Raw genomic sequence first — 71,027 nt, 5'->3', positions numbered from 1 at the left:
ACTAAAAATAAAAATAAACAAAAAAAATCAGCTGGGCATGGTGGCGTGCACCTGTAGTCCCAGCTACTCAGGAGGCTGAGGCAGGAGAATCACTTGAAACCGGGAGGTGGAGGTTGCAGTGAGCCGAGATCGTGCCACTGCACTCCAGCCTGGCGACAGAGCAAGACTCCATCTCAAAAAAAAAAAAAAAAAAAAAAGAAAAGAAAAAGAATTACCATCGTACACATGTCTTTTGCTTTTTTTAAAAACAGGTCTCACTCTGTCACCCAGGCTGGAGTGCAGTGTTATGATCTTGGCTCACTATAGCCTCCACCTCCCAGGCTCAGGTGATCCTCCCACGTCAGCCTCCCAAGTCACTGGGACTATAGGCGTGCACCACCACACCTGGCTAAATTTTGTATTTTTTGTAGAGATGGGGTTTCACCACATTGCCCAGGCTGGTCTCAAACTCCTGGACTCAGGCAATCCACCCACCTCAGCCTCCCAAAGTGCTGGGATTACAGGTATGAACATGCGTCCTTACACACTATTCAGCCCATACTGAACAGAGTGTGTCACATCAAAACACTTGATTCATGTTTGGTCCCCACAGCAAGCATTCTCATAAACGTGATTTATGCATGTCTCTTTAGAGTACATAACAGGCACAACAGATGGAAATACGGTGTGTTATGGGCTCAATTGTGCACCCCCACAAAATTCATATGAAGTCCCAAGCCCCAGGGGATCAGGATGTAACCATATTTAGATGTAACCATACTGGCTGGGCGTGGTGGCTCATGCCTGTAATGCTAGCACTTTGGGAGGCCGATGCAGGCAGATTACCTGAGGTCAGGAATTCGAGACCAGCCTGGCCCACATGGCGAAACCCCGTCTCTACTAAAATACAAAAATTAGCTGGGCGTGGTGGTGGGTGCCTGTAATCCAAGCTACTTGAGAGGCTGAGGCAGGAGAATTGCTTGAACCTGGGAGGTGGAGGTTGCAGTGAGCAGAGATGGTGCCACTGCACTCCAGCCTGGGCTACAGAGTAAGACTCTATCTCAAAAAAAAAAAAAAAAAAAAAAAAACAATCAACAACAACAAAAAACGGTATAACCATATTTAGAAATAAGTTTGTAAACAGATGATTAAGTTAAAACGAGGCAGCCAGGCCTGGTGGCACATGCTTATGGTCTCAGCTACTTGGGCCGTTGAGGTAGGAAGATTGCTGGAGCCCATGAGGTCGAGGCTGCTGTGAGCCATGATCTCACCACTGCACTCTATCCTGGGTGACCGAGCAGGACCCTGTCACAAAAAAAAAAAAAGCAATGAGGGTAGAGCCCTAATCCAATAGGACAGATGTCCTTATCAGAACAGAAAGAGACACCAGGAGTTAGCATGTACAGAAAAGGAGCCATGTGGGGACAGAATGATAAAGTGGCCATCTGCAAGCAAGGAAAAGAGGACTCAGGAGAAACCAAATATGTCAGCACCTTTATCTTAGACTTCCAGGCTCCAGAACTGTCAAAAATGAACTTCTGCTGTTTAAGCCTCCCAGGGTATGGTGTTTTGTTAAAGTGACCCTGGCAAACTTGTGCTGATTTTGGTACTGGGAGGCAGAGTGCGGCTGTAACAAAGTTCTAAAAATGTGGAAGTAGCTTTGAAACTGGGTAATGGGTGGGGGTTAGAAGAGTTTTGAGGTACCTGCTAGAAAGCGCAGATTACCCTGAAGAGATTGCTGGTAGAAATGTGGATGGTAAAAACCATTCTGATGAGACCTCAAGTGGAAAAGATGAGTATCTTGCTGGAGAATAAAGGCCAACCTTGTTACATAAAGTGGTGAAGGCTTGGTTGAATTGTGCCCTAGCATTTTGTGGAAGGTAGAATTTGTGATAAACTTGGATATTTAGCTGACTTAGGAGATTTCTGAGCAAAGTATTAGAAGTCTGGCTTGATTTCTCCTTCCTGCTTATAATAAAATGTGGGAGAAAATAGATAAATTGAAGGTATTATTAAGCAAAAAGGAACTAGAAATTGAAGACTTGGAATATTATGAGACTACTCATATTTCAGAAAAAAAATAAAGTGATTTCTGAAAAGAACACCAAGAATGTTGCTGGAAAATCGCCCAGTAATGAGATTAAGAGTGTGACTCATAGATCTGCTTAGCCATCTCAGCCAAAGCAGGAGAGGGATGGGGCTATACCAGCAGATACACTGACAGCTTGGACCAAAGAGGACAGAGATGGTACACAATGAAAGACGAATGTCAGAGTTCTGGGATTGTACAGGAGGGAACGCTAGAGTTGTGAACATGTGTTATCCTTCAAGCAAAGAAAGGAATGACTCTGAAAGTGATTCTGAGATTGGCAGGGCTTCAACTACCATCACAAGCAAAGAGAGCACAGAACAAGGGGTTGAGGTTGTCACCTCCTTGGGTTCAGCAGTCCAGGTCACCACCATCTAGGTCCTCAGGGCAGGGCTGCCATTCAGGCTTTGGGGTTGGGGGCGTTGCTCGGGGCTCTCCTGGAAGGGTTGCCAACCAGGGTGACGGGAGCAAGATTGCTGCCCATTGTCACAGAGGCAAAGCTTTCTCCCCACTGGGCCAGAAAGGTGGGACTGCAACCACAGTGTGCTCAGAAGACACAAGATCAAACCAAAGATAATTATTCTTGAGTCTTAAAAGCTAACGACATTTTCTGACAGGTTTTGGAGTTGCTTGAGACCCTTGGCCTCTCTCTTCCTTCCAATTTCTGTCTTTTGGAATGGGAATGTCTGTCTTATGCCTGTCCCAGCACTGTATGTTGAAGGCAGATAACCTGTCTGATTTCACAGGTTTATACCTGGAAAGGAATTTCTCCTCAGGAGACATCATCCACACCAGATTTAGATATTCTGAGTGAGTCTCACCCATGCTAGATTTAGATATTCTGATAAGATTTTGGACATAGATTTGATGTTGAAATGGGCTGATACTTTGGGGTTTTGAAATGAGGTAAATTTATTTTGCATATGATCAGACCATAAATTTGGGTGCCCAGTAGGTAGAATGTTATGGAATGAATTGTGTCTCCATACAATGTCTATGTTGAGATCCCCAAACCCCAGTACCTCAGGGTGTAACTGAATTTTGAAGATAAGGTCTTTAAAGGGGTGAACAAGTTAAAATGATGCCATAGAAGCCTAATCTATTTGGTGTCCTTATAGAAGAAGAGATACCACGGGTGCACCTGCACAGAGGAAAGGCCACATGAGGACACGGTGATAACACAGCCATCTGCAAGCCCGTAAGAGAAGACTCAGGAGAAATCAGACCTGCCAACACTTGAACCTCCATCCTCCTGACCTGTGAGAATATTAATTTCTCTTGTGTAAGTCTCCCAGTAAATTATATTTTGTTATGTCAGCCCTAGAAAACTAATACATGGTGTTTTGCAGAAATAATATTATCCTCATTAATTTAAGCAAATAGCATTGTTAGAAATATGCTTATATATGTGTCTTTAAAGCGTGTGTGACATGTGGCAGGTGCTGAACACAGTGTTTCACATATATAACTACCTTAATTCTTTCATGCAATCAGCAGCTTTAGAAACATTTTTTTAACAAGAGTGTATAAATGCAGCACAGACTAGGAAACCCAGTGTTAGGCAGACAAAACAGTATATTCTGACTGACTCCGGGAAAAAGAGCTCTTAGAATCATCATTCACACTTATGTCTATGGAGAGAATATAATGTGCAGAACAGCGTGCTGAACAGAGTGCTTCACAGATTATCCTCATTCATTAATGCAAACAGAACACTTTGAAAAATCTTTTAAATGACTCAATAGATATTGGATAACCTATGGTATAGACTGCTGAACAAAGCAATTCACTAAAAACACAATTGTGATTCATTCACACAAGTTTTCTTATATTTTGTACGTACGTGTCTCTTTGGAGAGCATGTAACATGCTGCATAGACTGGTGAACCCAAGGATAGACAGAAGAAACATTATCCTAATTTATTCAGGTAAGAAGAGCTTTTAAAATCATATTCACGCTATGTATATAGAGAGTCTATAACATGTAGGGCAGAGTGGTGGACAATGTGTTCACAGAAATACCACAGTAACACTGTCTTGATTCATTCATGCCACTAGCGCTCTTAGAAATAGCTTTTATACATGGCTTTTAGAGGGCATATAGCACAGAGTGCTTGATATGCTTTGGATCTATGTCTGTATTAGTCCATTCTTACACTGCTATAAAGATACTACCTGAGACTGAGTAATTTAAAAAGAAAGGAGGTTTACACCATGGCCTGTGTATACCTTTGTAACAAACCTGCACGTTCTGTACGTGTATCCCAGAATTTAAAGTATAATAATTAAAAAAAAAAAAAAAAGCAAGAAAGAAGCAAGGAACAAAGCCCAAAGAAACAGCACTGGATTTCTGGGACTCTGAGATTTCACACTGAGAGATGGTGCCTGAAAGTGAAGGAATTAATACTGTCTATAGAGTCCATTCACAATAACACACTCATCCCTTCTTAGACTTTCAGTGAAAATTCTGCAACTGTCTGGATTTGCACATTCAGTTTCCTGTATTCAAAGAATAGATATGTGTGTAGCCTTGGAAAAAATTTATTTTTCCCCAGACTTCAACATTGTTTAAATGATACTGATAATGGAAAGATTTTCTCAACATATTCATTTCTGGAATACCAGAAACATTCTCTCTTTTGAGAAATAATAATGAAAAAGGAGAGAATGGTCTTCCTAAGGTGTTAGTAATCTAAACTCTGGTAAAAGTGATTTCTAAGTAACTGATTAACAGTAATAAAATGGTTTCATTGGCTTAAAAAAAAGAAAAGAAAGGAGGCTTAATGGACACACAGTTCTGTATGGCTCTAGAGGTCTCAGGAAACTTACAATCACGGCGGAAGGTGAAGGTAAAGCAAGGCATGTCTTACGTGGTGGCAGGAGAGAGAGTGAGAAGGGAGAGGTGCCACTTATCAGCCTGATCTCGTGAGAACTCTGTCACAAGAACAGCATGGCAGAAACAATCCTCATGACTGAATCACCTCCCACCAGGATCCTCCCTTGACATATGGGGATTATAAATCGAGATGAGATTTCGGTGGGGACACAGAGCCAAACCATATCAGTGTCTCCACCAAATCTCATGTCGAATTATAATCCCCAGTGTTGGAGGCGGGGTCTGCAGCACTGATTTGTTGAACACAGTGTTTCACAGAAATAACCCTGTCCTCATTCATCCACAGAGCAAGCATTCTTATAAACATCTTTTTAAAGAAGGAATAACATGCAACTCAGGGTGCTGGACATAGCAATTCTAGGAAATGAGACTAATCTGATTCATTCAGGCCAGTAGCCTTCTTACAATCATCTTTTACATTTGAAGTACAAATCGGTGAATGTAGGGTTTCACGAAAATACCACTATCCTGATTCGTTCACATAACTAGCAATCTTAGAAACAACTTTTATATATCTCTCTCTCTAAGCACAGAATGTCCTCAGTATTACACAGAACAGTATCCTGATTCATTAAGGAAAAAGAATTCTTACAAACATATGTTATACATGTTTCTTTACAGAAAAACATGTATTTTTAATATGTGCATGTATAACATACATCACAGGTGGTAAACATTGTGTTTCACACAAATAACACTATCTTGATTTATCTGATTCATTTATACAAGTAACAGGAATAAAACTATCCTGATTTTAGAGTAGTGTTACTAAACACTGTTAGAAATATATTTTAAACATGTCTGTTTACAGAACATATAACATGCACCTCTGAGTGCTAAAGAGAGTGATTCACACAAGTGACACTATCTTGACTCATTCGGGAGCCAACATTCTTATAAACATCTTTTGCTCATGTCTCTTTAGGGAGTGTATATCATACAGCAGAGTGGTGAACCCAGTATTATACAGAAAGAACGGTGTCTTGATTGGTTCATGTAAAAGGAAACCTTATGGCTGGGCGTGGTGGCTCACGCCTGTAATCCCAGCACTTTGGGAGGCCAAGGCAGATGGATCACCTGAGGTCAGGAGTTCAAGACAAGCCTGGCCAACATGGCGAAACCCTGTCTCCACTAAAAATACAAAAAATTAGCTCAGTGTGGTGGTGGGGATTTTGGTGGGTGCCTGTAATCCCAGCTTCTTGGGAGGCTGAGGCAGGGAGAATTGCTTGAACCCAGGAGGTAGAGGTTGCAGCGAGCCAAGATTGTGCCACTGCACTCCAGCCTGGGTGACAAAACGAGACTCCATCTCAAAAAAGAAAACCTTAGAATCGTCTCTCACACATCTATGGGGAGTGTATACATGCAGTAGAGATTGGTGAGTACAAATCTTTCAGACAAAAAATAATATGCTGATTAATTAGCATATTAGACGCATCTTTATATTGGTGAATATAGGGTTTCACAAAAATAGATGTGTCTAATATGCTACACACAACTAGCATATTAGACATATCTTTAACAGATGTCTCTTTTAGAAAATACATAACATGCAGCACAGTGTGATAAACATAGTATTTCACAAAATAACGATAACGGGCCAGGCACGGTGGCTCACGCCTGTAATCCCAGCACTTTGGGAGGCTGAGGTGGGCGGATCACTTGAGGTCAGGAGTTCAAAACCAGCCTGGCCAATGTAGTGAAACCCCATTTCTACTAAAAATACAAAAAAATTAGCCAGGCATGGTGGTGCACACCTGTAATCCCAGTTACTCACGAGGCTGAGGCAGGAGAATCGCTTGAACCCGGGAGGTGGAGGTGGCAGTGAGCCAAGATCGTGCCACTGTACTCCAGCTTGGGGGACAGAGTAAGACTCTATCTCAAAAACAAAACAAAACGAAACAAAACACAACACTATCTTCATGCAGTCACATAATTACATTTAGAAACCTCACTTAGGGCCGGGCGCAGTGGCTCACACCTGTAATCCCAGCACTTTGGGAGGCCGAGGCAGGCAGATCACGAGGTCAGGAGATCGAGACAATCCTGGCTAACACAGTGAAATCCCGTCTCTACTAAAAATACAAAAAATTACCCGGGCGTGGTGGCTGGCGCCTGTAGTTCCAGCTACTCGAGAGGCTGAGGCAGGAGAATGGCATGAACCCAGGAGGCGGAGCTTGCAGTGAGCCGAGATTGCGCCACTGCATTTCAGCCTGGGTGACAGAGCAAGCCTCTGTCTCAAAAAAAAAAAAAAAAAAAAAAAAAAAAAGAAACCTCACTTAGAGCACTCTTGGAGATGTGTTTATACATGTCATTATGTCATTAGACTGTCTGTAACCCGAGGCACAGTGTTTCAGAGCATTTGCACATCCTGACTGATATTCACATCAAGAATTCGTATTCACAACTTTCACACATAGCTTATTAGCATGTAGAGCACGCAGCACAGAGTGCCCAATATGGTTTTCCCGGAAATAACCTGATCTTGATTCATTCTTGCAAATCACATTCTAAGACTCTTCTTTTATACATCTATATTGACAGAGCAGATACCATGAAGCACAGATCTATGAAAACAGTGTTACAAAGCAACAACTGAAACCTGATCTTTTCACACAAGTGGCACTGTTAGAAATATCCTGATACAAATATCTTTAGGGAGGGGGTGGATAGTTTGATGAGCTGGGGATCTGGAGATCTGGCTAAGCTGACGCAGCACTTTAGGTGCAGGTGCAGATGGGTCTGGCAGAAGTGAGCTGCACATGCATGAGTCTCCTGAAGATTGGCAGTGATGCTCAGAAAACCTAGGGCCTAGGACCCAGGTCCACGGCCAGCACTGGTCCTGGTGATCAGTGCAGGCCTTCGAGTTGCCAGGCTCAGGTGAAGATCTACAGTGCCTGCAGAAAGCACGGTTTCACCACTTACAAAGAGGATAAACAAATATGCAGGCTGGGCGCGGTGGCTCACGCCTGTATATCCCAGCACTTGGGGAGGCCGAGACAGGCAGATCACATGAGGTCAGGAGTTCGAGACCAGCCTGGCCAACACGACAAAACCCCATCTCTGCTAAAAATACAAAAATTAGTTGGGTGTAGTGGCATGCGCCTGTAATCCCAGCTACTTGGGAGGCTGAGGCAGGAGAATCGCTTGAACCTGGGAGATGGAGGTTGCAGTGAGCTGAGATAGCACCACTGCACTCCAGCCTGGGCAACAGAGTGAGACTTCATCTCAAAAAAAAAAAAGAGTGCATATGCACATAACACACACATGCCAGGGGCCAATGGGTCCTCCTGATGGGCCGGCAGGGATAGTGGCAGATAATGCCTCAAGAAGATACTTTTGCAGTTCCTAGGACCCCTGCCTCAGGTGACTGTCAAACCATGGAAGTGCCTTCTTCTCCTGCCAAACCTACTTTGACCACCCTTTGGTAGAGTAGATGTCCCATCTACCAAAGCCCCCCCATCAGGTACTGTCTTCTTTTGTCGCTGTCAGGGGCAATATTCTGGTTGGGATGGATGGCTGGGCGGGGGGTGCAAAAATCAATGGGAAGGGCTGTATAAAATATTAATGTCTAAAAAATGTATTCCTCCAATTAGCATTCTTAGAAATATCTTTTATACATGTGTATTTCGACAGTGTGAAACAGGCAGCAGAGTCAACACAGTATTTTATTGAAACAACACTGTCTTGATTCATACCCACAAGTAACATGCTTAGAAACTTATTTTATACATTTGTCTTTGGAGAGTTTATAACATACAGAACAGAAAGGTGAAGAAAGGTGAACATAGCATTCCATTGAAATAACAAAACCATGATTACTATTTGCAACGGCCACTCTAAGAAATATCTTTTACATGTCTGTCTTTGGTGAGTGTATGATACACAGGACAGAGTTTTGAGCATGTGTTTCAATGAAACAACATGAACTAGATTCATGTGTGTTGTACAATTTGGGGGACCAAGTGTCATCTGAACCATTAGGCATCTATATTCAAGGGAAAACAAGGAAGAAAGAAAACAAAATAAACACTGTAACTTCTAATGCATCAGCTGTCAAGACACTATTTTTGGGAATTGGGGGTATAGGGGTTACCTAAGAACTTTGACATTCAATTTAGGAACTCATTCCTCCCACATTTCTCTGTTAGAGGCCAAAAAAAAAAAAACAATTTCTAATGAAGAATATGACTGAGACCTCATGGGCGACCCAGTCTAATCTTTGGGCAACTCAATGTGCCTGTAGGGGGAATCAGCAAATAAATATTTGATCTGCTGAGAAAACAACAAAAGCCTCACAAGTTAAAGATGAAATATCCAGCCTGGGCAACATAGCAAAACCTCATCTCTACAAAAATTAGCCAGGCGTGGTGGCACACTCCTGTAGTCTCAGCCACCTGGGAGGCTGAGGTGGGAGGATTGCTTGAGCCCAGAAAGTGGACGCTGCAGTGGGCTATAATCATGCCACACACTCCAGCCCGGGCAACAGAGCAAGACCAACCCTGTCTCAAAAAACAAAAGATGAAATTTGATTTGCATACGTTTTTCAAATTCTGTTAAATAGAAAGACAAACATTGCATGTTCTTACCAATTTGTAGAACCTAAAAATCAAAATAATTTAACTTACGGAGATAGAGAATAGAAGGATGGTTACCAGAGGCTGGGAAAGGTAGCGAGGGGCAGGAGGGAGGTAGGAATGGTTAACGGGTAAACCCTGAAGACTCATTCAGAAAGCTCCTAGAAATGGTAAATGAATTCAGTGAAGTTTCAGGATACAAAATTAATGTACACAAATCAGCAGCTCTGCTATATACTAGCAGTGACCAAGCTGAGAATCAAATTGAGAACTCAGCCACTTTTACAAATAAAAAAATACTTAGGAATATACTTAACCAAGAAGGCGAAAGACCTCTACAAGGAAAACTACAAAACACTGCTTCAGGAAATCAGATGACACAAACAAATGGAAACACATCCAATGCTCGTAGATGGGTGGAATCAATATTGTGAAAATGACCATACTGCCAAAAGCAATCTATCAATTCAATGCAATTCCCACCAAAATACCACCATCATTCTTCTGCCTGACTTCAGAATAATATGCTACAAAATCACAGTAACCAAAAATCATGGTCCCTGTTTAAAAACAGACAAATGCACCAATGCAACAGATTAGAGAGCTCAGAAATATATCCATGCATTTACGGCCAAGTGATTTTCAACAAAGGACCAAAGAAGACATAATAATATTCTATTGTATGTATATATATTTAGGGTTTTCTAGATATACAGTCAAACAGTGATAGTTTGACTTCCTCTTTACTGATTTGGATGCCTTTTATTTCTTTCTCTTGTCTGATTGATGTATATACATACCTATGTACAAATGTAAGACTCAAAATGATAAAACTATCAGAAGAAAACACAGGAGAGATGCTTCAGGACATTGGTCTGGAAAAAAGATTTTATAAGACCTCAAAAGCACAGGCAAGCCTGGGCGTGGTGGCTCATGCCTGTAATCCCAACACTTTGGGAGGCCGAGGCAGGCGGATCACCAGAGGTCGGGAGTTCAAGACCAGCCTGACCAACATGGAGAAACCCTGTCTCTACTAAAAATACAAAATTAGCCAGGCATGGTGGCGCATGCCTGTAGTCCCAGCTACTCGGGAGGTTGAGGCAGGAGAACCCGGGAGACAGAGGTTGCAGTGAGCCGAGATGGCGACATTGCACTCCAGCCTGGGCAACAAGAGCGAAACTCCATCTTTAAAAAAAAAAAAAATGCACAGGCAAAAAAGCAAAAATAAACAAATGGATTATAGCAAACTAAAAAGCCTCTCTACACAGCAAAGGAAATAGTTGACAAAATGAAAAGACAACACACAGGATGGGAGAAAATATTTGCAAAGTACTCATCTGACAGGAGACTAATATCCAGAATATACAAGGAACTCAAGCATTTAAACAGCAAATAAATAATCTGGTTTAAAAATCAGCAAATGATCTATATAGACATTTCTCAAAATAGGACCTATATATGGCCAAGAAATATATTTTTTAAATGCTCAGCAACGTCACTAATCATCAGGGAAATGCAAATCAAAACCACAATCAGATATGATCTCACCCTGGTTAGTATGGCTATTATCAAAAATACAAAAAATAAATGCTAGCAAGGGTGTAGAGAAAAGTGAATTCTTATACATTGTTGGTAGGAATGTGAATTAGCACAACCACTATGAAAAACAGTATAGAGGTTCCTTTAAAAGCTACAAATAGGGGCCAGGCACAGTGGCTCACTCCTGTAATCCCAGCACTTTGGGAGGCTGAGGCGGGTGGATCACTTGAGGTCAAGGGTTCGAGACCAGCCTGGCCAACATGGAGAAACTCCGTCTCTATTAAAAATATAAAAAATTAGCCAGACGTGGTGGTGAGCGCCTGTAATCCCATCTACTCGGGAGGCTGAGGCAGGAGAATCACTTGAACCTGGGAGGCAGAAGTTGCAGTGAGCCGAGATCGTGCCACTGCACTCCAGCCTGGGTGACAGAGCGAGACATTGTCTCAAAAAAAAAAAAAAAAAGAATTCCATATGATCCAGTTCTCTACTGGGCATTTATCCAAGAAGAAGGAAATCAGTATATCAAAAACATATCTGCACCCCCATGTGTTTCGCAGCACTAAATTCACAATAGGCAAGATATGGAATCAACCTAGGTGTCCAGCAGATGAATGGATAAAGAAAATGTGTCATATATACATAATGGAATACCATTCAGCCATAAAAAAGAATAAAATTCTGACATTCATGGCAACATGGATGAAACTGGAGGATATTATATGAAGTGGGATAAATTAGGAACAGAAAGTTAAACACCACATATTCTTACTCATATGTAGAAACTGAAAAAAAAAAGATGATCTCATAGAACAGAGGATACTAGAGGCAGAAAAGGTTAGAGGGAAGGGGGTGACATGGAGAGATCTATTAAAGGACACAAATTACAGCTAGATAAGAGGAATAGTTATTGTGTTCTATGGCATTGTAGGGTGACTATAGTTAGTTAACAATAATACACAGTTTCAAATAGCTAGAAAGAGGATATTGAATTTCCAAACACAAAGAAGTGATAAGTATGTGAGATGATGAATATGCTAATTACCTTAATCTGATCATTATACATTACATGTATTACAACATCACTTTGTACCCCATAATGAACAATTATTATGTCAATATTTTAAAACTTTAAAAAATTTTAAATATTTTAAGAAGAAAGAAAAATAGTAAGTACACAGACAAACTCAGAATACTATAACACTGTAATTGTGGTATGCAATCCACTTATAACTCTAGAATGAAGACTAAAAGACAAATCTATCAAAAATTACAATAGCTACAGTAACCTGTTAAGAGACAGGCAGTATAAACATGTAAATTGAGATGACAGAAAGTGAAAATGTTGGGGGATGGAGTTAAAGACTAGAGTTTGGAAGTTTTTTCTCTGTTTGATTGTTTTTATTCTTTTCTCTGTGATCAACAAGCAGCTGTTCAAAATAATATGTTATATCGTAAATGATTTTGTAAGCCTCATGGTAACCACAAATCAAAAACCTTCAAGAAATACACTAAAAATAAAAAATTACAAATTAAACCATACTACTAGAGAAACAAAGGTTAAGTGGTAAGAAAGGAAGAGAAGAGTTACAAAACAACGAGAAAAGAGGTAACAAAATGGCAGTAATAAGTTCTTACCTGTCAGTAATAACACTGAATGTAAATAGACTAAATTCTCCAATTAAAAGATAAAGAGTTACTGAATGGATACAGAAAGAAACCCAAGTATATGCTGTCTTAAAAAAAAAATCCTCCTCACCTATAAAGACACATAGACTGAAAGGGAGAGAATAGGAAAAGATATTCTATGTAAATCCAAACCAAGAAAGAGTAGGAGTAGCTATCCTTTCATCAGATAAGATAGACTACAAGTCGAACACTATAAGAATAGGCAAAGAAGGGTAACTATGTAATAATAAAGGCGTTGATTCATCAAAAGGTTAGAGCAATTATAAATATGCACCCAACACAGGTGCACCCCAGTATATAAAGAAAACATTAATAGATCTAAAAGGAGAGGGAGAGTGTAAAACAATAATAATAGTAGCGAATTTCAATACCCTACTCTCAGTAATGGACAGATCTTCCAGATAGAAAATTAACAAAGAAATAATCAGCATTAAATTCCACATGAGACCAAATAGGCCTGACATTTATAGAATATTTCACCCAAACACTTCAGAATACACATTCTTCTCATCAGCACATGAAACATTCTCTAGAATAGACCATTGTGAGGCCACAAAACAAGTCTCAGCAAATCCAGAAGTCAAAATCATATAAATTATCTTTTCTGACCACAATGGAATAAAACTAGAGATCAATAACAGGAGGAATCTTGGAAACTACACAAGCACATAGAAATTAAATAATATGCTCCTAAATAATAAATGGGTCAATGAAGAAATTAGAAATTATTACAAATACAAAATTACTAATAATGCAAGATACAAGAATGCAAAATACCATAATCTGTGGAATACAGCAAAAATAGTGCCAAGAGGGAAGTTTATAACAATAAACACCCACATCAAAAAAGAAGAAAGGTCGAGCGTGGTGGTTCATGCCCGTAATCCCAGCACTTTGGGTGGCCAAGGTGGGTGCATCATTTGAGGTCAAGAGTTTGAGACCAGCCTGGCCAACATGGAGAAACTCTGTCTCTACTAAAAATAAAAAAATTAACTGGACGTGGTTGCAGACGCCTGTAATCCCAGCTACTAGGGAGGCTGAGGCAGGAGAAACGCTTGAACCCTGGAGGTGGAGATTGCAGTGAGCCACCATCGTGCCACTGAACTCCAGCCTGGGTGACAGAGCAAGACTCCGTCTCAAAAAAAAAAAAAAGGAAAGACTTCAATAAACAACCTAATTATGCACTTCCCGGAACTAGAAATTCAAGAACAAACCCAACCCAAATTTATCAGAAGAAAATATTTAATAAAAATTAGAGCAGAAATAAATGAAAGTGAGGCTACAAAAATACCAAAGATCGATGAAACATAAAGTTGGTTTTTTGAAATGACAAACAAAATTGACAAACCTTTAGCTAGACCAATAGAGGGAAGAAAGAAAATAGACAAAGTCAGAAACAGAAAAGGAGACTTAACAACTAATACCTAGGAATACAAAGAAGCATTAGAGAATATTATCAACAACTACACACCAATAAATTGGGAAACCTAGAAAAAAATGGAAAACTTCCTGGACACATTCAACCAACATATACCAATATTGAACCATGAAGAAATAGAAAATATTAGGATTTCAATAATGAGTAACAAGATTAAAGCCATAATAGAAAATCTCTGATCCAGTGAAAGCCCAGGACCTGATGGCTACACTGCTCAATTCTACCAAACAGTTAAAGAATAACTAATACCAATGAGATTTTCTTTTCTATTGCATTGTCAGGCTGCAAATTTTCCAAACTTTTATGCTCTGTTTCCCTTTTGAAACTGAATACCTTTAACAGCACCCAAGTCACCGCTTGAATGCTTTGTTGCCTGGAAATTTCTTCTGCCAGATACCCTAAATCATCTCTCTCAAGTTTAAAGTTTCACAAGTCTCTAGGGCAGGGGCAAAATGCCATCAGTCTCTTTGCTAAAACATAACAAGAGTCACCTTTGCTCCAGTTCCCAACAAGTTCTTCATCTCCATCTGAGAACACCTCGGCCTGGATTTCATTGTCCATATCATTATCAGCATTTTGGTCAAAGCCATTCAGCAAGTCTCCAGGGAGTTCCAAACTTTCCCACATTTTCTTGGCTTCTTCTGAGCCCTCCAAACTGTTCCAACTTCTGCCTGTTACCCAGTTCCAAAGTCACTGCCACATTTTTGGGGATCTTTTCAGCAGTGCCCCACTCTACTGGTACCAAAACAATATCACATCCCTGAAGGGATTGTGGAGATTAGTGCCACCATCAAGGATTTAAAAGATGCGGGGGTGGTGGTTCCCACCACATCTCCGTTCAACTCTCCTATTTGGCCTGTGCAGAAGACAGATGGATCTTGGAAAATGGCAGTAGATTATTGTAAGCTTAATCAAGGGGTTACTCCAATTGCAGCTGCTGTACCAGATGCGGTTTCATTGCTTGAGCGAATTAATGCATATCCTTGTACCTTGTACGCAGCCATTGACTTGGCAAATGCCTTTTTCTCCATTCCTGTCCATAAGGCCCACCAGAAGCAATTTGCCTTCAGCTGGCAAGGCCAGCAATATACCTTGGCTGTCTTACCTCAGGGGTATATCAACTTTCCGGCTTTGTGTCGTAATCTTATTTGAAGAGAACTTGATCACGTTTTGCTTCCACAAGATATCACACTGGTCCATTACATTGATGACATTATGCTGATTGCATCCAGTGAGCAAGAAGTAGCAAACACACTGGACTTATTGGTGAGACATTTGTGTGCTAGAGGATGGGAAATAAATCCAGCTAAAATTCAGGGATCTTCTACCTCAGTAAAATTTCTGGGGGTCCAGTTGTATGGGACCTGTCAAGATATTCCTTCTGAGGTGAAGGATAAGTTGCTGCATTTGGCCCTTCTTACAACCAAGAAAGAGGCACAATGCTTAGTGGGTTAGAGGCAACACTGTCCTCATTTGGGTGTGTGACTCTGGCCCATTTATTGAGTGACCTGAAAGGCTGCCAGTTTTGAGTGGGGCAGATCAGAAGAAGGCTCTGCAACAGGTCCAGGCTATTGTGCAAGCTGCTCTGCCACTTGGGTCATATAACCCAGCAGATCCAATGGTGCTTGAGGTGTAAGGGGCAGATAGGAATGCTGTTTGGAGCCTTTGGCAGGCCCACATAGGTGAATCACAGCAGAGGCCTCTTGGATTTTGGAGCAGGGCCCTGCCATCTTCTGCAGATAACTATCTCCTTTTGAGAGACAGCTCTTGGCATGTTACTTGGTGGAAACTGAACATTTGACTATGGGTCATCAAGTCACCGTGCGACCTGAATTGCCTATCATGAACTGTGTGCTTTCTGACCCATCTAGCCATAAAGTGGGTCATGCACAGCAGCATTCCATCATCAAATGGAAGTGGTATATATGTGATCGGGCTCGAGAAGGTCCCGAAGGCACAAGTAAGTTACACGAGGAAGTGACTCCACTCCTCATCAAGTGGTGCCCATGGTCTCCCCTCCTGCCACCCTGCCCCCTCTCCCCCAGCCTGCACCGATGGCCTCATGGGGAGTTCCCTGTGATCAGTTGACAGAGGAAGAGAAGACTAGGGCCTGGTTCACAAATGGTTCTGCACGATATGCAGGCACCACCCGAGAGTGGACAGTTGCAGCACTGCAGTCACTTTCTAGGATATCCCTGAAGGACAGCAGTGAAGGGAAATCTTCCCAGTGGGCAGAACTTTGAGCCGTGCACCTGGTTGTGCACTTTGCGTGGAAGGAGCAATGGCCAAGTGTATGATTATATACTGACTCATGGGCTGTAGCCAATGGCTTGGCTGGGTGTTCAGGGACTTGGAAGAAACATGATTGGAAAATTGGTGACAAAGAAATGTGGGGAAAAGGTATGTGGATGTACCTCTCTGAGTTGCCAAAAACTGTGAAGATATTTGCATCCCATGTGAGTGCTCACTAATGGGTGACCTCAGCAGAGAAAGATTGTAATCAAGTGGATACAATGACCTGTTCTGTGGACACCGCTCAACCTCTTTTCCCAGCCACCCCTGTCATCATCCAATGGGCCCATGAACAAAGTGGCCACAGTGGCAGGGATGGAGGTTATGCATGGGCTCAGCAACATGGACTTCCACTCACCAAGGCTGACCTGGCTACAGCCATTGCTGAGTGCCCAGTTTGCCAGCAGCAGAGACTAACACTGAGCCCTCGATATGGCACCATTCCTCAAGGTAATCAGCCAGCTACCTGGTGGCACATTGATTATACTGAACCTCTTCCACCATGGAAAGGGCAGAGGTTTGTCCTCACTGGAATAGAAGCTTACTTTGGATATGGGTTTCCTTATCCTGCACGCAGTGCTTCTGTCAAGATTGACATCTGTGGACTCATGGAATGCCTTGTCCACTGTCATGGTATTACACACAGCATTGCCTCTGACCAAGGCACTGATTTTATGGCTAAAGAAGTGTAGCAGGGGCTCATGCTCATAAAATTCACTGGTCTTACTATGTTCCCCATCATCCTGAAGCAGCTGGGTTAATAGAACAGTGAAATGGCCTTTTGAAGTCACAATTACAATGCCCACTAGGTGACAATATTTTGTAGGGCTGGGGCAAAGTTCTCCAGAAGGTCATGTGAGCTCTGAATCAGCATCCAATATATGATACTGTTTCTCCCATAGCCAGGATTCACAGGTACAGGAATCGAGGGGTGGAAATGGAAGTGGCACCACTCACCATCACCCCTGGTGATCCACTAGCAAAATTTTTGCATCTTGCTCCCACATTAGGTTCTGCTGGCCTAGAGGTCTTAGTTCCAGAGGAAGGAATGCTGCCACCAGCAGACACAACAAAGATTCCATTAAACTGGAAGTTAAGATTGAGACCTACAAAACAATGGTAAGAAACATCCCTCAAAAGCATGTTTTAAACACTTGCTTAGAGAGTTCTCCTTGGGAGATAGTTCTATTCATTGAAAGAAAATAGTACATAATGCATCTCCAAAGAAGCATTTTTAGATTTAGCTTTTAAATGTATATATGGAAACCCATCAAAATTAGGTCTTAAAAACAAAGGTAAGAAACATCCTTCGAAAGTATGTTCCAAACACCTGATTACAGTTTTTTCTCTCTGAAAAACAATTCCATTCACTGAGAGAAAAAAAGCACAAGTTCCTTTAAAGAAGCTGGGAGATCAAAATTAAAAAAGCTTCTGCACAGCAAAGGAACCAACAAAACAAAAAGACAATGTACACAATGGGAGAACTTTTTCACAAACCTTATCTTGGATAAAGGGTTAATATCTAAAATATGTAAGAAACTTCTGCAACCCAATTGCAAAAAATAATAATAATAATCAGATTAAAAATGGCCAAAGGTACTGACTAGACATTTAAAGAAGTCATACAAATGGCCAACAGGTGTGTGAAAAGGTGCCTAACATCACTAATCAAGAAATACAAATTAATATCATAATGAGCCAGGTGCGGTGGCTCATGCCTGTAATCTTAGCATTTTGGGAGGTCGAGGCAGGTGGATCACCTGGGTTCAGGAGTTGGAGACCAGCCTGGCAAAAATGGTGAAAACCCATCTCTGCTAAAAATACAAAAAAAATTAGCCAGGCGTGGTGGTGGGTGCCTGTAATCCCAGCTACTCAGGAGGCTGAGGCACGAGAATCGCTTGAACCCAAGAGGCAGAGGTTGCAGTGAGCTGAGATTGTGCCACTGCACCCCAGCCTGGGTGACACGGCAAGACTGCATCTCAAAAAAAAATTAAAAATAATATAATAAAATAAAATCACAATGAGATATCACCTTGAACCTATTAGGATGACTTTAATCAATAAAAAATAAAAAGATGGCTGGGTACAGTGGCTCATGCCTATAATCCCAGCACTTTGGGAAGCTGAGGCAGGTGGACCACTTAGCCCAGGAGTTTGAGACCAGCCTGGGCAACATGGCAAAACCCGAGCTCTACAAAAAAATACAAAAATCAGGTAGGTGTGTTGGCATGCACCTGTAGTCCCAGCTACTTGGGAGGCTGAAGTAGGAGGATCAATTGAGCCCAGGAAGTCAAGGCTACAGTGAGCCATGATCACACCACTGCACTCCAGCCTGGATGACAGAGCAAGATCCTGTCTCAAAAAATACATAAAAAAATTTTTAAAAGATAATAAGTGATGAGGTTGTGGAGAAAAGGGAATCCTAGCACACTATTGGTGTAAATATATTATTGATTCAGCCACTGTGAAAAATAGTGAGGAAGTTCTTTAAAAAAAAAACAAAAAATGGAACTACATATGATCCAGCAATCCCATTTCTGGTCATATAACTAAAGGAATTGATATCAAAATCTCAAAGAGATATCTTCACTCCCATGTTCATTGCAGCATTTTTCACAATAGCCAAGATATGACAATGACCTAAATGTTCAAATGAATGACAAATGAATGGATTTAACATAATGGAATATTATTCAGCCTTAAAAAATGATGCAATCCTGCATATTTTCTACACTATGGATGAACCTTGAAGACATGCTAAGTGAAATAAGCCAGATGCAGGGGGACAAATGCTACATAATGTCATTTGTATTAGGCTGTTTTTGCATGGCTATAAAGAAATGCCCGAGACTGGGTAATTCATAAGAAAAGAAGTTTAATTGACTCACAGTTCTATGGGCTATACAGGAAGCATGGTGCGGGCATCTGCTTGGCTTCTAGGGAGGCCTCAGGAAGCTTACAGTCATGGCAGAAGGAAAGGGAGAGCAGGCATCTCATATGGTGAAAGCAGGAGCAAAAAGGAGAGAAAGTTGGGGGAAGTACCACACACTGTTAAATGACCATATCTCACAAGAACACAGTGTCATGAAGACAGCACCAAGCCATGAGGGATCCAACCTGTGATCTAAGCACCTCCCACCAGGTCCCACCTCCAGCAATGGAGATTACAATTCAACATGAGATGTGGGCAGGGCATCCAAACTATATTATTTCTTCCCTGGCCCCTCCCAAATGTCCTTCTCACATTCATTGCAAAATAGAATCATGCCATCCCAATAGTCCCCCAAAGTCTTAACTCATTTCAGCATTAACTCAAAAGTCCAAAGTCTCATCTGAGACAAAGCAAGTCCATTTTACCTATGAGACTGTAAAATCAAAGACAAGTTATTTACTTCCAAGATACAATGGAAATATCGGCACTGGGTCAACATTTCCATTCCAAAAAGGAGAAACTAGTCAAAAGAAAGGGAGTACAGGCCCCATGCAAGTTCTATACCCAGCAGGAGAGTCAATAAATCTTAAAGCTCCACAATAATCTATTTTGACTCCATATCCCACATCTAGGGCACACCGATGAAAGGGGTGGACTCCTAAGGCCTTGGGAAGCTCTGCCCCTGTGGTTTGCAGGGTTCAGCCTCCACAGCTGCTCTCATGGTTTGTTGAGTACCTGTGGATTTTCCAGGTGCAGGGTATAAGCTTCCAGTGGCTCTACCGCTCTGGGGTCTAGAGGACAGTAACCCCTTTCTAAGAGCTCCACTAGGTAGTGCCCCACTGGACACTCTGTGGAGGCTTCAGCCTCATGTTTCCCCTTGGCACTGCCCTAGTAGAAAGCTCTCTGTGAGGGCTCTGCCCCTGCAGCAGACTTCTGCCTGGGCGCCCAGGCTTTTCCATACATCCTTTGAAATCTAGGCAGAGGCTGCCATATCTCTTTTATTATTGCATTCTGTGCACCTACAAGTTTAATACTATGTGGAAGCTGCCAAGGCTTAGAGCTTGCACCCCCTGGAGCTATGGCCTGAGCTATATTTGGGCTCCTTTGAACCAAGGCTGGAGCCAGAACAGTGGGAATGTGGGGAACAGTGTCTTCAGACTGAGCAGGGAAGTGGGACCCTGGGCCTGGCCTATGAAACCATTCTTTGCTCCTTGGTTTCTAGGCCTGTGATGGGAGGGACTGCCATGAAAGTCTCTGAAATGCCTTCAAGGCCTTTTCTGCATTATCTTGGCTATTAGCACTTGGCTCCCTTTCTCTTGGTAAATTTCTCTAGCAAGCGGTTACTTCACAGCCTGCTTGAATTTCTCTCCTGAGAAAAAGCTTTTTCTTTCTGTGCCACATGTCCAGGCTGCAAATTTTCCAAACTTCTACACTGTGCTTCCCTTTTAAAATTTAAATTCCAACTTTAAATCATTTCTATGCTCCTGCATCTGAGCATAGGCTGTAAGAAGCAGCCAGACCACATTTTGAATACTTTGTTGCTTAGAAATTTCTTCCCCCAGATATCCTAAATCATCATCCTTTAGTTCAAAATTCCACAGATCCCTAGGGCATGAACAGAATACAGCCAAGTTCTTTGCTAAGGCACAACATGCATGACCTTTGCTCCAGTTCCCAATAAATTCCTTATTTCCATCTGAGACCTCATCAGCATGGACTTTACTGTCCTTATCACTATCGAGCATTTTGGTCACAACCATTTAACCAGTCTATAAGAAGTTGTAAACTTTCCCTCATCTTCCTGTCTTTTTCTGAACCCTCCGAACTCTTCCAACCTCTGCTTATTACCCAATTCCAAAGTCGCTTCCAGAATTTCAGGTATGGTATCTTTATATCAATGCCTCACTCCTTGATACCAATTTTATGTATTAGGCCATTTTTGCGTTGCTATAAGGAAATGCCTGAGACTAGGTAATTTATAAGAAAAGAGGTTTAGTTGGCTCATGGTTCTGCAGGCTGTAGAGGAAGCATAGCACCTGCAGCAGCTTCTGGGGAGGCCTTATGAGGCTTACAATAATGGCAGAAGGCAAAGGGGGAGTAGGGATCTCATATAGTGAAAGCAATAGCGAGAGGGAAAGAAAGGGGGGAGGGTGTGCAACACAGTTTTACATGACCAGATATCATGAGAACTCACTATCACAAAAAGCACCATGCCGTGAGGGATCTGGCCCCATGATCTAAACACTTCCCACAGGTCCCACCTCCAGCACTGGGGATTACAATTCAACATGAGATTTGGGCAGGACATCCAAACCATATCACATTTATATGATGAATCTAAAACAATCCGATTTATAGAAGGTGAGTAGAATGGTGGTTGCCAAAGGCTGGGAGAAGGGGAAATGGAAAGGTGTTAGTCAAAGGGTACTGATACGGTTTGGCTGTGTCCGCACACAAATCTCATCTTGAATTATAGCTCCCATAATTCCCACATGTCATATGAGGGCCCCAGTGGGAGGTAACTGAATCATAGGGACAGGTCTTTTCCATGCTATTCTCGTGATAGTGAATAAGTCTCACGAGATCTGATGGTTTTATAAAGAGGAGTTCCCCTGCACACACTCTCTTGCTTGCCACCATGTAGGATATGACTTGCTCCTCTTTGCCTTCTGCCGTGATTCTGAGGCCTCCCCAGGCATGTGGAACTGTGAGTCAAATAAACCTCTTTCCTTTATTTGGAGACAATAAAGGTATTTCTTTATTAGCAGCATGAAAATGGACTAATACAGGTACAAAATGTTGTCCATACAAGATAAATAAGTCCTAGAGATCTCCTGTACAGCATAGTGCCCATAGAAACAATACTATATTGTATGCTTAAAATTTTGCTAAAACGGTAGATCTTATATGAAGTCATCACAAAAATAATACTACTAAATAAGAGGTCAGGAGGAAACTTTTGGAGGTGACAGATAGGCTTATGGCATAGATTATAGTGATTGTGCCATGGATATATGCTAATCTCTGAACTCACCAAGTTATATACATTAATAATGTAAAGATTTTCACATGTCCAAAATAACTTTTTAAGGATTATTTTTTAAATGACATGAGGAGGCATTGAAAATACAAGCTGCATTCTGGGAGAAGATATTGGCAATACATTTAACTAGTAAAGGGTTAGTATTTATGATACATGAAGAGCAACTCTGCATGAGTTACAAAGAAAAAAAGAGCTTAATTTAAATAAATAGGCCAATAGAAACAGGTGTTTTAACAAGACAAAACATGAAAGCCCATAAAGATATAAGTAAATATTCAGCCTTATCAACAGCTGTGGACTGGTAATATTTAACAACCAGTCCTCCAATGTGAGGAAAGCCCTGGCTTGTAGTATTTGCTTATTTCTGTGTAGTAAATATCATAGACTTTTCAAGTTACTAGTGTCAAGAGCCAACTTCAATACCCAATACTTTAATAACTAGGGAACTGCAAAATAAAGCTTCAATGAGACAGCATTTGCAGTCACCAAACTGGTAAAAATTTAAAAGTCAGTTAAAACCAGAGTTGGCAAGAATAGGAAACAATGGGAACTCTCATCCATTGTTTGTGGTAGTAAGTGGGAGTCATCACTTTGGTTGATTATCTGAATATTCCACAAGTTGTAGATTCCACTTTTTTGGACTTTTGCATTTAAGTTATGGACTCAATGTTGGTATCCAAGAGTAGATTTTATCTTTCCTACATGATTCTGGTAAAAGACAGTAAAGGGTTGTGGTTGGCTTAGCTGTGCTTCCTGTATCTTTACTAGAGCAAAAACAAAAATCCAGAAACTTTAGAGCCTGGAGAATAGAGAGAAAACCTAACTCAGACATAGTCTGAGATAAAAACCTAATCCCCAAGGTATCTCACCCTTAGGTCTTTGACCTAACCCTTATTCCAGAACCCACACTTTTTCCAACGCCCATCACATTAGAGACTTTTTAAATATAGGCCGGAGAGTGAGAGTACCATTTCTATGTATATAAAGAGAGCAAGAGAGAGAAAGAAAAAAATGAAAGAAGTGTGGTTGAGTAAAGAAAAGAAAAGTCTTGTTAGAACGTGAATGCATGTTTCCACAAAGCACTGTTATTTAGACAGGTTAGTTTCTCAGTTCTAAAAATAGTCAATAAATCAATCATCAACATGTTTATTATGCACCTAAGCGATGTCAGGCATTGTGCTAGATATTGCGAATGTGGTGATAAATGACATAGACATGATCTCTGTCTTGATAGAGTTTACAGGTTATTAAGGAAGTCAGATATTAAACAATTCATAAATGATCAATCAAATAATTATAAGTGTGCGAAGTACTGAAAAGGAAAATTACAGGATATTTGAGAATTGATTAATAGGGTGAAAAACTTGGTTTGAAGAGATGTAGGCCAGGGAAGGCTTCCCTAAGGAGGACAGGAGTTAAGCTCAACTCTGAGGGATGAGTAGGAGTTATAAGTGTGAAGACTCACATAGGAGAAAATATTCCATGCATTGGAATCCTGTGAGCAGGAACATTGAGATAGGAGACAGCAGGGTGTCTTGGAGGAACTGCTTTTTGGCTGGAAGGGAATGAATGATGAAGAGTGATTAAAAAAAACAAAAGCCAGAGAGGAAGTCAGACCTAATCTGGCTTCTGAGCAGAGCCTTTGGAGCCAGGTTGAGAAGCCCATAAGAGTAAGGGGATATCATTAAAAGGCATTAAGCAGGGAAGTGATATTATCAGATTTGCATTTCTAGAAGATCATTCTGGTTGCAGTTTAGAGGACGTTTTGAACAGTGAGAGAGTCCACGTAGGAATTTACTGCAGTGGTAGAGGAAAGAAATGATGGTAGGCTAGACTAGGATGCCGGCAGGGAGGGTGGAAAGAAGATGAGAGATTTGAGAGTTGTTTAAAACAATTAACTGTCTTAATGATTAGAATTAAATGTAGGTGATAAAGGAAAGAAGGAAGTCAAGGCAACTTCTAAATTTCAGGCTTGAGCATGAAAGTAGATGGTAATGTTATCTACTGAGATGGAGGATGAGCAGATTTGAAAGGAGGGAAAACTGATGAACTCAGTTTCTGACTTGTCTCAAGTCACCTATCAAATGCCACATAAATCAGACACAGAATCTGGACACAGAAGCCTTGGGAGGGAATGAAATCACTCTGGGAGACAATGTAGACTAATACAAGTTAGATAGGACAGAGACCAAGGATTTCCAACACTAGTGTGATGTAGTAGAGGAGGAGGTGATGAAAGACTGTGGAAATGAAGTCAAGGAAGGTTGCAGAAAACCAGTAGCTGGGGCATAATGGAAGCCATAAAAGGGAGGCTTTTTAAGGAAGAGGAAGTTGTCAATTTTATCCAATGTACTGAAGGATCTAACAAAATGAAAATTATCTTTTGCCTTACAGAGCTCACTGGGTACCTCAGCAAGAGCATTTTTGGCAGAGGTTGTTGGTGCAATATCCAGATGGAGAAGTATTGGTGGGTGAGTTAGAGGTGAGGAAATAAATATAATAAAGTCAATTCAACACTTTTAAACTTAAAGCAACAGTAATAAATGCAAAATATTTTTGTATTATATAGACAGGGTAAGTTTTTATTTTGCCAAGCAGAATTTTTTTAATTCTACCTACTAGTGCCATTATTTTATTAAAAAGCATTCAATTTCAGAAAAATAAGAAGGATATAAAAGAATAATGAACACTCTTCGGGAGAAAACAGTAACCTTAATCTGACTCATATCTGTAACTTGCTATATGAGTAAACATGGACTACATTAGCTTATTTGTTTCTTATTTTGCCACAGACACCTAAAAATATCTCCCAGTGGTCTTATAGTCCATGGATCAGTATTTGGGAATTTCCAGTGTAGTTTTCTTTTGAGAACTTTGGCTATGAATGAGGGAGAGTGAGGTTAGTAACAGGATCCAAGGAAGACTTTTTCTTAACATAGGAGAGACTTGAGTATATGTAAATGTTAATATCAAGAAGCCAATAGAAAAGAAGAGGCTGAAGATGCAAGAGAGAGAAGTCTTAATTTATGGCATGGTGTTCCATAAAAGGAAGAAGAGATTGGGCTAAAACAGAAGGGGCAACCTCTCCATTGTAGCAGAAGAGAAGTAGAAAAGTATAGAGATAGATGTAGACCATATGCAGACTTGATGGCAGAAAATTGAGGCAATTCCCTTCTGAAATTAACATTTTCTCCATGAAGAAGAAGACATGGTAATCTAAGAGCAACAGAAGAAATAATAGACAAAGTTTTGAGAAGATTTCAAAGAGTTAAGAGAGATAACATGCCTGAGAATCACAGATTTGCTGCATAGTATTGAGGGCCCAGTAGATTGTCTGCCATAAATTTATAATGACATCAAGTCTGCTGAGTAGAAGTCAATAGTCCAGGTGTACGTATATAGAGGATATAGATAGTTGTATTCATCCAGGGTTGGGGTTTTACAGAATGGGCAATGAAAGAACAAAAAGGGAGAAAGTTTAATATATTGGCAAGTAAGTGGTTAAAATGGTGGCCCATGGAACCTAAGCTGCAGAGGAGAGGAGAGGAAGAAAGCAGATAAGTTGATGAAAACAGAAAAACCTACCAGAGGAGAATATTTCCCTGACCCCTTTGCAGGACTCACGACAGGGGCGCCTCATTTACTCTGCCTGCCATTCTCAACTCCTCATGGGAGGCAGCGCACCAGCAAACAAGGCAGGAACTGGAGTGCACAAGCACTGGAACCAGCCAGCTACTTTGGCACCAGCGGGATCAAACTCCACTCACTTGGACCCACTGTGTTCCACCCCACAGGAGGGAACACACAGGTGAGTAGGTACAGGAGCTAGAGCAAGCACTCTGGGGCACCAGCAGGAGCAAACTCCATACAGACCCCACAGCAACATCCCTGCAGGGTGCCTGCAACTCCTGAAGTCCCAGAGGGTGTGTTACAGTGCTCTTTCAGCTCTTCCACCCGTGGACAGCTTGAGTGTTAAAAGCTCAGTGAGCCTTCTGCTCTTTTGCATGAGGTGGCTGCCCTCCTCCGGTGAGGGCAAAGGGCCAGTGTGACAGCCTTTTGTATCGCACTGATGGTTCCTGAGCTCTTGACCGGCGTCCAGGAGAAATAAGGTCATACAAACAAATCGAAGGATAGCAAATGCAGTGTATTTTATTGCCGATGAAAGTGGCTCTCAGCAGGAAGGGGAGCTGAAAAGAGGGTGGGGCGGCAGGTAATCTTTCCCTGGAGTCCACCCATCTCTGGCTGCATTCTTCTCCAAAGTTATGTCATCAAGCTGTCCCTCTGAAGTCCGGCTGCTTCTCTCTGATGTCCAGCTGTTTCTCCCCTCTGCTGGCTGAGTCTGGGGTCTTTATAGGCACAAGATAGGGTGGGGCAGGCTATGGGTAGTTTAGGAAAAGACAACATTCAAGCAGGAAAACGGGAATATAAGTTCTCACTTTAGGCAGTGGTTTCAAGCTTTTCAGCTTTAGGGTGGTGCTTTGCCAGGGATCTTCCCATCTGCCTAGAATTTCTCTGCCTCCTGCCTCTATCACTGTATCACTATCAAAGAACAGCTATAACTGGGTGAAACATCTAGAAAGCTAAGAAGCCTATACTCTAGATACAGCTGTTTGTGTGTAAGATAGGTATCTTCCATTCTGGTCCTTCCTTTTTTTAGACTACTTTATATCTGAATTTTATGGCTTACGTAAGGTTTTATGATCTGACCTGGAAATTTAGTATAAGTGGTGAGGTACATGCCTCAAAATCAGAAAACAGGCATAGTTGCATAAGCTAAATATCAGATGTCTTATCCATAAGATGGGGATAATAACAGCACTTACTTTATATTTGTAGGAAAAATGCATATTGACTTTCCAACACCCAACTTAAAGACATCTGGAAAATAATTCATTTGCATTCTGGTAATTCATTACATTATTTCAGACACTACTTGGGTTATGATATCAATGCAGTTATTTTTTAGGTAGCTCATTTATTCAATTAATATTCATTGAGTGCTACTACATGCCAGACATTGCTCTAGCTGCTGACAATATGGCGGTAAACAAAACAAAAATCTCTGTCCTCATGGAGCTTGCATTCTAGTTAGAGGCAGACAGATGCTAAACAAATAAAAAATAAAATATGTACTACGTCAGGTGGTGACAGTGTTTGGAGTCAGGTGAAGTAGAGTAAGGAGGATAGGGAGTATGTTCTGAGTCCTACCTTATATCCATCTTATATATAATGCTATAGGAAGGCCTCACTAATAAGGGGCCACTCAAGCATTTGGGTGTGCCACATGGGTATCTGGGAAAGAACATTCCAAACAAAGGTAGCAGTAAGTGCTATGTCCCTCAAGGAGAGTATATTTGGCATGTTTGAAGTCCAGAAAGAAGGCCAGTGTGATTGGAGCACTGTGAGAAAACAGGAAAGTGGTAGTATATAAGATGGGCTGGTTGGATCAAAGTAGCCTTGTGGTCTGTGGTGAGATAATTGACTTTAGGCTGGGCATGGTGGCTCATGCCTGTAATCCCAGTACTTTGCGAGGCCAAGGTGGGTGGATCACCTGAGGTCAGGAGTTCAAGACCAGCTTGGCCAACATGGTGAAACCCCAACTCTATTAACAATATAAAAATTAGCCAGGCATTGTGCGCACCTGTAATCCCAACTACTCAGGAGGCTAAGGCAGGAGAATCGCTTGAATCTGGGAGGCGGAGGCTGCAGTGAGCTGAGATCACACTACTTACTGCACTCCAGCCTGGGTGACAGCACAAGAATCCATCTCAAAAAAAAAAAAAAAAAAGATCATTGACTTTAATTCTGAGCAGGGTGGGGAGGGCGGAGTCACTGGGGGGATTTGGGGGCCAGGAGTGACATGCTCTGATTTTTTGGAGATTAGATGGGGGTTAGGAGAAAGCAGAGATACCAGTGACAAGGTGACTACAATAATCCAGATGAGAGTAACCTGGAAGAAAGCAGAAGTGGAAAGTGGTGAGAAGTGGTCAGATTCGGGGTATCGTATATTTTGAACGTAAAGCTAATAGGATTTGCTGGTGCATTGAGTTTGTGGTAAGAAAGAGAAAAATCAAATTGACTGTAAGATTCTTTGGCCTAAGCAAACTAGAAAGATGGGATTGCCATTTACTGAGATGGGGAAGATTTGGGAAAGGGACAGTGTATATTGGGACGGAGAAAACATAAGTTCCTTTTTAGACATGACATATTAAGATGCCTATTAGGTATCCAAAGTAGATGAGGCTGAGAAGCAACTACATATAAGAATCTAAATTCAGGGGACAGGTCTGAGCTAGTGACATAAATTTGGGAGTCACTGTCTTAGTCCATTTGTGCTGCTATAACAGTACCTGAGATTGGGTGATTTATAAAGAACAGATATTTATTTTCTCAGTTTTGGAGGTTAAGTCCAAGATCAAGACCACAGCCTCTGGTGCAGCCTTCTTACTGTGTTCTCCTCTGGTAGAAGGAAGAAGAGCAAAAGATGCCAACTGTTTGGTGAAGACTTTTTATGTTTTATTTTTATTTTTAGAGGTGAAACACAATTTTATTTGTTAATTAGCCATTTATGTTTTCTCTTTTTTTAATTTTACTTTAAGTTCCAGGATACACATGCAGAATGAGGTTACATAGGTAAACATGTGCCATAGTGGTTTGCGGCACCTATCAACCCATCACCTAGGTATTAAGCCTCACATGCATTACCTATTCATCCTAATGCTCTCCCTCCCCTCACCCTACCCTGACAGGCCCCAGTGTGTGTTGTTCCCCTCCCTGTGTCCATGTTTTCTCATTGTTCAGCTCCCACTTATGAGTGAGAACATACAGTGTTTGGTTTTCTCTTCCTGTGTTAGTTTGCTGAGAATCATGGCTGCGAAGCCTTGTTCTTTTTTTTTTTTTTTTGAGATGGAATCTTGCTCTGTTAGCAGGCTGGAGTGCAGTGGCATGATCTTGGCTCACTACAACTCCCGCCTCCCAGGTTCAAGCGATTCTCCAGCCCCAGCCTCCCGAGTAGCTGGGACTACAGGTGTGTGCCACCATGCCCAGCTAATTTTTGTATTTTTAGAGACAAAATGTTTGTAATTTTAGAGACAGGGTTTCACCATATTGGGCAGGCTGGTCTCCAACTCCTGACCTTGCGATCTGCCTGCCTCGGCCTCCCAAAGTGCTGGGATTACAGGCGTGAGCCACCGTGCCCGGCCGCGAGGCCTTTTTGATAAAGGCCTTAATTCCATTCACTAGGGAGGAACCCTCATGAGGTTATCACCTTTTAAAGAAGGCACCTCTTACTACCAGCACACTGACAACACCTGAATTTTGGAGGGACACATTTAAACCATAGCTGTCATCAATATTCAGATGGAACTAAAGTCATGAGAGTGAATGAGGTCACATTAAGTGGTAAGCATAGATAAATAAGAAACAACGTCTGATGACCAGGCCCTAGGGTACTCCTACATATAGAGATCAGTTGATGAGGAGAAACCAACAGATGCTATTCAAAATGTGGCCAGTGAGTAATGGAAGAATCAAGAGAATGGTACCCCAGAAGCAAAATGATGTAAATATTCCAATGTCTAAGATATGACCATGGAACTGGGTATTTGAGGTAAAATGGCATCCAAGAACATTTTCAGAAGTCAGGAAACCAGAATATTGGAAAGATTGTCTTTGTGGATGTTGAAATCACCAAGAATGTTGCCAAGAGTCAGGTTTAAAAGAGTGACAGTGAGTCAGGTGTCAAAACCTTCAAAGAGTGAGGAGAAGCAGGGGACCCCAGAGGTCTACAGATAACTACAGTGTGATGGCAAGTCAAGTAACTGTGAATGTTCTGGAATGTTGAAATTTCTAAGTCAAGTAATTGTGAATGCTCTGGAATGTTGAAGTTTCCAAGCCAAGTAATTCTGAATGTTCTGGAATGTTGGAGTTTCCAAGTCAAGTAACTGTGAATGTTCTGGAATTTGAAGTTTCCAAGTTAAGTAATTGTGAATGTTCTGGAATGTTGAAGTTTCCAAGTCAAGTAATTGTGAATGTTTCGGGTGTTGGTAACAATTAGGTTGGCTATATGAAAGTGTTAATATTCAAATACATTTTATCTACAAAAATGGTAATTTCATATCTTCAACCAAATAGAACATGTGTAAAATATGCTTCAGTTAAAGCTGCCTTTATAAGTCTATATATATAAGGGGACTTCAAAAAGTCCATGGAAAATGCATGCTATAAAATAACTACGTATGATTTCAAAATTTGTTTGCACCAAAATAAACTCATACTATGTTACTGTAGTATGTCTCAAAGGATCTAGCTGGAGGTAATAGGAAGGATAAATCGTCAGTCAGAAAAAAGCCCCTATATAAGCAACACAAATTCTGTAAAATTGAAGCAAGAATATCAAGTTTATGGTAAAGCTTGGGTAGAAGAACAGTGAAATCACTAATGCTTTACAAAAAGTTTATGGGGACAATGCCCCAAAGAAATCAGCAGTTTACAAACAAACAAGTCAATTTAAAAAGGATGAGACAACATTGAAGATGAAACCCACAGTGCCAGATCATTACATCAAGTTGTGAGAAAAAAATTCATCATCTTCATGCCCTAATTGAAGAGGACTAACAACAGCACAAATAACAGCCAACAGCATAGACATCTCAACTTGTTCAGCTTACACAATTACAAGTGAAAAATTATAGTTGAGCAAACCTTCCCCTCAATGAATGCCAAAACCATTACATCCAGATCAGCTGCAGTCAAGAGTAGACCTTTTAAATGAACATTTTAAACAAGTGAGATCAGGATGCTGAAGCATTTATTTGAAGAACTGTAACAGGATGGCTTTACCAGTAGGATCCTGAACACAAGGCACGATTAAAGCAATGGCTTCCAAGAATTGCAAATGGTCCAGTCAAAGCAAAAGCAGACCAGGCCAGGCGCGGTGGCTTACACCTGTAATCCCAGCACTTTGGGAGGCCAGTGCAGGTGGGTCACTTCAGGCCAGGAGTTTGAGACCAGTCTGGCCAACATGGTGAAGCCTCATCTCTACTAAAAATACAAAAATAAAGCCAGGCGCCATGGCTCATACCTGTAATCTCAGCACTTTGGGAGGCCGAGGCAGGTGGATCGTTTGAGGTCAGGAGTTTGAGACCCTCCTGGTCAACACGGTGAGAGCCTGTCTCTACTAAAAATACAAAAATTAGCCGGGCGTAGCGGCATGCACCTGTAATCCCAGCTGCTCCGGAGGCTGAGGCATGAGAATCACTTGAGCCTGGGAGGCAGACGTTGCAGTGAGCCGAGATGGCACCACTGCACTCCAACCTGGGTGACAGAGCGAGACTCTGTCTCCAAGAAATAACAATAAAATAAAAATATAAATATAAATATACAAAATTAGTCAGGAGTGGTGGTGCATGTCTGTAATCTCAGCTACTCGGGAGGCTGAGGCAGGAGAATTGTTTGAACCTGGGAGGTGGAGGGTGCAGGTGCAGTGAGCCGAGATTGCACCACTGCGCTCCAGTCTGGGTGAGAGAACAAGACTCTGTCTCCAAAAACAAACAAACAAAGCAGTCAAGAGCAAAGATCATGGCAACATTTCTTTTTGATGCTCAAGGCATTTCGCTTGTTGATTTTCTGGAGGGCCAAAAAATGACAACATCTCCTTATTATTAGAGTATTTTGAGAAAGCCAAAGCCTTATCAGAAAAATGCCCAGGAGATTCACCAGAGAGTCCTTCTTCACCATGACAATGCTCCTGCCCATTCCTCTCATCAAACAAGGGCAATTTTGCAAGAGCTTCCACAGGAAATCTTTCTGACTTCTTTTTGTTTCCTAATCTTAAAAAATCTGTAAAGGGCACCCATTTTTCTTCAGTTAATAAAGACTGCATTGACATGGTTAAATTCCCAGGACCCTCTTTTTTTTAAGGATGGACTAAATGGCTGGTATCATCCCTGACAAAAGTGTCTTGACCTTGATGGTGCTTATGACAGGAGGCTGAGGCAGGAGAATGGCGTGAACCTGGGAGGGGGAGCTTGCAGTGAGCCGAGATTGCACCACTGCACTCCAGCCTGGGCGACAGAGGGAGACTCCATCTCACAAAAAAAAAAAAAAAAAGAAATAAAGTTTATACTTTTTATCCTTTAACTCCATCTTTGAACCTGGGAGGTGGAGGGTGCAGGTGAACGTTTTGAAGTCCCCTTGTATATATATTAGTGTTATATTCTTTTTCGGTTGCAAACTCCCTGAGATCTGGAATTTGTATTTCACTGCATGTGTATCTTCCATAGCACCTAGTAATCTGCTCTTCATTTAATGGTCATTTAGTACTTTCTATACACACATTATTACTATAATTGTTATTGTTGGCTTCTGTTGTCATTTCAGGGTGACTGTCATACTCCTCACCTTTCTGAGCTGGGAAACAGTTGAGAAATATACACAGGCGTTAGAAATATACACATATTAGATTCTGCTTTCTTGCTCATTAAGCTGAAATAGAGAAAACAATTTTGACCTGAGGCCAAAATGGAACTTCAACACCTTCTACTTTGGAATGAGCTTGTGTACTCAGTCTTTAGGCAAATGCAAATGACTTTTCAGGGGCACAGCCAATTTCTAACAGGAGGGGAGTGAGCTGAGGGCAGGGTGAGGATGGAGGCGCAGGGACCGGATGTGCAGGAGGTGCTTATAGGCGCTATTCCTTGACTGCCTTCTCTCTACATCTCTCAGAGCTCTCATTTTAGAGTGCTTTCTTCCAAATCTTCACAGCCATTACGTTATAACGTCATGATTTTAAAGTCTGTTGGTGACGTGCCACTTTGGGAAGATGTGGTCAAAGGCAGCAACTACTTTCACGTCCACTGTTGTCATTCAAGGCTTGCTGCAGTAGAATTACCAGTGTGGGCAGGCATATCTACTACTGTGGGGAGGCAGATCTGAATGAAAGCGCCAGAAGAGAGGCCAGGCCACGCACGTTCTGTGACCTTTTCAACTATTTACTGATTAGATACATCATACATCTCTCCTTCCCTAGGGAGACATGAATGGAGGAGACGGCAGAGAAAGGTGGACATTTTCTTCCAACAACATCTGATGCTAGATCCAGGTTTGGTGACACCTGAATCTTATGCAATTTAAGTGGTCCTCCTTAAGGAAAAGAATACAAAATTACAAGCATAAAATTTAGTAAAAGGTTGGGAAGGGGCATGAGCAAGTGAAGGTACTAAAACTTAAAGTTCATAGATTTGTTGTACATCCTTCTCAACAAAGGAGAAATGTCTATTTTCATGTGTGTATCAGTTAGGATGCTCTCAGATACAATAATTTAACTTGTAAGCAAACCAACTTGTCCAAGATTCAATAACAGAGTAGTGGCTGATGTAAATCAAGAGTCCAGTTGTTGGACAGGATCTGTGGTTGGTTGATCTAGCATCTTGACAATGTCATCAATGACCCAGTTTCTTTCCATCTTTCTACTGTGTAGTCCACAGTATCAATTTCATCTTAGGTGGCTCCCTTCAGGTTTATAGCATGCATGCCAGCAGCAATGGGGATTCCTAGCTTCCTCTTTCATATTAGAAGGGAGAAGACAAGGCCAAGCATGGTGGCTCACGCCTGTAACCCCAGCACTTTGGGAGGCTGAGGCGGGTGGATCACCTGAGGTCAGGAGTTCGAGACCAGCCTGGCTGACATGGTGAAACCTCGTCTCTACTAAAAATACAAAAAATTAGCTGGGCATGGTGGTGGGCGCCTGTAATCCCAGCTACTTGGGAGGCTGAGGCAGGAAAATTGCTTGAATCCGGGAGGCAGAGGTTGCAGTGAGCCAAGATCGGGCCACCTCACTCCAACTTGGGTGACAGAGCTAGACTCCATCTCAAAAAAAAAAAAAAAAGAATAGCATTACTGATTCCCAAATAGATGATGCTGAAGTTGTTTATACAATTGACATTCAGAAATATATTCCATGCTATCAGTTTTTTAGTTTTTATAATTCTTCAGGTGAAGTAAATAAGCAGGCACTGAGGAAAATATTATCAAATTCACAAAAAATGTGGTAGGTTGTTACAAATTCCATCGTCATTCAGATCAGATCATGACATTTAGAGAGAGGCTGCTTCACAAAAACTTGCAGGAGCATTTTTCAAACCAAGACCTGGTTTTTCTGCTATGAACACCAAGTATAATAACAGAAAGCCGCTCTACTCATCGACTGGAACATGCCTTATATAAACCTCGAAAAGGACTTTTTCACAGGGTACCTTCAGTGGTTGCCAATCTGGGCATGTCTGAACAACTAGGTTATAAAACTGTATCAGGTTCCTGTATGTCCACTGGTTTTAGCCGAGCAGTACAAACACACAGCTCTAAATTTTTTGAAGAAGATGGATCCTTAAAGGAGGTACATAAGATAAATGAAATGTATGCTTCATTGTAAGAGAAATTAAAGAGTATATGCAAAAAAGTGGAAGACAGTGAACAAGCAGTAGATAAACTAGTAAAGGATGTAAACAGATTAAAACGAGAAATTGAAAAAAGGAGATGAGCCCAGATTCCAGCAGAACGAGAGAAGAGCATCCAAAAAAGACCCTCAGGAGAACATTTTTCTTTGTCAAACATTATGGACCTTTTTTCCAGATTCTGAATTCTTCATGCATGTGTTATGTCTTTAAAAAAACAGACATGTTTCTAAAGGTAGCTCTAACAACCACCACCATCTCGATGTAGTAGACAATCTGACCTTAATGGTAGAAAACACTGACATTCCTGAAGCTAGTCCAGCTAGTACACCACAAATGGTTAAGCATAAAACCTTAGACTTAGCTGACAGATGGCAGTTCAAGAGATGACGGCGGACGGATCACGAGGTCAGGAGATCGAGACCATCCTGGCTAACACAGTGAAACCCCATCTCTAATACAAAAAAATTGGCTGGGCGCGGTGGCTCACGACTATAATCCCAGCACTTTGGGAGGCCAAGGTGGGCGGATCAGGAGGTCAGGAGACAGAGACCATCCTGGCTAACATGGTGAAACCCTGTCTCTATTAAAATACAAAAAATTAGCCCGGCGTGGTGGCAGGTGCCTGTAGTCCCAGCTGCTTGGGAGGCTGAGGCAGGAGAATGGTGTGAACCCAGAAGGCGGAGCTTGCAGTGAGCTGAGATCCTGCCACTGCACTCCAGCCTGGGCTACAGAGGAATACTTCGACTCAGGAGAAAAAAAAAAAAAAAAAAGAGTGTTCACGGCTGTTAGACACACAAGACAAACCATCTAAAACAGATACTGATAGTAGTAACCAATAAAAAAGCATCCAAAATGAGCAGCCCAGAAACAGATGAAGAGATTGAAAAGATGAAGGTTTTGGTGAATATTCACGGTCACCTACATTTTGATCCTTTTAACCTTAAAAGGAGATTTTTTTAATTTGGCTGATGGGTAAAGTCAAACATTTCCATTGTTTTTACTAGGTTGAGCTACTTGCAGTAATACAGGTAAGTTCATTTGTTTTTACTATATTCACCTCTTTGCAGTAATCCACAGATAAGTCTTAGTGCATTTATTTTACAAAGTACTTTTTCAAACATCAGATCCTTTTATTTCCAAACCTTTTTTCGCCTTTCAATAAGTTGTTGAGGGAAAGGCTTACACACATTCTTTAGAATTGGAAAAGTGAGGCCAGGCACAGTGGCTCACAGCTGTAATCCCAGCACTTAGGGAAGACAAGGCAGGAATGATTGAGGCCAGGAGTTAGAGACCAGCCTGGGCAACACAGTGAGACCCATCTCTATTAAAAAAAAAAAAAAAGTATTAGAAAAGCTAGAATAGCCTTATTTTCACAATGTGGAAAGAAATTTATATGAAATTTATCTGAGTCATTAAAATTATCCTTAGGTGATAATTTTTTAGAAGTACATTACAGCTAGTGTTGCCAGATAAAATGCTGGATCTCACGCAGTACCTTTGCAAAACATGATCTAAAATTTAAATTTGTCCTACATTTGTACTTGCTAAATCTGGCAGCCTTAATTATTACACAACTATAACGCAACACAAACAATAATCTCTCCCCTAGTTTAGAGTCCTTTGCACGAAATTTAGCAAATCCTTAATTTTGAGTACAGTACAAGCCTGGTAATCCAGTGTGTTTGGGATAGGCTGGTGGAACTCAGAACTGATACATATATACATACATGTCTATCACATTCACTGTCTATTAGGTGTAAATCATCTTTTTATGTAAAAGACACTACTGGTTTGAGGATAGAGTTGTCTAGGAATGTTTTGTCCTGCTGTGACAGCATCACTATGCATCCCAGTGTAACATTCCTACAAAGGGAAGATCTCTTAACCAGGCATACTTACATTTGCTAGTTAGAAAACCATTCTGAGCAGTTTTAACTCCATTCAGTTGAATGGTGTACTACATTGTATGAGCTATTTGTGGACCAGATATAAATGACTATCACCCAGAACCACTTTCATTCAACATATGTAAAATGTGATGAGTGTTAACATTTTAAATAAGCGATCTGCTTAATGAACACTGATTGGTATGAAGGGGAAGTGTCATTCTTTACCTCACTCCTGAAACACTTTTCTATCCAAAGGTTGGTTTGAGTCAGTATTGGCGTCATACAACCACTTACTATAAAATAAGTTTACTGGTGGTAATGTGATGGAATTTATTCCGGATATCTGATGTTATAAACTTTAGGGTCCCTGAAATATGCAGGATCCTTGTATGTAACTGGCATAAACCCTGTAAAGAGATAATTAAAGTTCTTGACAAAGCATAATGAGCAAAATTTCAGCTAGCTCAATACAGTTGTTGAGGTGCTCTTTCTTACCCATTGTTTGAGCTCTCTTAATTGCTTTTGTGATTTGTTTCTTCCCACAAAGACCTGTAAAATAAAAAGCTTCCTTATTCATAAAAAAGTCAATATTTAAAGTTAAAAAAATGTTTATTTCTCAAACTGAAACATTATTTCTCTATCTCTTGACCTTTTAGTACACGTTTTTGTATATTCGGTTTTACTAAATCAAGTCAAACCTGTTCCAGGTAATGTGATGTTATACATGATAGGTTTCATTTAGGGTGGGGTGGCTAAGTTGCAACCCTTTTAAATCAAGGCTCCACCTCAGGAACCTAGGAATGTTAGGTAGGAGATGAGGAAGTCCACAGCTTGCCAAGAACTTCAGCTATTCCATAAACAATCTGATTACATATCCCGACTCTTGCACACGAAACAGGTTATCCAAGTCTTAAACTTGATGCTTTTGTGCAGTATGAACCACCCTTTCCGTGGACATAATCATGCATTTGCACATTTAAATACCATTTTCTATGAACAGATCAGTATGCCAAAAACCACTGCAAAGTCTCCTACACACACCTTGCCTTGACTTTCTGTACATTTCTAGTATTAAAGAATGGTGTAGGCAAAATAAAGATATATGTGTAAGAAAAAAAAGACATGCATGAAATGGTTTAATTTTAGGGAACTAGATTTATATTTTATCTGAAAAGAGTATTAATAATATATAATAGACCTTTGAAAGTTAGACGCATAGTTCTGCGAAAGTGGTGCCTAAGAATAGTATGTCAATTGACAAATTTTTTCCATAAAGAATCTGATTTTGCTAGACTACCTAATCACCAATTAACATCCTCCAGTAGGGAAAAAAATATGCTTGGTGACATGTTTAAATCGCTCTCAAGAGTACTGAAGATGAATGATCTTCCAATCAAGTAGCTATTTGATTTAGTAATAACAACTAAAAGATGGGAATCCTCTTCTTCGCACACTCATTTTAAGCTCCAAGGTAATTCCATAGATTCAACATTTAACACGTATATTCAATATTACACATTTTTTTTCCGGAGTGAAATGGCTCTGAATGCCTTACAGAATTTGCCCTGCTCTCCTTAACTAAATACTTTGTCTATTAATACTTCTTTCTTCTTTTCCCCTTGTTCTTTCTGTGCCAGACCCACACACGTCTGCTGTAATTGAACATGCCAGGCACATTCTCCATTTAAAGCCTTTTAACAGCTGCTGTCTCTGCCTAGAATACTCTTACTTGGGCACACACAAAACTAGCTTCCTGGTCTCCCTCAACTGTCTGCTCAAACTTCACCTCCTTAATCATGTCTATCTGTCCCTCTTATTTAAAATTGTAACTCTACCACTTCTGATCTCCACACTTGATGCCCCTGGCCTCCCTTTTCCTCCACTGCATTTGTCACTAACATCCCGTATAATTTTCTTAGGTATTATGTTTATTGCCCATTTCTCACCGAGAACATACGCCTCAGGGTGGAAGAAGTTTGTCTTTTTGTTGTTGTTCACTGCTTATCCCCAGTGTCAGGAGACATGCTTGGCACATTGTAGGTCCGCAGTAAATATTTTTTGAATTAATAAAGAATATTTCTACCATCTGCTAGCTTACTGTTCATGCAGGAGCTCAAATGTGCTTTAAGCATGTGATATGTTTCAAAAGTCAAACTTCATCCTTAGGGAGAACACTGTCATCTTCTCCTCCTTTAAAAAAAAAAAATAGGAAAAAAAGCAAAACAAAACATCACCTTCTCATTTCCCCACCTCCAACAAAAAGAGTGTTGAGTTTTCTAAAGAAATAATACAAATGGATAAAACTGCAATTTGTTGTCCTTTCTCTCACATGCAAAAAGAAAAGAAAAAATACTGCCGAGATTTCGGCAGCGTGCTGAGCTTCATCAAAGCATTAAAACAATGCTGCTTGAGACGTCAGAGGCTCATCCAGGAAGTGCAACCCAGAGGGCAGGATTTCCTGCTGGACTTTGAAATCCAACCCGGTCACCTACCCGCGCGACTGTGTCCACGGATGGCACGAAAGCCAAGCGAGTCCCCCTGCCGAGCTACTCGCGTCCGCCTCCTCCCAAGCTGAGCTCTGCTCCGCCCACCTGAGTCCTTCGCCAGTTAGGAGGAAACACAGCCGCTTAATGAACTGCTGCATCGGGCTGGGAGAGAAAGCTCGCGGGTCCCACCGGGCCTCCTACCCAAGTCTCAGCGCGCTTTTCACCGAGGCCTCAATTCTGGGATTTGGCAGCTTTGCTGTGAAAGCCCAAGTGGGTAACCAACAGCTTGGAGGACCCGAGTGGATTCGATTCTCTCTCACTCCTCGGCCACTCAACTGCTCCTTGTCCCTGACTCCGCGGTGGGGATGAATAACTCAACTCATTTCGGGCCGCTTTTCTCAGAGGGCAAAGATGGGTCAGGGTGGGATGTTACATTAGTGTTGAGACTCTTTGGATCCGTTTCGTGGGTACCGAGGACGCCTGGGTACGCGGGACAGGCTGCACCCGCCTGCTAGAGGCGCCCCATCGAGGCGCCACGGGTGAAGCTCCCGGCCCCACCTACGGGGCGGGGCTCCGGCTCGGTCCGACTATTGCCCGCGGTGGGGGAGGGGGATGGATCACGCCACGCGCCAAAGGCGATCGCGACTCTCCTTCTGCAGGTAGCCTGGAAGGCTCTCTCTCTTTCTCTACGCCACCCTTTTCGTGGCACTGAAAAGCCCCGTCCTCTCCTCCCAGTCCCGCCTCCTCCGAGCGTTCCCCCTACTGCCTGGAATGGTGCGGTCCCAGGTCGCGGGTCACGCGGCGGAGGGGGCGTGGCCTGCCCCCGGCCCAGCCGGCTCTTCTTTGCCTCTGCTGGAGTCCGGGGAGTGGCGTTGGCTGCTAGAGCGATGCCGGGCCGGAGTTGCGTCGCCTTAGTCCTCCTGGCTGCCGCCGTCAGCTGTGCCGTCGCGCAGCACGCGCCGCCGGTGAGTGAGCTTGAGCCGAGGCGCAGAGAGGGGCGTGCAGGTGCGGGCGCGGATGGAGGCGCAGGTGTGGCGGCGCGAGCGGGTACAAGGAACACCTCGTGCTGGGCAGCTTCTTTACGGGGGTCTGTGGTTTCGTGCACAGGGGTGTGGGTGCAGAGCGGGCTGGCGAACCCCGTCCTCGGTAGATTCGGTGCTACCTGCAACTAGAACTCCTTTAAAGGAAATCCTAGTCTCTGCAGGATACCTGGGTGTGATTCGCACATTCTTAGATTTGAGTGAGTGTACTTGAATAACCAGTTCCAGGCCCTTGCATTTTGAAGTGTTTAAATAAAATGTTCCGGTGGACCTGTGTGCATTACTCAATCAAGGACAGACTGCCTGATGGTCAGGTGCTTTCTCCCGAAGAAGTTCAGGAGTTCAGCCCAGGATACTGCAGGGCCGTGGGAAACGCTGAGTGGTCCCAAGCTTGGGCGGTGCGAGCAGCCCAGAGCAGGCCCCAAAGGGCCCCCTGTGGCCTTTTGCACCCAAGTCATGGGATCGCCTGTCCCGTGGCTCTTTCCCACGAGCAAGTCACAGGGCTACGGACTTCCTAACTGCAAGAGACAGTGAGGGACGAGCGTGACTCTTTCATTTTACAGAAGAGGAAGTAGACCTAGAGTGAGAAAATATTTAGCCAGAGGTTACACTGTTGTTTACTGAACATGCGTAACGTCCGAGCCTCTTGACGCCCAGTACTCTTTCATAATTCATTTCTTTATAAAGCAATCAGACTGCGTTTGTCTTTGCCAACAGAATCGGATAAGTAGGAACCTGGCGCATCTGGCCTGAGGCTAGATGGTGATGGTCTTGAATAGTTTAGGTAGGTTATTGAAAGTGGAAGCAAGATGTGCATTGTCTTCTTTTATACCTGTAAGGAGAAATTCTTTAAAATCATGGTGGGATATGATTTAGCCATTAAAATTGATATAATGTTCAGCAGATAAAAGTAGAATCCAGAATAGTATATACAGTTTTTCCTGTAATAGGAAAATACACAGAACATGTATGTGGACACGATTAAAGGCCTTAAAATAAAATTGCTCCATTGTGGGTAGGGAATTAATTTGCTTGACGGTAGTTGGTTTTATGGGAATTGGGAGAGACTTTGATACTTTGATACTGTCAGGGCCCTTCATTGAAAGACCACCAGGAACACACCATAAGCTGAACAAATTGGGTTTAGTGTTCTTTGAGGCAAAGGAGACCACACACCATGAGCGACGGACGGTAGGTTATAGAAAAAAACCCATTACAGAATTTGAACTTCGGTTGCATGATTTGGGGTAAGACTGAGGAACCGGGCTTTGCTGTAGATAGAATGCTGTTAGAAGGTGGGGCAATTCTGACTGAGTAAAGAAGGAACAGCCATTCTGTTTAGCACGAGAAGGGGATGTTTGGTGTTTTGTGCGTTGCAGGTGCCCTTGTTTTTGTCTGTTCTTAGAGAAAATCTTCAAGTGGCATTGCTTTGTCTTGGTGTGTCATGTCTCAGAATAATCTTATCCGACGTAGGTATCTGTGGGATTGTTGATGTCCAGGAGGAAAACAGAGCTTACCTGGCTGTGAGTGTCAGATCGGCTTGTAATAATATTGAGAGATAGCTGTGGGACTCAGAGCAGTTTCAGGTGTTGGAGGCTGTTTTTTCTTCTTTCTCAATAGCTTTATTTATTCTAGCAAAAGTATTTTGATAGCTATTTTCAGAAGAAGAATTAACAACCTCTCAATGGATATAATAGTTCTTATCTAGAACAGCGATTATCAAAGTCTAGTCTGGCCACTGGTGTCACTTTGGGAAGCTGTTTTCACAGGTTTTCAATGAAACTGGAAAAATAAGAATGCAAAACTAAAATTATTAATTTAGAATGTTAATCTTTACTCTGATTGTATGGACTTCAAGTTTTCATTGTTGCAAACGTGTTCTTAAAAATAACGGCAGAGGTAGATGTTATGTGCATGGAATTTGTTTTGTTTTAACATCTCCATTTGGCAGAATAAAAATTTGGACCCTCCTGTGCCAAGGCCTCATTAATTTTTTTTTACTGGCCTGGAAAATCCTGGGATCCATGCACTGAAGGACCTTTAGAACCTTACAGAAGTTTAGTGACTTCATTCTCTGAGAAGAATAAGCAGTTTTTCAACTGGAGTCATTATATGATAAACTATAGCCTCATGGTAACAAAAGATATTTCAAAAGTACTTTCAATAAATATGAATAATGAGAAGCAGCTTTAAATTGGAAACAAGTCATTTGATTTAGAACATCTGTAAGGATTTTTTGTGTGTTTGTTTTTGAGGCTTTTCACAATATTCCTATGTGAAGGTCCTCCTGAGTTATTCTTCATTATTGAATTTTTTAGGAGTCTATTAAGAGATGATGGTGAAGACAGTGGCACAAGAAATGTCTGGAGAGATAGCGCCAGATGACATCATCCAGGGTTCTGTAGACTCTTATTAAGGATTCAGAAATTTATCCTAAAAAATGGGAGGATCTGGAACCAGCCAATGGGAGGCCATTAGATGGTTTTAGACAAGATAACATTTTCACTTTAAAAAGATGAGTCTGGATTGGAGGTCAGCAAGGGTAGATATGAGGAGACTAGTCCAGAAAAGAAAACAGGGTGCGTTGAAGGATGGTGGCGCCAGGGGTGAGGGAGAGAAGTAGATGTTCTAGAAAAAAATCAGGAGGGCGAATGAGCTGAAGGAATCGTTGGGTGAGGATGAGGGAGTGAGGTGTCAGCGTGACCTGCACATTGCTGAAGTGCTTCGCTGGGCGAATGGTGGCATCCGTTCCAGGAAACATGGGGAGGGGAAAGCTTGGGGGCTAAAGAATGAGGATCGTTTTCATTTGGGGTGTATGTTAAATTTCAGGTGGCAGAGAGGCATCCAGCAGGCCACTCGGACTGGCACTCAGAAGAGAGACACTGAGAGTCACTGGCATAATGATATTATATTTGAAGCCCTTGGAGCAGATGAACTTACCTAGAAATAGGATAGAGAAAGAGAAGAAAAGAGAACTAGGCAAAGGCTAAGTAACTTGCACATGTATGTGTCAAGAAGAGGAGAAATTGCCAAAGTTAAAACAGGACAGGCCGGGCGCGGTGGCTCATGCCTGTAATCCCAGCACTTTGGGAGGCCAAGGTGGGCAGATCACGTGAGGTCAGGAGTTTGAGACTAGCCTGGCCAACATGGAGAAACCCTGTCTCTACTAAAAATACAAAAATTAGCTGGGCATAGTGGCTCACGCCTGTAGTCCCAGCTACTCAGGAGGCTGAGGCGGGAGAATTGCTTGAACCTGGGAGGGAGAGGTTGCAGTGAGCCAAGATCCTGCCATTGCACTCCAGCCTGGACAATGAGCGAAACTTCGTCACAGAAAACAAAAACAAAAAAATAGGAGAGTAAGTGGAACAGGAAGCTCAGGGAAGAGACTGGGACAGGTTAACTATGTTGAATATTATTGAGATGTCAGTGGTATTATGATGTTGGGCAACTGGAGGTCATTGGTCACCTCGACTGGAGCAGTGTTGGGGGCAGAAAACAGCTTGCGGTAGGCTAAGTGTGATTGGCAGGAAAGGAACTAGAGGGGAGAGATGGCTGCTCTGCGTAATAAATCTGACCCACTTCATAAGATGTGCGAAGATGAAACGTAATGGCTTAGTAATTAATTGCCAAAGTAAACTTGTAAACTCATTTTTATGCATCAGCTTCTCATACTAGTTAACAGCGTATGTCAACATTGTTGACATTAGCTATTGAATCAGCTTTAGCAATGATTTTCACGCAGTTGCCAGAAATCTCATAGACCCCATCTGGCCTAGGAATTTATTGCACTTCATCTGCTTTTCCCTACTTCTCCCAAAGAGGGAACACACAGGTGTAATCCATTCACTTATTCAACAAATACTGCTTGCCTACTATGTGCCAGACTCCTAAACGCTGGGAATGCGTCAGCCAATGAGATAGATGAGGTCCTTCCTCTCATGGAGGGTTTATTCACATTCCTTTGACCTAAATATCAGTAGCTTAATAGGATGCCATCCCATCAAAGCCCAGAAGACAAGTGAAAACATTTTCAAGCTCATGTGAATTCTTGTACACGTAGGAAACATGCCTCTTTGTATTCAGTGTTTCTGCTGAGTTGTACATAAGAGGACATTATAGGAAAAACTTGTCTGCAAAATAGTTGTTGATGAATTCAAGAATTGAATGAATGAAAAATTGTCTGGCTAGAGTTGTTTGGCTTCTGGTGGGTATGAAAACTGACATGAGGTATGTAATTTTAGATTATCCTTCATTGTCTCTTTCTGAGTATTTCAATAAGACAAGCACACAAGGGCTTTCTGGACTTTTAAAATTCACTATTAGAAGCATACATTATTTCATTGAGGGTCTCCTAATTCTTTCGGGCTCAAATATTTTAAGGAGCTGTACAAGTTATGCCATTTTTTAAGGGTATGGCGCTTTCATTGAGACCTTAATGTTCTCTTTATATTTTTGTGTTTTTTTTAGAATGTTGTGTTCAGTAGCTCTGTAATTAATTTCTCTTAATGAATGGGGAGGACATTCAAAGAGGCTTAAGTTTCTATCAAATAACCAGAAAAATTAGAGAATTTTCTGACCCAAACAGTCTTTTAAAAGCACTTTCCAGAGAGTTTTTTGTTTTTTTTTTTTTTCTGAGATGGAGTCTTGCTCTGTCTCCCAGGCTGGAGTGCAGTCACACTATCTCGTCTCACTGCAACTTCCACCTCCCGGCTTCAGGCAATTCTCCTACCTCAGCCTTCCGAGTACCTAGGATTACAGGCACATGCCACCCAGCTAATTTTTGCATTGTTAGTAGTAACGGGGATTTCGCCATGTTGGCCAGGCTGGTCTTGAAGTCCTGACCTCAGGTGATCCACCCACCTCAGCCTCCCAAGGTGCTGGAATTACAGGCATGAGCCACCATGCCTGGCCCAGAGAGTTTCAAATGCATTGAAATATCAGATTTTTACCACTTATCTTCACTCTTAGGAGACCACTGAGGGGCAGGGAGAAAGGTAGGGAAGGGCAGGGAGAGAGAGAGAAAGAGAGGTACTGTGGGGAGAGGGTTAGAGAGAATTGATTCTAAGTTGGATTTTGTTTCCTGTGATAGGGTGTACATAGTATACCATCCAGACCACATAATCTCTCTTCTTATCATCTGTTTCTAATCTTTACCTATCATCTATTTAAGTTTTTACCTGCCTTAATAGAGTTGTCTGTTATTAAACTGTTTATAAACTTGGGGATAGTAAGGAACTTTAAATAACATTAAGTAAGTTCATTATAATTCTGTTTTAGGGCTACTCGTGGGTTTTGAAGCTGTGTCTCCCTGTAGAATTCTTTTTTGAGGGGGAGGAAGTAGCTCTTTTTTCCACCCTACCCCTAAAACTAACCTTTTTGCATAAACGACTTAGGCGTTCATGCCATGTGAGCCCCTGAAATACTGTAGTCTCATAGCTGCCAACTTTCTTATTTTCTGTCACACTTATCCTATTTCCTTGCAGCCAGGTTCTATGCCAATTTCACGTTTGTTTATTGCTACCAAGAGTCGTTATCAACCTCAGACTCACTCCACATGTATTGTTGCTAGCTTGCTCTTTAGTTCTTACCTCTGGGGCAGGTCACATTCTCTCCTAATACTAGACAGAGCATTTTCAACTTTGCTCACAGTTGTCTAGTAAGAAATGTGCCTGTAATTTGATGTTTATTTTGGCTTTGGAACCCAGGGCGTGCAAATGTCATTATTAGGAAGGGATAGGAGTCATTACGTTTCACTTAATTTGCCGAGTTGATTCTAGTGATCACCAGAAGCCCTGAACTACGCGCAGATTATTCTGTTAGGAATTAAATTGAGGCATTGGTTTTATTATCTCTGTGGGAAGCTGTTTGATAGAACAGGGAAAGCCATTGACTCTGATTCTGTCACCAGCTGTGTAACTTTCTACAAGTCACTAATGGAGCAGGGTCTTAAGTCCACAACATGATCATAAAATTAAGCACTTGGGTTAAGTACCCATCACAGTATTCCCAACTCATAGGAAAACAATGGTCAGATAAACAAGAAAATGTAAAGCGGAGTATCTCCTCACAGCAGAACTTATTTACAAATTTTACAAAGTAAAATTAAGTTGCAACCCCTATAAGTCTCTAAGTAGCTCATTTATTAGCAAAATAAGGAAAGCCATTTACCAATGGTGGATTACCTAAATTGTATTCGATTGTAGTAGCAGAAGTATTGTGTCCAGGGAAAATGAAATTATTTTACATGTCATTGAGAACCCTTGTCCTGGACTTTGGGAAGAACATCAATATCAATTAAAGAACAAAGCATGTGATTTTTGAGTGATTTTTCTTGACTGTCAACATACCGATAACTGATCAGTTGTTGATATTTATTAGATGATCATTGCCAAGTTTGAAGTGACTGAAGAGTTAGCCTCTGAATCATCTGTATAAAACAACTACAGGCGAGGATGTTTTCGAAGAAGCTGAGAAAATAATGATTGAGTATAACCTGGAATGGAATCTGCTAAGATCTATAAAAATTGACAGTAGTAAAAATATTTGTGAGTAGAAAAAGGCGGAGTTGAGCAAATTCACAAAACTTGTGAACATGCGAGGTGTTTAAAGCTCATGGTTATTTATTATAGTATTCCTTTTCAGATATTTTGTGGAAAATATTGGAATCTCACATGTGTTATTGAACCGGCAATATAAACCATGAGCTTCATTTGCTCTTGTGGATATAACCGTCATCATTTCTGTGAATTATCAGAAATAGAGGCCGGATATCCTGATGTCTCTTGTGACAGAGCCATTAGATAGCTTGCTAGCTGTAAAGTTTTGCAGTCTTTGAGTTCACAGTTGAGACTGAAGTTTTTCTAAACGAGCTGCCCCCAGCCACTATTACTGAACACGAATGGCTTTGGAAATTAGCTTTTGCTACAGACTTGATATTGTTTCTTAATGAATTCAACGCAAAATTACCAGACAAAGCCAGACATATGTGAGAAACTTACAGTGTGGTAAGGCAAATTTGACAGCTAATGTTTGAATCACAGGTAATGTCAACCTACTTTATATATTCCCCATGTTATCAAAAGTTAAAACAAGGTGCTAGACCTCCATTCTTACACAGCTGTCCAGCAGATACATTTTCTGTGCTCAAGCTACAGTTCCAGGAGTTTTCTGAGCTCAAGCTACAGTTCCAGGAGTTTTCTGAGCTCAAGCTACAGTTCCAAGAGTTTTCTGAGCTCAAGCTACAGTTCCAAGAGTTTTCTTACCTACTCTACTTTATCTTATTTTGGATTTGTACTTTTTTAAAACAATTATTTTACTTTCACAGAACTGGTTCTCCAGAGGAAAGGAGATAAAGACACTTGATATGTTGAATGAGTAACAAAAGAATCATAAATCTGTGTGGACTTTTTTTGATAAGTTTAGGAGAAGGTTCCATTTTGCCACTAAGCTTGGACAACTTCCCCTAAAAGAGTCTGTTCATTCCTTGTCTCAGGCAGTGACGTCAGTGTTGGGGGCCGTCCTCACCTCAAGGAGCGCAGAGTCTGGTATTGACAAGGAACGCAAACAGATGATTATAAAGCAGTGTCATAAACATGTTGATGAGAGTGTGCACAAATGCTGTGGGAGGAAAGGAGGGTATGAATATTTTCATATGGAAGATAGATGAAGACTTCACAAGAAAGAAAATGCTTGAACTGAATCTTGGAAGTTAGAACCAGCAGTTCACCAGGTGGGGAAAAGGCATTCTAGCAAGAGGGAATAGCACAGACACAGGCATGGAAGGGTGAGAGATGATAGGAAGTGCCTGCGTATGGCTATAAATACTAAGGGGAGTGTCAGGAGATGAGGCTGGGATGGTAAGTTACCATGGAAAGATGATGAAGGGCCCTGTGCTGTGTGCCCTGAAAATCTGGTTTGGGAGGCAAATCCCAGGACAGGTTGCAACACACATGGCTGGTAAGTGCAGATAATACATCCTATCAGGTCATTTACTTTTAGTGCTAAGTCAGCCTCTCTAACATAAATATTTTCCATCTACTTTGTTACATTTGTTCGTTACTCAATATATTTGAAATATTAGAGCCAAATTATAACACCTAGCACTTTTACAAATTGAATTGAAACTGAAAATCCACTTAATGGTTTAGGATTTTAGAAGTTTTCTTGGAAAGAAAAGACTTATTTTAAGAGGCATTGAAACGTATAAAAGAGCAATATCAGACTTGATGTTGTCTTCACAGATTAACTACTTTTGAAATTGCTTATTCCGTTGGCAAGCATTTGTTATTTTCTGAAACTTAATTTTCTTTGCTTTTCAGTGGACAGAGGACTGCAGAAAATCAACCTATCCTCCTTCAGGACCAACGTGAGTAAACATCAGATGATCAAAACTCCCTTTGACCTTTGTGAAGTTTTTTCTGTATGTAATAATTGCTCATAAACGAACGATAGTGAATAAAATCTTAAGTCATGTTTCCCATTCCGAGACAGAGGTTTGTTTCTCAGATTTGTTTATTATGCATTTGGCTGAGATCTTGGACAAATATGAAAATATCTTCCGATTCAAATGCCCGTCGCTAGACTATCAAAATCATCGGAAAGAAAAGGATTTTCAGCCAGACGCGGTGGCTCACGCCTGTAATCCCAGCACTTTGGGAGGCCGAGGCGGGTAAATCATAAGGTCAGGAGATCGAGACCATGCTGGCTAACAGTGAAACCCCGTCTCTACTAAAAATACAAAAAATTAGCCAGGCGTGGTGGCGGGCGCCTGTAGTCCCAGCTACTCTGGAGGCTGAGGCAGGAGAATGGCGTGAACCCGGGAGGCGGAGCTTGCAGTGAGCCGAGATCGCACCACTGCACTCCAGTCTGGGCGACAGAGTGAGACTCTGTCTCAAAAAAAAAAAGGAAAGGATTTTCATTCTCCACTCAATTCTCCTGTCTACCATGAAGGGTTTTTCTCATCTTTGACAAATGTAAGGGCTGTATTTGAAATGACCTGTGATTCTCTATGGTGCCTGGATATAAACCACCAAATTATATTGTAACAAAAAAGCATAGGCCCTCATATGTGAAACGTTCTCAAAATAAACCTTGGCACAACAAAGCTGTCGAGGACAAAACAGGATTGGAACACCTAAGAGGAGGACCAATGTCATGATTCAGTGTGTTTAACATTAATATTTTTAGTCTAGATTTTGGTCTTTCCAAATCCTCAGTGTTTAAATGGGCCTGTGAGAAAGCCATAATAACAGCTCACAGACCCCTCAGAGTGTACAGAACAGAGAAAAGAAGGAACAGGTATAGGGGGTGGTGATCTTTTTCTCCTACACTGCCCTTTCGCTGAAAGTAGCCTGCTGTTTGTAGGGGGAAACAGTACAACTCTATCTAGTGATATCAAGATGACATTTTCAGTTCGTGCAACATTCCAAATTACTTACGTTGTACTGTTGTTGTCTAAACGATGTATTTTAAATAGCCTCTGTCCCAGATAGCGTGAAACTGTAATAAACTAAGTTCTTTTGACTTACTCGCCTTTATGTAGAAAGAGGCCAGTATTTGGCAGGAAGCAATTTAGAGGTAACCAGTTTGGATGTTGTTTGGGGCCAGTGTTCATTCCAGCTCTTTCTTCAATGGCCTGCTGTCTGAAAGTCTTCCTTTCTGTCATCACTGGCATCATTCTGGCCTTCAGTGACATGTCTGCCTTACTGATTGATTATGTCTCTCTGTTGGTCTCACTGCCCCAATTCATTGAACATTTAATGAGGTGCCTTCCATGTTTGAGGCCGTTTCTACTCCCTTTTAGGTGCACTTTACATGTGTCTATAAATTGAATGCCCTGCAAACCATAAACCTTTCCTGATTAGGCATTTTACTGACTCTTATTGCCATGTGCATGTGAGTGTGTGTCTACCTATGTGCATACATACCTACATGTATACATACATATGTACTCCAAAACACATACACGTGTATACATGGACATAACTTGTATGTTTCTTTCCTTGCCTTCATTTTTTCGCTAGCTTTCTTTTTATCTCACTAGCCTGCTTTCCTACACAAAAAGCCTCGGCTTTGCTCTTATCCTTCTCTTCTCTCAACTCTATCAATGGATCTTGAGATTTAGGAGATAACTGTGGTATTTATGTACCTTTGAATGACAAACAGACGTTCTGTTCCTTTGAGATCATCCTTTTCAATTAAGTGCGTAGATTTGGGCAGCATCCATGGGCAGATATGAGGGAAGAAAAAGATAACCTGTTTGGCCAGCATGACTAGTCAAATCAATGCTGAAGATAAAGGAACTGATAGCCAGATCACCCCTGAGTCCATCTGAGTCCCATTCAGCATTTCTTTCCCACTGCTCACGGGATGCCTAGCACTTGCTCTCTTATTTGTATATGTGTGTGTTGTGTCACTTGGACTAGTTTCCATGCCACCTAGGTAGCCATGTGGGTTCAGGTGATGTTGCTGATATTATGAATGGCATGGACATTGCAAACACTAAGTCTCAAAAATGATGAAATGATATTTCTTGTTTGCAGTGAAGTAGGAAAATAAATTGTGATGACTACTGTTGATTGAATACCAATGCTGCTAAGTGTTTTTTTTATTTTTGCATTTTTCATATAGTGTCTTCCCTGCTGTTATAAGGTGGATACTCTTTTATTCTTATGGGGAAATGGAGGCGCACAAGTTAAATACTGAAATGTTTTAGAAAACTGTTTAACGAGAGGTAAAATGTGCAATTATGGCTAAGCTTTAGTCATTAAAATAATTTGGTTTATTAGATTAACCAGTTCTCTCAAATTCTAATTAGTGCAGGTTTGATGGTAGAGAGGTTTGTGGGGTCTCATCATCCCCACTTCATTGTAATCCCTTCATTGTCCGTTGTGTTGTGTTCATCCCCTCTCATCGCGTCTCTGAGATCCATGAACCTACCCAGGACTCTAGGCTGAAAAAGAATCAGGAATTTATGGCGGGTATAGAGGCATGATTTGGGATTGGTTGGATGTTATGAGGTGAGGAGCAGCTGATTGGAGTTCATAGGGATGAGATGCATATCTCCAACAGGCCACTGAGTTATCTTTGCTACTAGACATAGAAATCTAAATGCACAGTTGAAGGGAGAGGGGAGACTAGTAATACCTGCCCATAATATGGGGAACAATAATTACTTACTGAATTGTGGGACAAAATTTTACATGTGAAATTATGGTCTGTCAGAAATGGAATTAATTTGTTGTGATGAAAAGTTTTTTTCTAGAATATAAGTATTGTAGCATTTCATGTAGATATCAGCTCCTAAGAAAATGGGGAACTTGAAAATGCTTTGAGAAGAACAAAATTCGTTCACTATGATTTTGTTTAAATGTACATTTCCAAAATCGAATATACTTTTCTGTCTAAATCACAACCTGAATGTCTGCTAGTTAACAGTTTCATAAAACCTCATACATATACCAGGGCCCCAAGTTACACAGCATTATTTAGAGAACCAAGTAATTATTTATGATAGTGGAAATATAAATAGAACCACAGTTCATGACTTAGGTAATAACCCATCCCCAGCTATGGACATAAGTCTAGATAACATTTCTATTTAGGAGACTGGTATCATTGTGGCACATACCAGAGTCACCCTGCCAGTCTCAGGAGCAGATCAGTGGAACAGATGATGGTTATTTTTAGGCATAGGTTTATACTGATAAACCACTAACTGGCACACCCTTAAAAGCTATTTCAGTTTAGTAACCAGGGCCAGAAAATAATGTTCCTATAGCAACAAAAATAGTTGTAGAATTCATCCACCAGAAATATGGCCCAGCTTCACTGATAAGTGACTGGATGTTGCTATATCCTCAGAAATTGCTGCACGTAAGTTAAAGAGTAGGAAGTTGGAGGATATGACAGAATACAGCTTGGGCTTGGACTTTGTCCAGGAAAATGAGAAGAGAAGAGGTATATAGTAGGGAAGATTAGGATGGCTGACAGAATCATGAAGGTTCTTGAAGCTGATCGTGGGAAGATAATACATGTTGCCATCTGGGGCTTAAAAGGTGATCTTCCTGAAGGCAACACTGGAGACATTGGTTTGGCAATAGTGTTACACTCTCTGAGAGAGAATTCTGAAACTGGAAACCAATTGGAGAATTGTCTAGAGCCCAGACTAAATCTTTGCAGATATTTAGGAGAAAAAAAAAATGGCAGGTATTTCCCGTCAGTGATAATCAGGTTAGAGCTCTTAAGCCATAGTTGATTTTTTCATAGAAAACCAATTCACATGAACCTTCCCTACTAGATCATTCTATTCCAGGATTTCTGTGACCGCTTATGATTGTGTTCTCAACCTAGAAGCACTAGGTAGAGAATGAACTTTCTTTCCAAATTTTGGTTTGGGTAACCAAATTCTACACTGCTGTTAAGACTTTGCCTCTCATATATTCTTATAGATGTATCTAACTGACCCTCACAAAAAACCCTTTCATCATTTCAAGATGATACACCTCTCATTACAGGTACAGAGGTGCAGTTCCATGGTACACCATAAATCTTGACTTACCACCCTACAAAAGATGGCATGAATTGATGCTTGACAAGGCACCAGTGGTATGCTATGATGCTTAAATCTTTTATTTCTTTATTTTTATTTTTTATTTTATTTCTTTATTTTTATTTATTGATTGATTTTTTTTTTGTTTTGAGACAGAGTCTCACTCTGTCACCCAGGCTGGAATGCAGTGGCACGATCTCAGCTCGCCGCAACCTCCGCCTCCTGGGTTCTAGCAATTTCCCTGCCTCAGCTTCCCGAGTAGCTGGAATTACAGGCACCTGCCACCATGCCGGCTAATTTTTGTATTTTTAGTAGAGACAAGATTTTGCCATGTTGTCCAAGCTGATCTCAAACTCCTGACCTCGAGTGATCCTCCCACCTCAGCCTCCCAAAGTGCTGGGATTATAGGCATGAGCCGCCATGCCCGGCCATATTTCTTATTTTATTTATTTATTTTCCCCCCAAGGACCGTGGAGATTCTATATTAAATCTTTTATTTCTAACTTTATTAAATATTATTGTATTTTTAAAAGAACACTTCATGAAATTACCCACAGAATAGTTTAAAATTGTGCTTTTGATACCTTTCTGCCCTATACGTTAAGTGACAGCAGAGGAAAAGAGGTCATTCCTCTGTAGCCTTTGTTCTTTTTTGTAAACTTTACCTTTGTTTCTTTCCCTTTATGTCATCTCCCTTCATGTAAATAATTAAGAATCAAATTCACTTTAAAGATAAAATTAGACTTACTGTATTAATGTATTAATCGAGGCCAGGCACGGTGGCTCATGCCTGTAATCAATCCCAGTACTTTGGGAGGCTGAGGCAGGCGGATCACCTGAGATCAGAAGTTCAAGACCAGCCTGGCCAACATGGTGAAACCCTGTCTCTATTAAAAATACAAAAATTAGGCCAGGCGCGGTGGCTCATGCCTGTAATCCCAGCACTTTGGGAGGCCGAGGCGGGTGGATCACGAGGTCAGGAGTTCGAGACCAGCCTGGCCAAGATGGTGAAACCCCGTCTCTACTAAAAATACAAAAATTAGCCAGGCATGGTGGTGCATGCCTGTAGTCCCAGCTACTTGGGAGGCTGAGGCAAGAGAATCGCTTGAACCCGGGAGGCAGAGGTTGCGGTGAGCAGAGATCGTGCCATTGCACTCCGGCCTGGGCGACAAGAGCAAAACTCCGTCTTAAAAAAAAAAATACAAAAATTAGCTGGGAATGGTGATGCACACTTGTAATCTCAGCTACTTGGGAGGCTGAGGCAGGAGAATCGCTTGAACCTGGGAGGCAGAGATTGCAGTGAGCCGAGATGGTGCTACTGCACTCCAGCCTGGGTGACAGAGCGAGATGCTGTTTTAAAAAATATATATATAAATTGTCAAATAGCACTCTCTTTTAGCTACATATGGGTAAGCCAAAAGGTAATCTTGACAGCATTTCATTATGTCTTTTAGTAAGCATTTTATTTATTTTTCAGCTAAAGGTTATAGTGAATTCTCTGAAGAATATGATAAATACATTCGTGCCAAGTGGAAAAATTATGCAGGTGGTGGATGAAAAATTGGTAAGAGATATTATTTCTCACAATAAATGTTAAGCACATAGAAAATGCGCTGTTATTTATTTAAAGGCATAATTCAGCAACCTCTTCGCAGGGACTTGGGCAAATCTGCATGAATCTAGCTCACTGTCAGAACTTCAGAGGGACTTAAATTTGGGGAATTGGTAATATTAGGGTTACAGCATAGCAAATTATGGTTTCGTAAAAGGGGATGGGACTACATTACGACATTGGGCAAATAACCATATTTCATCTGGGAGTGTGGTATTTCCTTCCCTTTATGTAGTGAGTTCACTATTGAAGACTTGGTTTTTTTTCTTAAGTGTCTCAGGGACATCCAGAGATTTTTTTTTTGTAGATATGAGCAAATGACATACTCAGCCTGGCCCCTTATTCTGTAGAGTTCCTCAGTAGCTCTGACCCTGAAACTCATTTGGGCTGAGTGTTTCTGTGCAATCACCAAACCATTTCATTTTCATCCTCATCATGCAGGAAGACTCCATTTCTCAGCCCCGTTTTTGTTGACGCAGAACCAATGAAACACCTAGGGCCTGGCCCCTAGAACTGTTAAAGGGATCCTCATTGCTCTTGATGGCAGATTTTGGGCATTAATGACATTTGGGGTTGGGCAGCTTTTTTTTTTTTTTTTTTTTTGAGACCTCATCTCACTCTGTAGCCCAGGCTGGAGTGCACTGGCATGATCATAGCTCACAGCTGCCTTGATCTCCCAGGCTCAAGGGATCCTTCTGCCTCAGCCTCCTGAGTAGCTGGGACTACAGTCACGTGCCGCCACACCCAGCTACTTTTCTGAATTTTTAGTAGAGACGGAGGCTTGCTGTGTCACCCAGGCTGGTCTCCCAACTCCTGGGCTCAGGCGATCTTCCCGCCTCAACCTCCCAAAGTGTTCTCCCAAAGTGTTGGGATCGTAGGTGTGAACCGCCATGCCCGGCCTGGGTTGGATATTTCTTTGTCGTGGGCTTGTCTACATTCCAGGATGCCCGGCCTGGGGTGGGTGTCTCTTTTTTGTGGGGCTGTCATGTGCATTGCAGGATGTTTAGCAGCTCAGGATGCCCGGCCTGGGGTGGGTGTCTCTTTTTTGTGGGGCTGTCATGTGCATTGCAGGATGTTTAGCAGTGTCCCTGGCCCTTACCCACTGGATGCTGGTAACACCCCCTCAGTTGTGACAACCAAAAATGTCCTTAGATGTTACCAAATCTCCCGTGGTCGAGAATCATTGCCCTAGCGGCTGAGTGCTGTGGCCACATCCTCCCTATGACACTTGTACCTGCCAAGCACCAAACCCATTATCCCTCACGTGCATGCTCTCGGAGCTTTTGTTTCAGGCTATCCTTTATGTTCATACTTACCGGACTTCCTCAAAACAAAAAAATGCTGGCAGGAGCAAAAGAGGATGAGGCCCCCACGTTCCCCGTATGCCTTAATCTCCCCTCTACTCTGAATGTTATCAGGGAGGGCAACATTGCAGAGAGTTTTTGTGCCACGCCTTGGAATCGGACAATACTGGGTTTTAAGGCTGGATCAGTCACATACTAGCCTTGTGTCCTAGGGAAAGTTTCTTAACCTATGAAACCTCAGTTTTCTCATCAGGGAGAATAATAATTACTAATATATATTTCATATGGTGGTTGTAAGGGTTAAATGACATACTGTGTATAAAGCATAGTGCTTGGATGTAATAAGTGTTTAATAAATACCCATTACGTCACATTTGTTTGTTAAATGGCTGGAACATTCCACTTGGGGAATGCTTTGAGTTCCTAGGGAGAAAAAAAATATGTTTAGGTGACATTACATGTAATTACCAAGTTGGTTAAAAAAGTGAGATTCGTGAATTTTAAGCAGATTATCTCAGCAAAAGGCCGTGAACTTAAGTTGTGATCTGGATGTTAGTAGTTGCCATTGAGAATAAATATATGATGTCCACCACTGAATTTGCTCAATGTCTCTGGTTTGCTAAAAGAATGCAGTTACTTCATCTTAGCTGAAGATCAGCCATTAACCATGACACAGGGCTATGGATAGAATAGTGCAGGTTTATCTCTGTGAGTGTGGGAAGGAAATGGTAAGAACGGTATATGCCAGTGGCTAGAGGGTGAATTCGTGCAGAGAGATAAGGAGTGCTTGTTATGATGTTTTTGTGGTGTGGGTCAGGTTAGGTCATCCAAGTGGAATTACTCTCGTTCCTGCCTTCTCTGGAGAATGATGGAAAAATAAGGCAGGAAAAACAATCTGAGAATCTGGTCTCTGTATAGGGGCCCAATATTCAGTATTACATAGAATCTTTTTATAACTACATGATGTAAAAATGCTTTAAAAAATAATTCCTATCACTTATTATGATAGCAGTATCTAGAAAAAATTATATGTCCAAGAACTAGATTTCAAAGCATGCTTTTATTATATTTGTTTATATTATATTATATATTTTTTATTGTTATTATGTTAAATGCTTTTATTAATATATTTGTTTTCCAGCCTGGCCTACTTGGCAACTTTCCTGGCCCTTTTGAAGAGGAAATGAAGGGTATTGCCGCTGTTACTGATATACCTTTAGGTAAAGTTCACTTAGAAGCTTTAAAAAAAAAAGTAATTAAATTCTTTTACAAGTTTCCATTGAGGTGTGATATACATACAGCACAGGTGCTGTATGTCTTAGATATACAGCACAGGTGCACAGGTCTTAGATATACAGCTCAGTGAAGCTTCAGAAATGCATGCATGCATGTAGCCATGACTCAGATCAAGATACGGAAGAGCCCAGCACTCCACGATGCTCCATCATGCCCCTTTGCAGAAAATACTGCCTCCTCCAGTAAACACTATTCTGATGTCACTATAGATTAGTTTTGCCTCTTCGTGAACTTTGTATAAATAGAACTGAACAATATGAACTGTCCTGTGTGATTTCTTGTATTTCATTATGGGTGGTGTGCTATTGTATCAACAGGGTATTTGGGTGGTTTTCAGATTTGTGATATTAACAATAAAGGAATTATAAATATTGTAGTACATTTTGGGGGTGTCTGGGTACTCATTTTCTGGATATATACCTAGGAAGTGAACTGTTGTGTTATAGAGTAATTGTGTGTTTAGCCTTATAGATTCTGCCAAACAGTTTTCCAAAGTGATTCCAGCAGTTGACAATCAGCAGAGTATGAGAGTTTCAGTTTTCTCCTCTTGATAATTCTCCTCTCGATAGTGTCAGTCTTTTTTTTTCCTTTTTTTTTGTTAGTGTCAATCTTTATTTGAGCCTTTTTGTTGAGTGTCGCAGTATCGCATTTTAGTTTCAATTTGCATTTCCTTGATGATTAATGAGATTGAACAGTTTATTGACTTTTTTTTTTTTTTTTTGGTTTTCTTTGTTTCTTTTGGAGAAGGGCTTGTGAAGGTCTTTTGCCCTTTTAAAAATTAGATTGAAGGAATTTTTTACATACTTTGAATATAAGCCCTTTGTCAGATATATGGATTCTGAATATCTGCTCCCAGTCTATGACCTTCATTTTTATTCTCTTACTTTTGTCTTTTGATGAACAGAAATTTTTAATTTTAGTGAAGTCTAATATCTCAGTCTTCTCTTTTATGAGTAGTGCCTTTTGTATCCATTTAAGGAATCTTGGCCTACCCCAAAGTCATATATATATGCTTATATATTTTCTTCTAGATGTTTAATGTTTACTTTTTACATTTAGGCCTATCATCTATTTTGAATTATTTTTGTATATGCTATGACTTATGGGTCAAGCTTCAGGTTTTTCTCATGTGGTATATCCAGTTAGTTAAACAGCATCAATTCAAAAGGCTATCCTTTCCTCAGCAAATTGCAGTGGTGTCTTTGATATAAATATACAATACATATATATATACACACACACACACACACACACACACACAATGTGTATCTGTATATACAATCAGGTGATTGTATATATGTTGTTTTGTTTGGGGAATTAAGTTTCATTTACATATTTGTCTTTTTGTCTTCCCTTATATCAATACTATTTCACCTCAGTTACTAAAGCTTTATAGTAAGTCTTCAAATTAGGTGGTATAATTCTTCCAACTTTGTTTTTCTCAATATTTATTTAAGTTACTGATTTCTCTGAGCAGTATCTTTTATTTTCAGGGAGAAGACCTCACATGCCATTCGTTAAAATTATTCTTAGATATTGATGGTTTGGGAAGCTATTTTTAAAATTTCAATTTAAGCTTTATGGCATGTAACGAAAAATATTTTCCCCACGACCCCAAAAGTTTTATCTTTAAGCTAGCAAAGCAGTAGTGTCATTATTTTAAATAGCCAACAGTACCTTCATTTTATGAGATGATTGAGAATTTGTGAAAATCAGTAGTATTTATCAACAAAAGTGGCTAGTTTTGTGTGCTGCTTCTTTAAAAAACTCATTTAAAAGATAGCATACTGGAAATATGTACTTGCTGCCTTTATGGAAAGCAAGTCTAATTCCTTTATTATGTAAAGAACTCTAGCAACTCAATACCAAATAGAAATACCTTATGGATTAAGAAGAATAACATGATGTATAAGTGGTGTAAATTTATATAATTATTATAAATTATTATAAATGTATAATAAAATAACTAGAATTTCACCAAATTAGAAATTTAATGGAAATAAAATACACATTGGATTTGGGTGAAAAAAACATGTTGAGCTTAACATGTTAATGTTAAATGGGACAGAAATACAATGTGCTGCCTACTTTTGAATTAAATGCTAAATAGCAGTATTATACATTTTGGGAAAATATTCAAAAAATAAAATACCCTAGAATGGAGTTTCTTGGCAGCTCTGTACTAATTTTAATAGTTCTTGAATCTCCTTTTTCACCTTAGAAATTTTAGTCACACTTTAAAAATCTGGGCAAAATATATGTCCAGCAAACAGCCAAGAGCCAGATGTATTAAATGATCATATTTACGCTCCCAAAAGAAAATTCAAAATGAAGCATGTTGATAAACATTTTGGATGTGATGTTGGAGAACAATTGCAACCTGCCCAGATGTTCAGCTCGCCCGAAGGCTGCCTCCTTGGTGACTTGTTTCATCTTGAGTCTAGAGAGTCCAGGCTGGGGAAGAAAACCACCTCCAGCCGGCCGTTCCAGCACAGCCCCACTGGCCAAAGCACACACTCACACAATGAAAACACTGAAACTTTTTCTTAAAACAAATTTTTCTCCCATTGTCATGGTTCTGTATATTAACACAAAATTTTCTTTTCTCATAGGAGAGATTATTTCATTCAATATTTTTTATGAATTATTTACCATTTGTACTTCAATAGTAGCAGAAGACAAAAAAGGTAATTGTGCGCTGAGGGAGGGTGGGCAGCATGAAGCACTACATAAAGAAAAATCTTCTAAATGAAATTAGAACTTCTGAAATTTGGGCTTGCTATGTAAATTCTGTGTATGTTGCATACAGCTTTTTATTTCTTGGTAAAATTTTGTGATTGTACTGAAAATTTTCCTTATTTTCAGACTACTGTACTGCCTATTAAAGTTGATTTCAGACATGCAAAAAACCTGGAAGAAATGTTGCAGGGCTAGAAACATTCTTCTCTTCCTCATAGTTTACTTCTACCCATCTACATGCTTTGATGGAAGTGCTCGCAGGAGGTGCTTCCTTATCTTCGTGTATGTCATGACATCTGTCCTTTTCTTGAGGCCCAGAACACACATTCTCCCATCCTTTCCCAGCCAGGCAACCCAATGGATACCAGCCTCACTTTCCCGTATTTTTCCTGACTGGTTCCCAGAGTACAAAGCACAGGACAACTTCGCTAACTCACCCTGATCTTTGACCTATACTCTGGGTATAAATCTGCCTGTACCTTACCCTTGAGATGTCCTGCTCTAGGGGATGATGCCTGAAGGGAAACATTTGATGAATCACAGTAATTGAGGCTCCGATTTCTGTGTCCTGGTAGAACCATGTGATAGTGAACCAAAACATGACCATTGATTCCTTTTCCCATATTCTGATCTTACCTGGAAACCCGTGCTCTCAGATTTTGTGGGGTTATCTGGCAGATAGACGGTGACAACAGTCCCATCTGGTGAAGGCTTAGGATATTAGGATGTTTCTTACTTCTTATTGTTTGAAGAAACAGTTGTGAATAAAAATTAATCAAAATTAGAGGCCAGGCACAGTGGCTTACACCTGTAATGCCAGCACTTTGCGAGGCCGAGGCGGGCGAATCATCTGAGGTTGGGAGTTTGACACCAGACTGGCCAACATGGTAAAACCCCTTCTCTACTAAAAGAAAAATACAAAAAAAAAAAAAAAGTAGCCAGGTGCGGTCGCACATGTCTGTAATCCCAACTACGTGGAAGGCTGAGGCACAAGAATTGCTTGAACCTGGGAGGCAGAGGTCGCAGTGAGCTGAGATCGCACCACTGCACTCCAGTCTGGCCAACAGAACGAGACTCTGTCTCAAAAATAAATTAATTAATCAAAATTAATTGTCCAGCTTTGATTTAGAATCTTAACTGCTATTACACGTCTCTTCTGTCTACCTTCAAATAGGTCATCTAATACATGGGAGAAACATGGATTTTGGAGTATTTCTTGGGTAAGTAAAGAACAAAGGGTCAGGCATGGTGGTTCACGCCTGTAATCCCAGCTTTTTGGGAGGCTGACACGGGTGGATCACGAGGTCAGGAGTTCAAGACCAGCCTGGCCAAGATGGTGAAACCCCGTCTCTACTAAAAACATAAAAATTAGCCAGGCATGGTGGTGGGCATCTGTAATCCCGGCTACTTGGGAGCCTGAGGCAGAGACTTTTTTGAACCTGCGAGGCGGAGGTTGCAGTGAGCCGAGATCGCGCCACTGCACTGCAGCTTGGGATACAGAGCCAGACTCCATCTCAAAAAAAAAAAAAAAAAAAAGAACACAGAACTGTTTTGGTCTGTAGGAAGAGTAGGTTGTGTTATATTGATGATAAGTAAGTCCCAAGTCACACCCAAAATGTGATCATAAGTGAAGATAAATGGATTGCTTGAGTGCTGAGACAAGAGGGACATGCTCTTCTATTTTATGTGTCCATCTTGACCTTTCTGAAAAAATAAGAATATTGTAATTAGCATTCTATGTTTGAATCTGAGGCTCACTATTTATAAGCTGTGTGATATTGAGAGAGTTACCTGACTTCTCTGAACCTCAATTTTATCATTTGGAAAACAGAATAAATATACCATATTGTAAAGGTCTTGTTAGGATTGATCGTGGTGACTCGGTAAATAAAGCTCCTAGTGTAATGCCTGGCCCTCATCATCATGTTGATCATTACTATCACTGTGTTTCTGAAATGTCACTGAAACATGTCTTTTATAGGTGGAACATAAATAATGATACCTGGGTCATAACTGAGCAACTAAAACCTTTAACAGTGAATTTGGATTTCCAAAGAAACAACAAAACTGTCTTCAAGGCTTCAAGCTTTGCTGGCTATGTGGGCATGTTAACAGGATTCAAACCAGTAAGGAGTCTGTTGTTACATAATTATACAGGTAGCCTTCTGTCCTGTTACCGTTATGTAAAAGTTGAAATCTAAGAATATGAGGACCTAAAGGGAATATGAAGCCCCATTTCACCCCCTTGTACTTCTTGTCACTTCATAGGTATGAGATCTCGTGGTAGAGAAGAGTAGAAAGGAAACGGAGGTTTCTGAGCCTCTTCTGGGATAAAGAGCATGTGGCTGGGTGTCAAGGGCTGGGAGTCACAATCTGATTTCTAGTCCTGGGTCTTCCGCTCACTTAGGCAAGTCAGGCGTTCATTCTCTGCCCTTCAGTTTCCTGTCCAAAAAGCGTTGCCAGTGATACCCCACCTACTTATCTCACATACTAGAATCAAAAATGCTTTGAACTTTTTAAAAAGCCTTTTATGGTTTTGATTTATTTTTGCCTTCCCCATTACCCAAGCTAGGCCTTTATATCCCACTCTGAAGTACAGTGAGCGACAGGGCCTTAAAGCGCATGGTTGATGTTTCTGACTTCGTTGCTTTGTCTTTTTCTCAGGGACTGTTCAGTCTTACACTGAATGAACGTTTCAGTATAAATGGTGGTTATCTGGGTAAGTAGAGCATTCTCAAGTGAAATGGGAATCTCAGAGCTTTTTTATGAGGAAGGCTGGACTGTGCCTTCTGGTTACAAAGTCCAACCTCTTCCGGTTCCCGACTGGTTACAAAGTCTAACCTCTTCTGGTTCCTGACTGGTTATATAGTCCAGCCTCTTCCGGGTCCTGACTGGTTACATAGTGTCACCTCTTCCGGTTCCTGACATTGTGTTCATCTCTTCCAGGTATTCTAGAATGGATTCTGGGAAAGAAAGATGTCATGTGGATAGGGTTCCTCACTAGAACAGTTCTGGAAAATAGCACAAGGTAAAGTGTTTCGTTGCTTTACTATTAAATATTTATTTTAAATTACTCATATTAAAAAATAAAAATATTTGTCAAGCTCCAGCTTAATCCTTTGAGGAACTATTGCAGAATTTCTTAGGTGAACCTCTGACACTCATGTGGAATTACTCATGTTTTCTTCGTGCAGACTGTGTGTTTTATAGCAAATAAATGAATTACTTAAAAAGCACTAGGGATACTGACATTATGAAAGGCACCTATGAATATTTTTGGTGTACAGAAAAAAAATGACCCACACACAAAAGAACAGTCATACAGTAAAATCTTCATTTAAATGGTAGTACAGACCAGGCACAGTGGCTTATGCCTGTAATCCTCACGCTTTGGGTGGCTGAGATAGACAGATGACTTGCACCCAGGGGTTTGAGACCAGTCTGAGCAACATGGCGAAACCCCGTCTCTATAAAAAATACAAAAATTAGCCAGGCATGGTGACACGTGCCTGCCTGTAGTCCCAGCTACTCAGGAGGCTGAGGTGGGAGGATCACCTGAGCCCAAGGAGGTCGAGACTGCAGTGAGCTGGGATCAGTCCACTGCACTTCACCCTGAGTGATAGAGTGAGACTCTGTCTTAAAAAAACAAAATAAATAAATACAAAATGTACTACATATTAACCTGTAAGTTATATCTTGCCTTGGTATAGAAATCTTACAATAGCAAAACTGCCTTTCCTTCATTCAGCCAGCACTGCGTCCAAATAAATGGGCATCAATCCTATTTTTAATACTTCCCAGGGAATAAGATTTAATGTTAGTAGTGTTCTTTGATAACCCACTTCAATTTTTAATAGTCCTAATTTTCAAGAAGGTTTACTTTCTGTTCTCTAAGTCCTACATACTGTAATATTATTTCCCTTTGTTCTGTTGTTGAGTGAAAGGCATGGACAGTAAGGGTGGAAGATGATCTCTTGAGGCCACTTTGTTTCTCCTTCAGATTAGAGGGGCTTCCTAAGATTCCCGCTTCCCATCTCAGTGTTCACCATACAGGGTCAGGGATTGCTTTTCCCAGAGGCATTGCTCACCATCCTTTTTTAGAAAACACATTGTGGCTGGCCATGGTGGCTCATGCCTGTAATCCCAGTACTTTGGGAGGCGAAGGCAAGAGTATCGCTTGTGCCAAGGAGTTCGAGACCAGCCTGGGCAACAGAGTGAGAGCCCATCTCTAAAAATAGAAATAAATAAATAACACATTCCTTAGATACTTGTTTTTCTTTAGTTTCTACAGAGCTAAACATTTCCGTTCTAAGTCATCTAAAAATGTTTCCCACCATCATCCTCAGCAAACTAACACAGGAACAGAAAACCGAACACTGCATGTTCTCACTCATAAGTGAGAGCTGAACAAAGAGAACACGTGAACACAGGGAGGGGAACATCACGCACCAGGGCCTGTCAGGGGGTGGGGTGAAAGGGGAGGGAGAGCATTAGGACAAATACCTAATGCATGTAGGGCTTGAAACTTAGATGATGGGTTGATGGGTGCAGCAAACCACCATGGCACGTGTGTACCTATGTAACAAACCTGCACGTTCAGCACATGTGTCCCAGAACTTAAAGTAAAATTTAAAAATAAATGAAGTTATTTACTAAAATTAAAAAAAAGTTTCATTTTTCTTTTTAAATGTTTCTATATAGTTATGAAGAAGCCAAGAATTTATTGACCAAGACCAAGATATTGGCCCCAGCCTACTTTATCCTGGGAGGCAACCAGTCTGGGGAAGGTTGTGTGATTACACGAGACAGAAAGGAATCATTGGATGTATATGAGTAAGTAGGTTTGTTAAAGCAAAAGAAGTAGAAACAAAAGCATACACTGATATACTTTGAGTTTTAAGGCATGTAGCCTAAGAGGGAATCTCTCCTTTTGTATCTAGACTCGATGCTAAGCAGGGTAGATGGTATGTGGTACAAACAAATTATGACCGTTGGAAACATCCCTTCTTCCTTGATGATCGCAGAACGCCTGCAAAGATGTGTCTGAACCGCACCAGCCAAGAGGTACCTTTGCAGGGTCATCTATAGAAAGAAACTGTTGCCATTAAAGATTCCCTTGGTTCTGGCATTTTTCTTTGGCCTTCAAGTAATTTATAAACGTCCTATTTTTCATAGTATCTCTAGCCACTCTCCACTGATTTTTTTGTTTCGTTTTCTTAACTTAAAGAGCAAAATTGTGCTGTACTTTCCTTTTCTGGTTCTAATGCTGGATACCACTCTGAAGTTGAATAACAAACAGGCAAGAATTTAAAAAAGGGGAAGGAGAGAGAGGAAAGTAATCCATTAAAACTGTTACCTGTGTTTCTAACAGTGACTCCCACAGAAACTCCACTGCGGGGATGGAGGGGAGGTTGATTAAAGAATGTCTTGGTTTCTGGTGGCCCATGTGTGTAGATAAGGCTGTTGGCTTCTGTATTTAACTTACTGAACAAAACTATTTTCTTGTGTTTTAGAATATCTCATTTGAAACCATGTATGATGTCCTGTCAACAAAACCTGTCCTCAACAAGGTATTTTAAATGTTATATGTATATTTGCCTTTTAGGGAAAGAATTTGGCCCTATGTTTTATCTTTCTCTGTTATCTTTGATCAGTTTGAGCACAAAAGGTGTGTTCAGCTTAGGACTGATTTTTTATTAAAAAATGTTTTTGTGTGGCTAAAACTGTATTTTGGAATACAAGAAAGAAATTGATCACTGAGGCTTGATAGGTCAGAATATTGTTTATAGCTTTATTTACATAGCATTTGAATTAAGGCTAGCATTTTACTCTTATTGGTATCTATTAAAAATCTCACACTATATAACTAACACCTAAATGTCAACAAAACAAAGTCTGCAGTCCATTTTCAGACAGAGCTCTGTGTCTTGGTGGGTTCGGGTTTCCCTTAAACTTTACTACATCTGTTTATCTTTTCCCTACACTGTAGTTTTAAAAAAATGCAAAAAGTTTCCTATCATCCCACCACTCGCTAACAATCATTCCCTGAACGTTCTGAATATGCCCCCCTAATTTTCCCATTTGTTCCTTCTTTTCTTGGTCCTTCTCCACAGCTCTCCCTAAAGTAAACATGCCGCCTTTACCCTGCCAGGACAAATCCCTCCGGCCTTTAGCATCCAGGTCACCCTGGCTCTCACAGGAAGCCTGCCTTCAGTTCACGGGCCCTGCCATACTTGCGTTTTGCCTATACCATCTTTGAGCAAGTCACAATCTCGTGACTTGTGTTTGGGTGTGTGCCTTGTGATCTGGGTGCCTGCAGTTTCCCCCACTGTATTGGAAATGCTTTAAGGATAGGGATAGCCAAAGCTCCACGGTTTTTACTCCATAGGACACCGGCAGGTCTCCCAGGACTGCCAGCTGTGCGTCAAGGAGGGTTAAGGCAGTCTTAAAGCATTGGGGGTGGAGCAATGTGCTGTCAGGAATAAGCTCCTATAAGGAGCTGGAGATTCTTTCCTGAGCCTGTTTATATTCATTACCTGAAACAGTGATCCTGTTGAAGTTGTTTGCTTTAGTTATTTGGTGAGACTTTAGCTAATTTTATATGATTATACTATATTAATATAAATATATACATTATATAACATGCTTTGCATATATTAAGTTATATTATTTAATATTAAATAACTTCTAAAGCAAATTCTACAAGTATAGAAATGCTAATATATATCAGAACATCTCTGAATTGAAAACGTCCTTAAAGTAAAAATAACTTTTCTTTCAGCTGACCGTATACACAACCTTGATAGATGTTACCAAAGGTCAATTCGAAACTTACCTGCGGGACTGCCCTGACCCTTGTATAGGTTGGTGAGCACACGTCTGGCCTACAGAATGCGGCCTCTGAGACATGAAGACACCATCTCCATGTGACCGAACACTGCAGCTGTCTGACCTTCCAAAGACTAAGACTCGCGGCAGGTTCTCTTTGAGTCAATAGCTTGTCTTCGTCCATCTGTTGACAAATGACAGATCTTTTTTTTTTCCCCCTATCAGTTGATTTTTCTTATTTACAGATAACTTCTTTAGGGGAAGTAAAACAGTCATCTAGAATTCACTGAGTTTTGTTTCACTTTGACATTTGGGGATCTGGTGGGCAGTCGAACCATGGTGAACTCCACCTCCGTGGAATAAATGGAGATTCAGCGTGGGTGTTGAATCCAGCACGTCTGTGTGAGTAACGGGACAGTAAACACTCCACATTCTTCAGTTTTTCACTTCTACCTACATATTTGTATGTTTTTCTGTATAACAGCCTTTTCCTTCTGGTTCTAACTGCTGTTAAAATTAATATATCATTATCTTTGCTGTTATTGACAGCGATATAATTTTATTACATATGATTAGAGGGATGAGACAGACATTCACCTGTATATTTCTTTTAATGGGCACAAAATGGGCCCTTGCCTCTAAATAGCACTTTTTGGGGTTCAAGAAGTAATCAGTATGCAAAGCAATCTTTTATACAATAATTGAAGTGTTCCCTTTTTCATAATTACTCTACTTCCCAGTAACCCTAAGGAAGTTGCTAACTTAAAAAACTGCATCCCACGTTCTGTTAATTTAGTAAATAAACAAGTCAAAGACTTGTGGAAAATAGGAAGTGAACCCATATTTTAAATTCTCATAAGTAGCATTCATGTAATAAACAGGTTTTTAGTTTGTTCTTCAGATTGATAGGGAGTTTTAAAGAAATTTTAGTAGTTACTAAAATTATGTTACTGTATTTTTCAGAAATCAAACTGCTTATGAAAAGTACTAATAGAACTTGTTAACCTTTCTAACCTTCACGATTAACTGTGAAATGTACGTCATTTGTGCAAGACCGTTTGTCCACTTCATTTTGTATAATCACAGTTGTGTTCCTGACACTCAATAAACAGTCACTGGAAAGAGTGCCAGTCAGCAGTCATGCACGCTGATTGGGTGTGTACATCTGTGTTGGTTTGGAGGAGGGGGGTTATTATCAAGAAATACAAGCTGAACATCGTATCTGAATTAAATAACAAGGGTTATGTAAGTGGGTTATTAAATATGACTAAACGGTCACAATCTTACTCTTACATGACTGATACCACCTCTTAACCAGATACTATCAACCCAATTTGCAGGTGTTTAAAGGCAGTTTTTCCCCCAGATAGGTGGTGCTTCCACAAAACTTTAGTGATTCCAAGATTACTTTAGTGAAACGAGGAATTATAAGAGGATTTACATTAAAATAGGATTTAATTAATGAAAAAAAAACTTTACTCAGATTTTCTACCTCTTACATAAATGAAGTCAGGTCAACTTGATGTATTTTTTTGTTAATGTAATAACCTTTGATATGCCTGATAGTAAAGAGGTGAGATGCTAATTGTTTCAGACCGATTTCTCCGGAGTAAATCAAAGTTTACAAGAAATAACAGGTATTAAGATTTTAGGAAGTAATTGTTTAGTGGTAAAGCAGTTTTAAAATAGGATATACAGGATGAGCCTGTTTATATAACACTTTATATATGTACTTATGCATAACTAGATACACATCTAGAATATCAAAAGATGACTGGGAGGATATTAACCAAAATGCTGACTGTAGTTCCTACTGGATAATGGCAAGTGCTATTTTAATTTTGAGAGGACAAAACTTAGTAGCCATTGGACATTAATGAGACTCTATTTTTAGAAATACTATAAAAAAATAAGGTCCAGGTTGGATCCAAACCATGGGCTCCATCTAATTTCCCTGCCAAGTTTTCGGGAGTTTGATTGTGAATGGAAGGCTGAATCCTACCTGTATTCCTTCACACATCGAGCTCCTCAGTCACTCATCTTAATTAGAGCTCTTGCTTATCCATTTATGTACCAGGCCTTGTGATTGATAAGGTGCTTGACCTAGATTACCTCCTCAGCAAACCCCGGTATCACTTGTAATCACACTTGCCAGCCATGGAAGTAACTTGCTGAAAGTTGCATTAACAGAAGGGCTTAGAGCCAGGGTTTTAGCCAGGTCTGTCCAACTCCTGCGCTCTTATGACACCCGAATTCTTGACTTTACAAGTAGGATTGAGAAACAGCTCTGTCCTATGAGACCCACACTTCTGCTGCCATGGACCAGGCCACCCTGCTGAGCCTGGACACCACTGTGTCACTGCCTTCTACTTGTTCTGTGTCAATTATTAATGTTCCCATAGGGATCAGAAACCCTTTGGTGTTAGGAGCTGACAGGTCACCTGTTTTTGACTACCCTGAGTCTGAATCGTGCTCAGCTTGTGGGGAATGCGTTAAGAGCTCCTCAGTCTTTCTGTGGCTGTGACCCAGGAGTACGTGAAAAATATGAATAGTTCAGAAATTTATAAAAAGTCACTATAAAACCTCACACAGTCATTATTGAAGTTAGTCTCACAAAGTGAAGCATAGTTTTTGTTTATTGGTGACAATTTACAAAATACTTGCCAGCTTAGCCTCACATATGACAGATGTGACCAGCAGGCTCCAGACCACACCGAGCTGCATGCTGGCCCCGTCTACAAGCCTGGGGAAGTGTGGCTGGGCTCCTCAACCTTCACAACTTGGGGAGGTTGCTCAGCTCACATGAAAATCAGTCCTCTCTTTTTCCCTAGGGCACTCTGTCCCTCTTATGTTGATAAAGTGGGTTTCCCAGCCAGGTGGCACAGGGGATGCTAGACTGGTGTGCGTTGGGCAATTCTCTGTGGCAGTTCTGGACATCTTCAAGGATGCTTGTCTAGGCAGAGGACAGATTTGTTTCCTGACTACGGTAATAAAGATCATCATCTACCTGTAGGGCAAAGGTTGGATGAGTTGATTGGAGAAGCAGCCCATCTTATAACTCGAGGGGTTTCCTGAGCTTGGGGTTCCTCAGCTGTGATACAGATGATACATCATAAATTGGGTTGTCACACATCACCTCCTTGGGGGACTTGGGGTGGGGGGCAAATGGCATTCCCAGAGCAATACAGTCCTTTGCCTTTGGCCCAGGAGTCTGCCAGCATCCAGGAAGCTGTGGCAGGCTAGGTCATTAGCTTGCAAGCAGGGTAAAATCTCAGGCCCTTCACAGGGCCGCAGCTTTGGGGCAGCTGGGCAGGGTCTAGGCATACCAGCCTCCAGGCTGCCTCCCACAGCCCGGGCTTCCTCTGGGGCTCCTTGAAGGGCAGACTGGGACAGTGATACGGTTTGGGCCTGTGTCCTCACCCAAATCTCATCTCGATTTGTCAAGGGAGGGACCAGGTGGAGTTGATTGGAGCATGGGGGTGGTTTCCCCCATGCTGTTCTCGTGATAGCTAGTGAGCTCTCACGAGAGCTGATGGTTTTAAAGTGTGGTGCTTCCTGGTTCTCCGACTTGCTTCTCTCCTGCCTTGTGAAGGCGTCGTCTCCCGCCCTCTTGCCTTCTGCCACGATTGTCAGTTTCCTGAGGCCTCCCCAGCCATGCGGAACTGTGAGTCGATTAAACCTCTTTACTTTATAACTTAGCAGTGCGAAAACGGACTAATACAGACAGAGTGGGATAGACTGCATCCCTCTGTGTTCTCACAGGCTGGGAAGGGAGGTGTGGGGCATGCAAGGTATGGAGAAAGTTAGTAAAAATCACTGGCCCTGTGGACCAGAAGAGACCTGGGCCAACTAGGTTTTGCCTCTGTCAAATACAAAATCCTCATAAGGAAACTTAACCATTCAGCCCTCACTGGGGGCCCCCCCAATTGTTTTTCACCAAGACCCAAACTTGGCTTGGTCGTCCCGGTCGTCAGTGGCAGCAATAACACCTGGAACTTGTTGCTCCCATTGCAAGGTTGAGCAATAGCAGCTGGCCTGCAGATCTCACAGACAAGCGGCCTGTGGCACAACTGGAGTTTATGTTCCAGGTGCGCAGAATGCCGCACACAGCCCTGCTGCAGAGGTGGGAGGGAGGCGCATAGGCACTGCGGTCTCCTGGTGGATTCAGCTCCAGGCAGCATCCCAAACATTCACTTCACATGTATCTGATTACTGTGTCCATTTGTAGCTGACAGGCCAATTTGGAGGCATCTCAGCTGGCTGCCTATGACTGTTGTTAACAATTCAAGTGCTTTCTGCAAAATAGGGCATTGTTATTTTAAAATACTTCATTGGAATTTTTTGTTTTGTTTTGTTTTGT

The 71,027-nt window shown here is 41.2% G+C and overlaps 1 protein-coding gene, 1 long non-coding RNA gene and 2 pseudogenes across 7 annotated transcripts, besides 8 other annotated features; 2 read left to right on the top strand and 2 right to left on the bottom strand.

Moving 5' to 3' along the window:
- Positions 1,112 to 1,667: a transcriptional cis regulatory region, noted in NCBI's record as "candidate enhancer chr8.526 targeted for multiplex CRISPR interference". NCBI's record gives its function as "positively regulates ASAH1 gene expression with high confidence in K562 cells {active_cell/tissue: K562}" and the evidence as "EXISTENCE:mutant phenotype evidence [ECO:0000015][PMID:30612741]".
- Positions 2,030 to 2,324: a silencer, noted in NCBI's record as "tiled region #4415; HepG2 Repressive non-DNase unmatched - State 21:Repr". NCBI's record gives its function as "represses a minimal TATA promoter and a strong SV40 promoter by Sharpr-MPRA in HepG2 cells {active_cell/tissue: HepG2}" and the evidence as "EXISTENCE:reporter gene assay evidence [ECO:0000049][PMID:27701403]".
- Positions 26,593 to 39,376, bottom strand: ASAH1-AS1 (ASAH1 antisense RNA 1). 2 transcript variants are annotated; one of them, NR_125429.1, is made up of 5 exons: positions 39,305 to 39,376; positions 38,759 to 39,002; positions 37,308 to 37,361; positions 37,107 to 37,219; positions 26,593 to 28,418 (listed from the first exon to the last, which is right to left on the bottom strand). It is a non-coding gene; the product is annotated as an ASAH1 antisense RNA 1 (long non-coding RNA). The 2 variants fall into 2 exon arrangements; NR_125430.1 differs by lacking the exons at positions 26,593 to 28,418; positions 38,759 to 39,002 and adding an exon at positions 36,033 to 36,244.
- On the top strand, positions 34,354 to 35,352 carry ABRAXAS1P2 (ABRAXAS1 pseudogene 2; annotated as a pseudogene).
- Positions 36,608 to 37,362, bottom strand: MRPS18CP3 (MRPS18C pseudogene 3; annotated as a pseudogene).
- Positions 39,155 to 39,690: an enhancer, noted in NCBI's record as "H3K27ac hESC enhancer chr8:17942063-17942598 (GRCh37/hg19 assembly coordinates)". NCBI's record gives its function as "activates a minimal SCP1, AML or CMV promoter by ChIP-STARR-seq in naive H9 embryonic stem cells {active_cell/tissue: H9 hESC(naive)}" and the evidence as "EXISTENCE:reporter gene assay evidence [ECO:0000049][PMID:30033119]".
- Positions 39,155 to 39,770: a biological region, named in NCBI's record as "H3K27ac hESC enhancer GRCh37_chr8:17942063-17942598".
- Positions 39,283 to 68,252, top strand: ASAH1 (N-acylsphingosine amidohydrolase 1). Of its 5 annotated transcripts, none has more exons than NM_004315.6 (14): positions 39,283 to 39,568; positions 48,657 to 48,703; positions 52,854 to 52,944; positions 54,366 to 54,452; positions 56,946 to 57,024; positions 59,713 to 59,787; positions 61,014 to 61,059; positions 61,821 to 61,965; positions 62,504 to 62,558; positions 62,786 to 62,867; positions 64,541 to 64,672; positions 64,780 to 64,903; positions 65,353 to 65,409; positions 66,621 to 68,252. In NM_004315.6, the coding sequence occupies exons 1-14, from the start codon at positions 39,443 to 39,445 to the stop codon at positions 66,708 to 66,710; spliced, it is 1,236 nt and encodes a 411-aa protein (NP_004306.3). In that variant the 5' UTR covers positions 39,283 to 39,442; the 3' UTR covers positions 66,711 to 68,252. The 5 variants fall into 5 exon arrangements, 4 of the variants coding, with proteins under 4 accessions (NP_004306.3, NP_001120977.1, NP_808592.2 ...); NM_001127505.3 differs by lacking the exon at positions 54,366 to 54,452 and adding an exon at positions 50,968 to 50,988; NR_199644.1 differs by lacking the exon at positions 39,283 to 39,568 and adding an exon at positions 40,137 to 40,327.
- Positions 39,491 to 39,770: an enhancer, noted in NCBI's record as "active region_27052". NCBI's record gives its function as "activates an Ori minimal core promoter by ATAC-STARR-seq in GM12878 lymphoblastoid cells {active_cell/tissue: GM12878}" and the evidence as "EXISTENCE:reporter gene assay evidence [ECO:0000049][PMID:35858748]".
- Positions 40,021 to 40,220: a silencer, noted in NCBI's record as "silent region_18966". NCBI's record gives its function as "represses an Ori minimal core promoter by ATAC-STARR-seq in GM12878 lymphoblastoid cells {active_cell/tissue: GM12878}" and the evidence as "EXISTENCE:reporter gene assay evidence [ECO:0000049][PMID:35858748]".
- Positions 40,571 to 40,680: an enhancer, noted in NCBI's record as "active region_27051". NCBI's record gives its function as "activates an Ori minimal core promoter by ATAC-STARR-seq in GM12878 lymphoblastoid cells {active_cell/tissue: GM12878}" and the evidence as "EXISTENCE:reporter gene assay evidence [ECO:0000049][PMID:35858748]".
- Positions 70,055 to 70,628: an enhancer, noted in NCBI's record as "H3K27ac-H3K4me1 hESC enhancer chr8:17911125-17911698 (GRCh37/hg19 assembly coordinates)". NCBI's record gives its function as "activates a minimal SCP1, AML or CMV promoter by ChIP-STARR-seq in naive H9 embryonic stem cells {active_cell/tissue: H9 hESC(naive)}" and the evidence as "EXISTENCE:reporter gene assay evidence [ECO:0000049][PMID:30033119]".

The sequence above is a fragment of the Homo sapiens genome, chromosome 8, assembly GCF_000001405.40.
Source record: "Homo sapiens chromosome 8, GRCh38.p14 Primary Assembly".
Classification (NCBI taxonomy): domain Eukaryota; kingdom Metazoa; phylum Chordata; class Mammalia; order Primates; family Hominidae; genus Homo; species Homo sapiens.
This window is presented reverse-complemented; position numbering and strand designations above follow the sequence as displayed.

Coding starts and splice junctions, on each gene's coding strand:
- ASAH1 (NM_004315.6), top strand. CDS start 39,443: ATGAACTGCTGCATCGGGCTGGGAGAGAAAGCTCGCGGGTCCCACCGG. Junction 39,569..48,656: donor GCTTTGCTGTGAAAGCCCAA/GTGGGTAACCAA, acceptor TTTGCTTTTCAG/TGGACAGAGGACTGCAGAAA. Junction 64,673..64,779: donor GAATCATTGGATGTATATGA/GTAAGTAGGTTT, acceptor TTTTGTATCTAG/ACTCGATGCTAAGCAGGGTA.